The following is a 71,888-nucleotide window of genomic DNA, read 5'->3' as shown; positions in this document are numbered from 1 at the left end:
GAATCAGAAAAGACCCCGAATAGCCAGGGGAATTTTAAAAAAGAAAACCATATCTGGGGGCATCACAATGCCAGATGTCAGGTTGTACTACAAAGCTGTGGTCATCAAGACAGTGTGGTACTGGCACAAAAACAGACACAGAGATCAATGGAACAGAATAGAGAACCCAGAAGTGGACCCTGAACTTTATGGTCAACTAATATTCGATAAAGGAGGAAAGACTATCCATTGGAAGAAAGACAGTCTCTTCAATAAATGGTGCTGGGAAAATTGGACATCCACATGCAGAAGAATGAAACTAGACCACTCTCTTTCACCATACACAAAGATAAACTCAAAATGGATGAAAGGTCTAAATGTGAGACAAGACTCCATCAAAATCCTAGAGGAGAACACAGGCAACACCCTTTTTGAACTTGGCCACAGCAACTTCTTGCAAGATACATCCATGAAGGCAAAAGAAACAAAAGCAAAAATGAACTATTGGGACTTCATCAAGATAAGAAGCTTTTGCACAGCAAAGGATACAGTCAACAAAACTAAAGGCAACCTACAGAATGGGAGAAGATATTTGCAAATGACATATCAGATAAAGGGCTAGTATCCAAGATCTATAAAGAACTTCTTAAACTCAACACCAAAGAAACAAACAATCCAATCATGAAATGGGCAAAAGACATGAACAGAAATCTCACAGAGGAAGACATAGACATGGCCAACATGCATATGAGAAAATGCTCTGCCTCACTTGCCATCAGGGAAATACAAATCAAAACCACAATGAGATACCACCTCACACCAGTGAGAATGGGGAAAATTAACAAGGCAGGAAACAATAAATGTTGGAGAGGATGCAGAGAAAAGGGAACCCTCTTGCACTGTTGGTGGGAATGTGAACTGGTACAGCCACTCTGGAAAACTGTGTGGTTCCTCAAAGAGTTAAAAATAGATCTGCCCTACGACCCAGCAATTGCACTGTTGGGGATTTACCCCAAAGATACAGATGCAATGAAACGCCGGGACACCTGCACCCCAATGTTTATAGCAGCAATGTCCACAATAGCCAAACTGTGGAAGGAGCCTCGGTGTCCAACGAAAGATGACTGGATAAAGAAGATGTGGTTTATGTATGCAATGGGATATTACTCAGCTATTAGAAATGACAAATACCCACCATTTGCTTCAACGTGGATGGAACTGGAGGGTATTATGCTGAGTGAAGTAAGTCAGTCGGAGAAGGACAAACATTATATGTTCTCATTCATTTGGGGAATATAAATAATAGTGAAAGGGAATATAAGGGAAGGGAGAAGAAATGTGTGGGAAATATCAGAAAGGGAGACAGAACGTAAAGACTGCTAACTCTGGGAAACGAACTAGGGGTGGTAGAAGGGGAGGAGGGCAGGGGGTGGGAGTGATTGTGTGACGGGCACTGGGGGTTATTCTGTATGTTGGTAAATTGAACACCAATAAAAAAAAAAGTAAAAAAAAAAAAAAAAACACTGGAGGGCACACAGAGGGCACCGATGGTAATGTCCCCAAGGACACTGGAAAGAAGGAGGGTTGAGAATATGGACAGGAAGGCTGGTATTTTTTCCCTGTAAGGAGTGCCTTTCGGAGAGCCCTGAAAAGTGAGAAAAAGGCAGCAGTAATCTGCTGGGAGTGCTCTCAGGGAATGCTTAGCCTGGGCCAAACAGGTACTTTACAGAGGTGCTTAATTTATTACCAAAAGTTGGGGCCTTCCATTCTATGCAATGGTTTGAACCAGTTGTTCTCAAGCTTCAGGATCACCTGGATGGTTGTTAGAATAGTTGGAGAAGAAAAAAAAAAGAATAGTTGGTGAAGGTAGCTGGCCCTACCCTCAGAGTTTCTGATTGAGCTGGCCTGGGTTGGGGACCAAGGGTTTGCATTTCTACCAGCTGCCTGGTGCTGCTGCTATTGCTGATCCAGGGGTTACACTGTGAGAACCACTGGTTAAATTCTTCCCATTTTCCTATTCTCTTTTTTCACTCAAGGCTGACTAGAGATATACAGAGAATCCAAAGAGTTCACTGGGCAGAAGGGGAGAAAGGCTGAGGTAAGGGAGGTGGTGAGGGAGCAGTGTGTGGTTAATAATGGCTTAAAGTATATAATGAGGATCTGGTGTGTGAGCTCTTAATTGTATGCAGCATGCCATCACCAAACCTTCAAATTCAGGACTCCAGTTTTGGTTCTCTATAATACTCATTTTTCACAAGGCATAAAAGGAAATAAAGATGCAACAACACACATAGCCCACCAAGCAGATCATGGATATTGTGTAAATTGTACCACAGTGCTTGCTTTAAATTTCTAAGGCAGAAAATTAAGGAGTTTCTAGAAGAATGGGTGAGGAGGGGGTCACCATGTGGTAATGGTAGACAGAGTTGTGACATTTCAAGAAGGAAGGCATTTAGTAGTAATACATATTTGTTGAAGAGTAAATGTATGCATAGGTATGTTATTTAAGTGGCCAATTCAAGACTATTGAAAAAACTAAAAATGGGGCAAACCTTTGAAGGCTACAAGCCCATTGGTTTTCAGATCATGCGAATTAATAGTCTCACTGGATCTCTGTTCTTTCGTACTACAAAGGAAGACGGTGCTCAGCTCATGCCAGCACATACTGAGATGCAGTTATGTTTCTTGCATTGAGAGGAAGACGGTAGCTCTAGAAAATTCCTAGGTGAGGAGCTGCCATGTTATGCTTGCTTTTGGATGCTTGCTTCTGACCACCATTAGAGAGCTCCTGATTATCTCCAACATGCCTTGTCCTGAGCCTCAGCCTCAGAATTATGAGCACACTTGGCCTCAGGCTGGCCCAGGTACATACGGGGTTTCCTCCTTCACCATCAGACTCTACATGCTCTACTCCTGCTACAACAGAGCCTGGGACCTGGCCTGCAGCAGCACAGAGATTCTGACAATGAAAGAGATTTAAGATATTTTCTCTTGCAAAACAACTTCCCTTTTTTCCCATGAAGAAAATTCCCAACTTCTCGCAAGATTGTTTCTGGATGTTATGTTCATTTTATGGCTACATATGTCTTATAAAGCTGAGACATAGTGTGTGGTACCCAGTCTCCCCTGGTTCTGGTTCAGGACTGCCTGAATTTTATCTTCATCACATCCTTTCAATGGGTCACATTTGGGTCACAAAAAGTGATTTCTATGGGCAGTTTGGACTTCAGAGCCCTATAAAACTCTGGGTGAAGCTCAGCAGAACTTTGCATTAAATTTCAGTAGTTCACTGTTTTAACAGGCTCAGTTAACTGTGCACATGGGGTGCCTGCTGCAATCCATGTCTGTTTCTGAAGCCAAGTAGTTCATCCAAATGAAATCGGCTGGAATCAACAATGAGCTTTGAGACAAGCACTCAACTTCAATTCCATACAAGGAAAAATGCACATGAAGCTATTCACAGGAAAAATAATTCTGTTCTTGGGTATGGGATTTGGGCACACTCAAATCCAAAGTTTGAGTAATACCAATAATGAAAATTATGGCTAATTTATATTGAGCATCCTCTGGCCCAAGTTCTTCATATACGTTTTTTGATTTCATCGTGACATTGGGAACAATAACATCTGCTACAGGATGTGGCCTTCCTTGGGCCTCTGTGCTTTACATATATTCTTCAATGGGTCTTCTCCACAATTCTGTTCTCATCACCATTTTATAAATGAGGAAACTGAGGGTCTGAGAGGATAAGGCCAGACTCCTTTGAGTGTGGATTCTAGAATCCTCAGAAGCCTAAATTCACTGTGCTCCTTTCGGAGTCAGGAAAGAGGAGAGATTCCCATTGTGAGGTGGTCACCAAGAGCCTGAAAAGGCAGAAAAGATGACTGTCTGAGAGTAACATTGTACAGCAAACACGAGGGGTTGGAATCGAGGAAGGAGAGCTAACGTCACTGGTGCCATCTTCACTTATCTTCCCTCAGTTAAGCCTCATAAGGGGGTTCTGAGGTAGGTGACACTCTCCCCATTTTTCAGTTGAATATGGAGTTGTTGAAGAACCCTGAATTCATGCAGTAAAACCACACTGGGAGCCAGCCTAACAGCACCCCCTCTTAACCCTCTTTAAATCCACCTGCAAAAGAATGCCTCTCAAGCCAGTACTGCTTGACTGAAATGTCACAGGTTGCTAGAAAAATATATGTGTTAGAAAATTATGATGTTCTTCCTCTTCCTGAATGATTCAGTCCTAAAAGAACTAAGTGGGCAGAGCAAGGCCCTGGAGGGGGAAAACCCAAAAGGAAGAAAGGCGGGGAGCAAGAGCAGGGGCCCTCATTCCTCACAATCTCAAGGCTAGGAAGGGGGTTGCACGGCCCACCGGTGGGAACGGGGTGCTGGCTGGCGCAGGACCTGCACTCGCCTCCCACAGCACAAGGGCGTGGAGGCTGGGGGGACCCAGGAAGCTTCTCCAGCCTCCGCTGCAAATGCTCACAGGTTCACGCCCACAGGGCCCATCTGGCTCCTCTTCGGGTTCTCGCTGAGTCAGGGACACTCCTGAATTGTTCTGGAAAGCCCCAAGTTACCCTTATGATCCTCCCTCTCTGCTGCCACTCCTGTGGGGACCAGCCACAAAGCCCGGGGATTAAGGGCAGGGTGTCCAGCTGCTCTTGGAAAAGGTAAAAGTTCTCCTGTTTTAGCAATGACCTTTCCAGATATTTTCCCAGCCAAACGTCAGGCCATTGGGTTGTATGAAGACCTGGAAGCGGCTTCCCTTGCCCTCAGCTGTTGTGAGTGGGTTTCTATTTGAGGTAAGATTAGTAGCTACTATATGTTGAACTCCTATTCAGAGCCAGGTGTCTCATTTCATTGAATTTTCACAACAGCCCTGAAAGGGGGACTTTGGCCCAAGGAAAAACATGTAAATAACTTTCCCACAGTCACCTCTTGTAAGTGTTAAAGCTAAGGAACTGAGCCAGATTTTCTGATCAGAACTCAAATTGAGCTTTTTTCGGATGCCAAGCTGCCTTTCATTATGTACCAAGAGTTTGGGCATTTCTAATTTTCAAACATGGTTTACTTTGTGAACAAAGAAAATGCTGTTAGACATTCAACCAACGTTTATTGCCTTTATTTAGATGATCTACTTCGATCGTCACCAAAACCCTGTGATGGCATAGATATTATAAAGGAGGAGACCAAGGACCAGAGGAGTCCGGGACCAAGGTCATACAGAGGTCAGACGGAACCCTGGCAGTTTGAGGCATCCATTCCCTTAACCCCTTAATTAGGTCCCTCATCCCAAAACTAAGGGAACAGGCTCACCCTCACCAGAGTGTGAAGATTTAGGAGCTAATGTGTATTTTTAAATGTCTGGCATGCAGGTGCCCAACAAATACTAATTCCTTTCTTCTTCTGTCTGGGTTCCCAGGATCTAGTGTGTGACAGTATGATCCCAGAAACACAGACGTTAGGCTTCAGAGGCTGGTTAGTCTAGCCCACTCTGAGCAGACGCCTAGGGGCAGTGAACTGATGGATGGAAACAAAGCCTTTCTCAGCCTTCCCCGCTCTAGCCACCAACATCCCCAGGAAGCTCCATGAAGCCCGGGACCTACTGGCTTGTTCAAATTTATATCCACCATTGGTCATAGTAGGAGTTTGAAAAGGCTTTCTTGAATGAATGAATGCCAGCCTCATCTGGCAGTGAGCAGAGTTTGAAGTCATGAAGTCTCCCCCCTGGAGCTTTGTATCTAGAGAAAAACCGACCATTTTTGGCTCCCTGCCCCAACTCAATCAGTGTTCAGAGGTGACTCACTGGCTTGGTGAGGAGCTAGTGTCCCAGCTGACGTGCTGCACACAGACTGCCCCTGGCCAAGTGAGGGATTAACCAGCTGGCGGAGACTGTAAGCTTGGAAGCAGGCACGGTACAGTGGAAAGACGCTGGGAAGGGTACGTGACCTGGAGGCTCATATTTGGCCTCCTCTCTCTCGGGGCTTCCTTACTACCCTTCACTCTACAAGGAGTGGACCAGATGAGCTCTGGCCACAGGGCTTTACACGACAGAAGGACAAACAGCGGGAGGGTGAATTCATAGGTAGTGGGAACCGCTGCCCTAGGCTGGTGTTCATCTTCAGCAAGAGCTCAGAATCAATGGCCAGGAACGTTTACCAGGAAAGTAATGTGTACTGACCACTGTGCTAGTGACTTGCCTCTGCGCTTTGCTATAGGACCCTCAAAATAAGCTTGTATGCAATACTCTTCATCAGTAAAAAGGAACAATCTATTGATACATGCAGCAACTTGAATGGATCTCCAGGGCGTTATTCTGAGTGAAAAAAAGGCCATTTCAGAGGGTTATATGCTGTATGATTCTACTTATACAGCATTCTAGAAATGACAAAATTATAGAGATGGAGACTAGATTAGTGGTTGCTAGGGATTGGGGAGGTGTGGGTGAGGCCTGACAAAAAGGGGTAGCATGGAGTTCTTTTGTAGATATGAAACAGTTCTGTATCTTTTTAAAAATTTTATTTAAATTCAGTTAACAAGCAGCATATTATTAGTTTCAGAGGTAGAGTTCAGTGATTCATCAGTTGCATATAACACTCAGTGCTCATTACATCATGTGTCCTCCTTAATGCCCAACACCCCACCCACCACCCCTCCAGAAACCCTCAGGGTTTTTTTTTCCTGTAGTTAAGAGTCTCATGACTTGTGTCTCTCTCTCTGATTTTGTCTTACTTTATTTTTCCATCCCTTCCACTAGGATCCTCTGTTTTGTTTCTTAAATTCCACATATGAGTGAAATCATATGATAATTGGCTTTCTCTGATTGCCTTATTTTACTTAGCATAACACCATCTAGTTCCATCCACATTGTTGCAAATGGTAAGATTTCATTTTTTTTGATGGCTGAGTAATATTCTTTATATACCACATCTTTTTCCCCCATTCATCTGCTGATGGACATCTGGGCTCTTTCCATAGTTTGGCTGTTGTGGATATTGCTATTATAAACACTGGGGTGCAGATCCCCCTTCCAATCACTACATCTGTATCTTTGAGGTAAATACCCAGTAGTTCAATTGCTGGGTCATAGGGTACCTCTATTTTTAACTTCTTGAGGAACCTCCATATCATTTTCCGGAGTGGCTGTACCAGCTTGCATTCCCATCAGCAGTGTAAGAGGGTTCCCCTTTCTCTGCATCCTTGCCAAAATTTGTTGCTACTTGGCTTGTTCATTTTAGCCATTCTGACTGGTGTGAGGTGGTATCTCAAATGCTGAGTGATGTTGAACATCTTTTCATGTATCTGTTGGCCATTTGTATATCATCTTTGGAGAAATGTCTGTTCATGTCTTCTGCCCATTTCTTGAGTAGATTATTTGTTTTTTAGGTGTTGAATTTGGTAAGTTCTTTATGGATCTTGGATACTAGCCCTTTATCTGATATGTCATTTTCAAATACCTTCTCCCTTTCCATAGGTCGCTGTTTAGCTTTGTTAACTGTTTCCACTGCTGTGCAAAAGCTTTTTATCTTAATGAAATCCCAATAGCTCATTTTTGCCTTTGTTTCCCTTGCCTTTGGAGATGTGTCTAGCAAGAAGTTGCTGTGGCTGAGGTCACAGAGGTTGCTGCCTGTGCTCTCCTCTAGGATTTTGATGGATTCCTGTCTCACATCTAGGTCTTTCATCCATTTTGAGTTTATCTTTATTGTGTAAGAAAATGGTTCATTTTCATTCTTCAACATGTGGCTAATTTTCCCAACACCATTTGCTGAAGAGACTTTCTTTTTTATCCATTGGACATTCTTTCCTGCTTTGTTGAAGATGAGTTGACCATCTTGGATGAACCCTCTAGAGTTGAGGGTCCATCTCTGGGTCCTCTGTTCCATTGGACTATGTGTCTGTTTTTGTGCCAGTACCATACTATTTTGATGACTATGACTTTGAAATATAGCTTGAAGTCTAAAATTGTGATGCCACCAGCTTTGGTTTTCTTCAACAGTCTTCTGGCTATTCGGGATCTTTTCTGGTTCTGGATTGCTCTGGGTAGCATAGATGCTTTAACAATATTTGTTCTTCCAATCTATGAGCATGGAATGTTTTTCCATTTCTTTGTGTCTTCCTCAATTTCTTTCATAAATATTCTGTAGCTTTTGGAGTACAGATACCTTGCCTCTTTGGTTAAGTTTATTCTTAGGTATCTTATGGCTTTTATTGCAATTGTACATGGGATTGAATCCTTAATTTCTCTTTCTCCGGTCTCATTCTCAGTATATAGAAATGCAACTGATTTCTGTGCATTGATTTTATATCCTACCACTTTGCTGAATTCCTGTATGGGATCTAGCAATTCTGGGGTGGAGTCTTTTGAGTTTTCTACATAGAGTATCATGTCATCTGTGAAGAGTGGAAGTTTGACTTCTTCTTTCTGATTTGGATGCTTTTTTTTATTTTTTTGTTATCTGATTGCTGAGGCTAGTACTATGTTGAACAGCAGTGGTGAGAGTGGACATCCCTGTCATGTTCCTGACCTTAGAGGGAAAGCTCTCGATTTTTCCCTGTTGAGAATGATATTCACTATGGGCTTTGTGTGTGTGGCTTTTATGATTTTGTGGTATGTTCCCTCTATCCCTACACTGCAGAGAGTTTTCACCAAGAAAATCTGCTGTATTTCATCAAATGCCTTTTCTGCATCAGTTGAAAGGATCATAGGGTTCTTGTCCTTTCATTAATGTGGTGTATCACGGTGACTGATTTGCTGATGCTGAACCACCCTTTTGCCCTGGAATAAATCCCACTTGGTCATGGTGAAAAATCCTTTTAATGTACTGATGGATTTTATTGGGTAGTATCATGCTGATAATTTTGGCATCCATGTTCACCAGGGATATTGGTCTGTAGTTCTTCTTTTTGGTGGGGTCTTTGTCTGGTTTTGGGATCAAGGTAATGCTGACCTCACAGAAAGAGTTTGAGGTTTTCTTCCTTCCACTTCTATTTTTTGAAACAGCTTCAGAAGAATAGGTATTAATTCTTTAAATGTAGAATTCCGCTGGGAAGCCATCTGTCCCTGCTTTTGTTTCTTGGGAGGTTTTTGATGACTGTTTCAATTTTCTTGCTGGTTATTGGCCTGTTCAGGTTTTCTATTCTTGTTTAAGTTTTGGTAGTTTATATGTTTCTAGAAATGCATCTGTCTCTTCCAGATTGCCTAATTTGTTGGCATATAGTTGCTTTTAATAAATCTTATAATTGTTTGTATTTCTTCAGTATTGTGATCTCTCCTCCTTGATTTATGATTTTATTTATTTAGGTCCTTTCTCTTTTCTTTTTGGTAACTGGCTAGGGGTTTATTGATCTTATTAATTCTTTCAGAGAACCAGCTCCTGGTTTCATTGATTGTTCTACTGTTTATTTGGTTTCTGTTTCATTGATTTTTTCTCTAATATTTATTTTTATCTTCTCCTGCTGGGTTTAGGCTTTATTTGCTGTTCTTTCTCCAGCTCCTTTAGGTGTAAGGTTAGGTTACGTATCTGAGACTTTTCTTATTTCTTTCTTGTTTCTCGAGAATAGCTTGTATTGCTATATACTTTCCTTTGCTGCAACCCAAAGGTTCTGAACTGTTGTGTTTTTATTTTCATTAGCTTCTATGAAGTTAAAAAATTTTTTAATTTCCTGGCTGACCCATTCATTCTTTTTTTTTTAATATTTTATTTATTTATTCATGAGAGACACAGAGAGAGAGAGGCAGAGACACGGGCAGAGGGAGAAGCAGGCTCCATGTAGGGAGCCCGATGTGGGACTCGATCCCGGGACCCCAGGATCACGCCATAGACCAAAGGCAGGCACCAAACCACTGAGCCACCCAGGGATCCCCTGACCCATTCATTCTTAAATAGGATGCTCTTTAACTTCCACGTATTTGTGTTCCTTCCAAATTTTCTCTTGTGATTGAGTTTGAGTTTTAAAGCTTTGTGGTCTGAGAATATGTGAGAAATAATCCCAATCTTTTGGTACTGATTGAGACCTTATTTATAACCCAGTATGTGATCTATTCTGGAGAATGTTCCATGTGTATTTGAGAAGAATGTGTATTCTGTTGCTTTAGGATGAAATGCCGTGAATATATTTGCAAAGTCCATGTAGTTCAGTGTGTTATTCAAAGCCCTTGTTTCCTTGTTGACCTTCTGCTTAGATGATCTGCTCATTGTTGTGAGTAGGGTGTTAAACTCCCCTACTATTGTTGCATTATTATCAATAGTTATTTAATTTTGTCATTAATCAGTTTATATAATTGGATGCTCCCAAGTTAGGGGCATATATATTTATAATTGTTAGATCTTCTTGTTGAATAGACCTTTTAATTTGATATAATGTATTTCCTCATCTCTTATTATAGTCTTTGGTTTAAAATCTAATTTTTCTGATAGAGTATGGCTACCCTAGCTTTCTTTTGATGTCCATTAGTATGATAAATGGTTCTTCACCTCCTCATTTTCAATTTTGAGGTGTCTTTGGGCCTAAAATGAATCTTTCAGACAGCATATTAATGGGTCTTGGTTTTTTTATCCAATCTGATACCCCGTGTCTTTTGATTGGAGCATTTAGCCCTTTTACATTCAGAATAAGTATTGAAAGATATGAATTTAGTGCTGATGTATTATCTGTAAAGTTACTGTTTCTGTATATTGTCTCTGTTCCTTTCTGGTCTTTTGTCACATTTGGGCTCTCTCTTCATTTACAGGATCTACTTTTATATTTCTTGTGGGGCTGATTTAGTGATCATAAATTCTTTTAGTTTCTGTTTGTCCTGGAAGCTTTTAATCCCTCTTTCTATTCTGAATGACAGCCTTGCTGGATAAAATATTCTTGGTTGCATATTTTTTCATTTAGCACCTTAAATATATCATGCTAGTCTTTTCTGGCTTGCCAGGTCTCTGTGGATAGGTCTCCTGCTGGTCTGTTTCTACCCTTGTAGGTTAAGAACTTCTTGTCCCAAGCTGCTTTTAGGATTTTCTCTTTATCTCTGAAATTTGCAAGCTTCACTATTATACCTTGAGTTGTTGACCTGCGTTTATTGATTTTTGAGGGGGGTTCTCTGTGTCTCCTGGAGTTCTCTGTGTTTCCTTTCCCAGATTGGGGGAAGTTCTCAGCTATAATTTGTTCAAATAAACCTTCTGTACCCCCACCACCTCTCTTTCTTCTTCTTCTGGGACCCCAATTATTCTAATATTGTTTTATTAGAATTTTATCGTATCACTGATATCTTGAATCTTTTTGTCATGATCCAGTAGTTGTTTATCTCTCTTTTTCTCAGCTTCTTTATTCTCCATCATTTTATTTTCTATGTCACTGACTCTCTTGTCTGCCTCATTTATCCCAGCAGTTAGAACCTCCATTTTTTATTGCATCTCAGAAATAGCCTTTCTTATTTTGGTCTGATTATATTTTAGTTCTTTTATGCCTTCCAGTAAGGGATTGCCTAGTGTCTTCTATGCTTTTTTTCAAACCCAGCTAGTGTCTTTATAATCGTTGTTTTGAATTCTAGTTCTGACATATTACTTATATTACTTATATCCATATTTATTAAATCCTTGGCAGTGAGTACTGCCTCTTGTTCTCTTTTTTGGGGGTGAATTCTTCCATCTTGTCATTATGTTCAGAAAAGAATAGATGAAAGAGTGGGAAAATATAATAATAGCAACAATGACATCAGAAAAACATACACTACACAAATCAGAAGAGAAACCAAAAAAAGAAAAAAGAAAAGAAAAGAATGAGAATAGAAATCAAACAAAAAGTTGAACAGAACAGTAAACTAGATTCTGGGTGTATTTGGGTTTGTTAGAAGAAACTTGATAACAAAATAGGAAAGAAAGAAAAACATATATATATATATATATATATATATATATATATATATACAAAAATAAAATTGAATACAATGAAAGGAAGCCAAAAGTGAAAGGCATATATACATATATATATATAGGAATTTTATATAAAAAATATATATATAATGTAAGTGGATGGAACTGGAGGGTATTATGCTGAGTGAAGTAAGTCAATCAGTGAAAGACAATCATATGGTTTCACTCATACGGGGAATATAAAAAATAGTGAAAGTGATTATAGGGGAAAGGAGAGAAAATGAGTGGGGAAAAAGTAGAGAGGGTGACAAAACATGAGAGACTCCTAACTCTGGGTAACAAACAAGGGGTAGTGGAAGGGGAGTGGGTGGGGGGATGGGGTGACTGGGTGATGGGCATTGAGGTGGAGACTTGACAGGATGAGCACTGGGTGTTATGCTATATGTTGGCAAATCGAACTCCAATAAAAAATATTTTAAAAAATGAAAATTAAAAAGACTTTAAAAATAATTGATAAAATAAGAAAATAGCTAAAAATGAAAATAAAATATAAAACTGAAGAACTAAAGAATAATAAGAAAACACCTTGAATGCTATCTTCTTTTCTCAGAAGTTGGAGTTTTGCAGTTCTATATAATGGGTAAATTTGGTATTTGCCAGAAGTTCCTACTGGTCTTTTGGGGGAGGGGACTGTTGTGCTGATTCTCAGGTGTCTTAGTCCAGGAGGAGTTGCAGCCCCTGGCCTGGGGGCCGGGTTCAGTGTATGTGGCTCCAGAGCTGGTGAGGAGGGGATGAAAATGGTGGTGCCCCGATCTCCAGCCCTGGAGCTGAAAGATCTCAGCCCCAATCTTCAGTGGGCCCTCATGGAAAAGCAGTTGATCATTCTTGTCTCCCTGGTTTCCATATGTACTCTGTGTTCACCCAGACTATAACCAAGCATTCTTATGTTTTTATCTCTGGCACATAACCCCATTTAGAGTCTCCAAACTTTACGGATTCTTGCAGTGTGCATCTGTGCCACTCTTCCCCGGGGAAGGGAGGGGAGGTCTCCTCGTGGTTTTGCCTTTTGCTGTCCCCCCCCCCAATGGGAGAGTGGTCACCTGACTGTGCAGTGGTTGGTTGGCAGTTTATGGCAACATCTAGTAGAAAGGCAGTGCCTGGGCTCCCTATTTGCAACTGATTTCTTTGCTCTCATGCTGGGGGCTCTGCTGTACTCAGGTACCCCCATTCTTTTTGTGACCCCAGGGATTCGGAGACCCCGCTCTCCTACCTGGGGTTCTGCCCTGCTTTACCTCCTGAGTGCCTTTTAGGCAAACTTCTAAAAGTTCTGATGTTGCACTCTGCTGCTTATGACACTTTCCCATAGTGTTAGAAGGCTCCCTCCTCCTGCAGTTTATCTTCCACTATCACCTCAGATTCCTGTCTCTGTACCTCCTGCCTTGCAAAAAGTGGTCACTTTTCTCTTTGTAGAATTATAGAAATTCTTTTTTTCAGATCTTTGGTTGATTTTGCAGATGTTCAGAATGATTTGACAACTATCCAGCTGAATGCCAGGGACCAGACAAAATTAGAGTCTCTTATTCCTCCTCTATCTTAACTCAGGACTTCAAAACAGTTCTGTATCCTGATTGTGGTGGTGGCCACACAAATCTATGCATGTGATGAAATTGTATCAACTCTGCACACACACACACACACACACAAATGACTGTGTATAAAACTGATGAAATCTGAATAAAGCATGTAGATTGTACTAACGTCCCCTTCCTGCTTTTGATATTGTACTACAATTATGTAAGATGTTACCATTGGGGAAGTCTGGATGAAGAGTAAAGGGGATCTTTCTGTGTTATTTTTACAACTTCCTGAGGGTTTATAATTATTTCCAAATTAAAAGTGAAGAAAGCTTAAAAGATATTATTATCCCATTCTACAGATGGAAGACCTGAGGCTTATTGAGGTCATAATGCTCTGGGCAGAAAAAGTAAGAATTTGATTCACTTCTCCTCTTGAAACTGCTTAAAAGCATAAAGTTGAACAAAAATCAAAATGGCTGGGCAGCCCCGGGGGCACAGTGGTTTAGCGCCGCCTGCAGCCCAGGGTGTGATCCTGGAGACCCGGATTGAGTCCCATGTCAGGCTCCCTGCATGGAGCCTGCTTCTCCCTCTGCCTGTGTCTCTGCCTCTCTCTCTCTCTGTCTCTCATGAATAAATAAATAAAATCTTAAAAAACAAACAAACAAACAAACAAACAAACACCAAAATGGCTATATTCATGCTTCAGCAAAGCTCAGTTTTGTACTAAGTAAACTTTTCCTCTCTCCCCCAAACCTCCTGTCCTCCCTTCTTAGCCTTTGTTTCAGGAACCTGGTACCACCTAGAAAATGTAACAAAAGAGGATGACAGGAAGTACACAATTCCTGCTGAAACCAGCTAGATCCTGTATTTCCCTGTAAAGCCTCCAGCTCCTTCCTCTGGCCAGCTTACAGTTTCTGAAGGCCTTAGCCTACTATGGCCTCCTTTGTCTGGCAAAGCAGTAAGCTTATTATATTGTTCCTCTTTATCCCAAACTCTGTCTTTGAGTTATATTTTGGTTCCAAAGCACGCATGTCAGTTTTCAACAATGTTCTGACCCCAGAGCTGTGAGCTTCTCCCTCCACCACAGGGCCTTGGGCACAGAAAGGGAGCTGCCAGAAGGCAGCTCAGGCCGTCCCAAGTTCTCCTCCACTCCTAGCTTCGAAGGATTCTCTTTAGAGTTTCAGTGCCTCATCCTGCCAAGGGAATTCATGATTCATGTTTTTCTACCTGCGAGATGAGAGTCTATGACTTAGGCAGCTCACTAATAGGCAAGCCTTTTTGGAGGGTATCTACTATGCGTCTTACTACATACACCTCTTTGCTCAGCTTCATCAAGGCTTTGGTTAAAGGAGAATGAATGACCCTGAGCACCTGCAGTTTGATTGCTCTCCTCCCCACACACTTAACGTTCTCCGGCAAATTCCATCTCACTTCGTCTTGCTGTGCTTGGCACCTGAGGGACAGATGTTGGGGTGGAGAGGTCTGCTGTGAAGACACCTGAATTTAACAGAGTCTATAGCCCATTTGAGGGGAACAAGGACAAGTAGCAATAAACAAACAAAACAACAATGAAGGCAAGAGAGCATGTGGTTGGGGAAGCAGCTATGAACTCTTATTCCAGATTATAGCTGCTTCATAGGCAGGTATGTAATGTACATTTCATTGTGAGCAAGTGGTAGGTGATGTGGGAAAAAAAGGCAGAAAAAAATTATTAAATTTCCTTACTACCTACAGCCCATTGACAAGTCCTTGAAACAGGCAGAATGACATTCCTCTAGGGACTCAACTGCCTCCATGTTAATACTTTGCTAAGGGCAAAGGCAATCTTAGCCCAACCCCCAAGATCCTGTGAGTCTACTTTAACATATAAAATTCCTTTAGAAAAAAAAATTCCTTTAGAATTTTCCTTTCTTTCTAAACCCCGCAAAATACATGTTGGCCACCATCCCCCACTGATGTACGTGAAGGGTCTCATGACTAGGGTTTTGTTAGATGGTAATACATGACCTTTTCCCAACAATAACTAGCCCCTCAAGGTCCTGGAAACTTTGTTTCCAAAATTCCTTGGAGACTTATGCCATCCCTAACCTCCTCCCTACCTGAAAGTATATAATCAGCTGGCCACCCCCCCCATAACCCCAGTGCAGCTCTTTCTGCCCACGGGTCCTATCCCCGTGCTTTAATAAAATCACCTTTTTGCACCAAAGATGTCTCAAGAATTCTTTCTTGGCCATCAGCTTCGAATCCTGTCTTTTCCTGCATCAGTAGATACTCACAGACTTGAGTTTCAAGGTAGCAGAGAATATGCATCCTTTTGATAAGAAGGACACGTATTCCTTCAGAAAGGAGGTAGGCATCAGGAAAAGAGAACCCCAGACCAGAAGAAAGACACTGGCAAATATATAAGCAGATTAAAGTACATGCCTTTAGGGTGGAGCAGATATGGGCAAAGCATTCTGTTGTGACATACCCTGTCCAATATGGTAGCCACTGGCCACATGTGACCGCTGAACACTTTAAATGAGGCTAATCTGACCTGAGATGTGCTGTAAGTGTAAAAGACATGCTGGTATTTCAAAGACTTAGTGCCCTAAAAAATGGACCTCTCAATATTTTTTATATATCAAAATTCTATTTTTGATATATTGGGTTAAAATAATTACATTATTCCACCTGAACATTAATTTCACCTGTCTCCTTTTACTTTTTTATGTGGCTACTAGAAAATCCTAAATTACTTATGTGGCTCTTTATGTGATGTAGGATCTGGGAGCAAATGGTCAAGAAAGAGTTCTTGAGATGTTTCTTGTGCAAAAAAGTTGCTTTTATTATAGCACGGGAATGGGACCTGTGGGCAGAAAGAGCTGCACTGGGATTGTAAGGAGTGACTGATTATAACTTTTTAGTTTGTGGGGGCTTAGAGATAGCGTAAGTGTCTAAAGAATTTTGAAGCATGGCTTTTAGGACCTTGAGGACCATGGCTATCCATGGTAGGATAGGACAAGGTAGCTGCTGGTAGGACAAGGTAATTTACTACTAGCCATTAGCCATGAGACCCTTCCGATGTCTATCAGTGGGCCTTACGTTTGAAGGATGATTGTTAAAATGTATCTTGGGGGGAGTAGAGATAAAAGAAGTTTCCAAAGGGATTTTCTTTTTCTTTTTTTTTTAAATTTAAATTCAATTTGCCAACACATAGTATTAACACCCAGTGCTCATCCTATCAAGTGCCCTCCTCAGTGCCCGTCACCCAGTCACCCCATCCACTCCCCCCCTCCTGTCCACCTTCCCTTCTGCAACCCTTTGTTTATTTCCCCAGAATCAGGAGTCTCTCATGGTTTGTCTCTCTCTCTGATTTTGCCCACTCAGTTCCCCTCCTTTCCCTTATAACCCTTTTCACAACTTCTTTTATATTCCCCATATGAGTGAAACCATATGATGATTGTCCTTCTCCGATTGACTTACTTCACTCAGCATAATACCCTCCAGTTCCACCCAGGTCCATGTAGATGGTAGATATTTTCATTCGTTAAGTCCTGGAGGGCTGAATAATGTTAAGCTAAGGCTGCTTTTTGTCCCTGGCAAAGCATTACCATTAAGGCAGCTGTGAGTTCCTTCCTCAGGAATGCAGTTCCATTCCTGCAGGAATGTCATATTGGGGCTGCCTCAAGTGTTTGTCAATGGACTGCAAGTTGTAAGGAAATTTAATTTTACCTACATTTCTCTTGCCTTTGTTCTCTCATCAGCTCTCATCTTATTCTATTGAACAGCCTGTCCAGGCCACACTTCTTTTAATGCTTACTCTCTTTTCTGCTCCCTTTTGCAGCAGCCATAGTTTGGGATAATTACTTTTTTCTTAAATGAACTTCCCTGATCTCAAGGGTGATATTACTTATAAAGTACTTTAAGAGATGGTAAAGAGCCTCAAGGGCCTCGGTGCTTAACAGTGCTTCCTTTGAAGCAGTTTTGGTATCCAAAAGAGCAAAGGAGATGAATGTTAAAATCTTTTCTTCTGAAAGGGTATCCCTGGGTGGTGCAGCGGTTTGGCGCCTGCCTTTGGCCCAGGGCATGATCCTGGAGACCCGGGACGAATCCCACGTCGGGCTCCCGGTGCATGGAGCCTGCTTCTCCCTCTGCCGATGTCTCTGCCCCCCCCCCTCTCTGTGTGACTATCATAAATAAAAAAATTAAAAAAAAAACTTTTCTTCTGAAATTACCATCAGAACGTTCCCTCTTACATTCCTGAATTTTCCAGGGAAACTCGGGTTCTGCTGGACTCGGCTTCCTGAGGGTCATGTGAATCACAGTTTGGATTTGGAAGTGATTTTTTATAGCATTTCAGTTTCTTTGGTTTCTCTTTTCCTTGCATCTGAAAAGCCACACTGAAACAATCAGGGCTCTTGGAACTTGTATTTTGGTTTTCTTTCATTCATTGGATTTGACTTGCTTTCTCCTTTCTTTGAGGGGTCTGCAGTCTCTGGTGTACCACCAAGGAGCATTTATGTGCTCCTGCTTTCAGCTCACTTTCAAGAAGAACTCAGAACACTGATGTTATTCGAAGGGGGAAGAGGTAGGATTTGAGTGAACACATTCTCCATTCTGTTTAGTTATTGTAATTCAGTTTTGTCAGGAAGGGTACAGCCTCCAGCCCAGCCTCTCCCCCCCTTCCCCCACTGTCCTCACCTCTGGGTGGTGGTGCCGGGGAGTGTGGTGGGGGTGGTGGGTGGGAGAGTTGGCAGTATAGTGGGAGCAGGGGAAGCACCAAGCCTCTCCAAGACTGTGACTATAGAAAAGATGTCACGGTTCTCCTCTTACTACATCACCATCAGCATTTCAAATCAGAATGCCGAGGTGCATAAGGTGGTGTATATTAGAGCCCCTGGAAAATGAAATGAGCCTCTCAGGTGTAAATTAGCATGGGCACCAATGGAAAAACCATCCACCGGGAAGGAAAGCTCTTTAGAAGTGTTTCAGAAAGGCCCCAGTTAAGCCCTCAGTCACTGAAGTGGGAGAAGGAAACAGGGGATGCTTGTCTTCGGCCACAGGAACTGGGCAAACTGGAGGGAGTGGTGGCGAGCCCAATGATGGGCCAGGGGAGTGTCCCTTCTCACCTGATGCTCCCATCCACACTGGGCATTCTCAGGAGATGAAGGGAGAAAGAATGGCGTGGCTGTGGGCCAGGTGCCCGGATTCAGGGACAAGGACGGGAAGGCGCTGCCTCTGTGGAGGGAGAAGGTGGGTGCTGCCTGGGGCTGAGACAGAGGCTGTTTGTCATCTCATCTGAGCAGGGCGTGGGGGGGGGGGCGTGGGGGGAGGTGGGTGTAAGAGCAGAGGGCAGAGGGAGGTCTCAGAGAGCTGCCTACGGCCTATCCAGAGCATTTTCTTATTGTGGTAAAGTGCATGTGACATAGCAGTCACTGCATTCACCGTTCTTAAGTGTGCAGTTCAGTAGTGATAAGTGTATTCCCACTGTTGTGTGACCAATCTCCGGAACCCCTTTCATTTTGCAAGACTGAACTCTGTCCTCTTTAAACCACACTACTCTATTCTCCCCTCCCCAGCCCCCGGCCGGCCCCATTCTACTTTATCTCTGTGAATCACTCTCTCCAGGTTCCTCACACATAGTTGTCTTTTTGTGATTGACTTAACCTCACTGCGTGATGTCTTCAAGGTTCATCCTTGTTGAAGCCTGTGTCAGAACTCCCTTCCTTTTGAAAGGAAGGTCTGGGTATGTACCTTTCTTCTAATTGTTCATTCGCCGATGGACATTTTGGTTGCTCCCACCTTTTGGCTATTGCAAATAATGGTGCTATAAACATGGATGTACAAATACCTCTTCAAGATCCACTTTCCTTAAAAAAAAAAAAAAAAAAAGCTTCAATTCTGAGGCAAGTACCCTTTGGACTTGTGGACTGAAAAAAAAAATCAAACTCAAAGTACGTTAGTAAAGGTTTCATTTCTTGTCTTGTAAGGACTACAGCCTGTGAGACAGTATTCCAGATAGTTCTGAAGGACTGCTCTGAAGCTTGTTAGCTTACAGGGGATCATATGCAAAGAAGGAAGGGATATGCGTGCTCACAAGCAATTCTCTCAAGGTATGATTACGTGTCACAAAGTATAATTTGGTTATAAAAGTTAAAGTTTACTGATTTTCACAGACACATGAGAGACATTCTGGTTGTCTTAATACATTGTTTCTGTCATATCTGAGTTTTCAGAAATATTGCTTGCCTGCCTCTGCTTAACTGATTTTCTGGTTTTCTTGTTTGGGGTTTCTCCTTGAGGTCATTTGATATGGTCACAGAAGGCTGACAGCAGTGGCCTGTCTTATGCACTGCACTTTGAATGCACAGACTAAATAGTTCTCTGCCTGCCCCCCCCCCCCCCCACCACTCAGAGGTTGAAGCCATAACCCCTAAGGTGACTGTATTTGGAGATAAGGTCTTGAGAAGACCTGAGGTCATAAGGGTGGGGTCCTAACACCATAGGACTAGTTGCCTTAGAAGAAGAGGAAGAGAGGGGCACCTGGGTGGCTCAGTCGGTTGTGTCCAACTCTTGATTTCAGCTCAGGTCATGATCTCAGGATCCAGGGATAGAGCCCTGCATAAGGATTTTTTTCTCAGCATGGAGTCTGCCTAGAATTCTCTCTCCTTCTGCTCCCCCCCCTACTCTCTCCCACTCTCTAAAATAAATAGACAAAAATCTTAAAAAAAAAAAGAAACCCCCACTCCTACCCCCAATCACCAAACACACCAAGGAAAGGCATGTGTGGACTAACAAGAAGGCTGCTATCTGCAAGCCGGAAGAGTTTTTTACCAGACAGTGAATTGGCTGGAAACTCCCGCCTCGGATTTCTAGCCTCCATACCGAGTCTCCCTTCTCCTAAGAAAATAATTCTGTTGTGTAAGCCACCAGCCTCTGGCATTTTGTTATGGCAGCCTCAGTTGATGAATACAAACCCAGAAATGGAACTGCTGGATCAGGTGGTAATTCTCTGCTTAATTTTTTGAGGCCCTGACGTACTGCTTTCCATAGTGGCTCTGCGATTTTACATTCCCACCAACAAATGGAAGGTAAGAGGGGTCGGGGCAGGGAAGAGCACCCGAGAGAGGAGGGAGGAGGGGGGCCTCTAAGGAGCAGTACACAGGGCTGCATCCGAGATGGGAGGCATGGTGTTAGGTGGTACGGGATGAGCCTGACGAAGTGGGGCCTTTTGTGGCAGACACAAGTCTGTTCTTTATCCACAAAGCCAGGAAAGGTCCCAAAGGAATTTAAAATGGTGGAGGTGAGGTAGGGAGGGTTGGCAGTGATCAGATTTGTATTCTAAAGAGTCCCAACAGGAATGTCGAAGATGGCTCTATACGGTAAGACTCTAAGAGGAATTCAGGAGAGAAGTGATGAGAGTCAGCACTGGGAACGGAGTGAGGCCCGAGGAGGATGTTGAGGAGGTTATACTAGAAGCTCAGAGACAGAGAGGCTAGGATTTCGAAAAACTTCTTTGGGCAGCCCCAGGATTCCCTGATGTTTGTGCCCTGTGTTGTTTCCCCCCACTCCCCAAGTGTGCATGGGACCTGTGACTTTGCTTCTGAGTGACAAAATATGGCAAAGCTGAAGTGATTCCACAGATGTTACGAAGCTCCCAAAGCAGCTGATTTTGAGTTCACCTAAAGGGAGAATATTCTGAGTGGCAGGACTTCAGGTACAAACTCTTGAAGGAAGGGTTGGGCCTTCCCTGAGGTGAGACACAACTCTTCTGGGCTTGAGGACATGAGCAGTCATGTTGGAGAAACCCACATGGCAGGGAACTGCAGCTGGCCTCCAGCCAACAGGCAATGAGAAGCAGTCAGACAGAAGGAAACAAGATCTGCTAGCAACCCGAGGGGCCTGGAAGCAGGTCCGTCCCCAGCTAAGCCTCCAGAGGAGGCTGCAGCTGGTCCACACCTTGGCTGCGGCCTTCTCAGACCCTGAGCAGAGGATCCAACTCAGCCACATCCAGACCCCTGACCCATAAAACTGTGAGATGATAAAGGTGTGTTGCTTTGAGGTGTTAAGGTTGTGGCAATTTGTTCTGGAATGATGGAAACAGAGTGCAACTTCTAAGGTTCTGTGGGGTACTGCCCTAGGAAAACAGTTGGGGAGTGGGAGGAGGCAAGGAGGGCTGCAGCCAGTGTTTACGGATTACTTTCAGCCAGGCACCGCCGCTCTGGATGGCTGGGATTTCCTACCTACAGCAGTAAACTGTGTTAAGTGAGCACATACAAGGGAGTCCCCCTCTTGAGAGAGGCAGGCAGGCCAACCCGTGTTTAGCAGCATATTGTTTCCGTTCCCGCCTCGCCAAGCCCGGACAGACAATCCCCAATCAGAAGGCATGCGATTTCACCTTTGGAAATTACAAGGGTTGTAGGCCCTTAACCAGGGACTTTCATCCTTTGCTTACTGCCAGCTGGATGTTAGTAAGCACCATGGTGCCTACTGAATGCTATGTATCCAGCAGAGAAACCAGCCTCATGACATTTCAGGACTCATCTTCTGTTACATCTTCCCTGAAAAGACCAAAAATATTAAGACACATTTTTCCATTATGGAGAGAAGTTTTATTGAGGTGGATGGGACAGTACAAAACCAAAACATTGTTTTAGCTTCATCTACAGACAGGGCAGCCTCTGATCCCTCCTTAAAGGGAAGTCGGCTTGATGAGAATGCAGAACTTGGACAAACGACTTACGTGGAAATATAAAATGTCCCAGTGAGAACCATCAAACTGCAGAGCTTTCAAGATTCTTGTGCTTTTTTAAAGGATCATTTTCTAACACCATAATACGCTGTCATCTTTTGATCTTTGTGGACTAGAAAGCGATCATGCTTACCGAATGGCACAGAAAGGAACACGCTTATTTTTCTTTAAAAGTTTTGAAGGTGTTTAGTCATTAAAAAGAATTTAAATTATGCCCAGAGCAACACTTTAAAGAACTCAATAGACTGTAATTATGGTGCTTTTAAGAAGCCAACTTGTTTAAGAGGAACTGGCGGCTTCTGCTTTTGTAGGGAACACTTGTGACACTGTTGAATTCTACAAGGATTTTCCTCCTCCACTGGGCAGGGGAAAGCACTCCAGGCATGAGAAACTACAGCAACTTTTAAGAACTTGAAGAACGATCACAGATCAAACTGCATGCTTTCAGTGACAAAGTATTTTTAACAGCTAAGAAGAGAACCCCCTCAAACATAATACACTTCATTTCAAGCAGGCCGAACGAACCAATGGGGAATTTACATCTATTCTGCTCCACAAATGACACAGTGTCCTCTTGGACAACCTTTTTAAAAGGGTTCTTATTACCTGTGAAAAACAAGGCCAAAGGCCAACGATTGCCCAGAGGGGCCATTTCATCTCCATGCCCTCGTCAGAAACCCCAGTCAGTGCTAATTACACATTTCAATCTGCGATCTGTTTTGAGAGGTTGTTCTGGGAAATCACTGAGATCCGGAGCTTCAAAATTTCAATTCCGCTAATCATCGCAGGGCAAGAGTGAACTTGTGTTGAACTGAAAAGGAGGCCACATCTGACTGCACAGTAAGAAGTTAAGAACCTTCTGTTCACTGCTTACTTGTGGAGGCCGGGTCATGGACACAAACACTCCTCTCTCCACCAAGAGGCTGAGCGAGTCTCCCGTTTCGTCTCCTGCGGAGGCCTGTTTGCCTTTTAAAATCAAATCACTGTTACCAACACACCAGACTTCTCACAACAGTGTGTTCATTTGTTCAGCAAATATTTACAGGCTGCCTATTACAGGCCAGTCACTGTCTTCACTTACACTACAGCGGTAGATAAAAACTCCCCTCGTGGATGTTCTATTAACCTCGCACTGACAATAAGCAAAATAAGCCAATACAAACACACATTAAGAACTGCAATAATCTGCCCCGGGAGCGGGGCTTGCACAGGAGCAAGGCCAGAGGCGCCCAGCCATCCCAGCTTGGCCCGTTCTTGGATAGGACAGGATGCTCAGTTAACAGGTAGCTTCTAGGAACAAACATAAACATGCAACAAGACCTGCCACCCAACTGAAGTTTCTAGCATTTTCACAGTACCACCACAAAGTCGCACAAAGCTCTGTAGAAGCGTTACGCTCACCCTCTCCACACACTAGAGAGGCTTCACAGGGGTCACTGGCAACAGCCTGATCTCTCCAGGGTACTGCCACCCACCCATTCCCGTAACCCGCTTTTTCAGCCTGTCTCTAAAAAATGAGATCCGCTCCTCAAAAAAGGTCTGGCACACTTATAAGTGTGCAAACATGATTTTACTAAGTAAATGCAGAGCTGAGACACCACTGGAAGCCTTGGCTTTCCACAAGGGCACAGGGGACTCTACTGTCTGCCTGTGGCCTGGTCTCTGGCCATGGGAGCACAGCATTTGAACCTTGGGTCCAAGCGCGGACACTGGTGGCCTCAGAAGGTGTATTTAGTCTTATATGTGTATCACAGGAAAGGATTTGTAGCTTTTAAAGTATTTTGGGTTTGTAACTTCCCAAAAGTTCCAACAATGTACACACTGGAAGTCTCTGCCCATCCTGTGGTAAAAGCAAACACGTAGGTGGACACTGCTTTCAGAGTGATTGGTTCCAGCTCCAGCAGGTGGTTTACTAGCAAGGCATGTGCTGGAAACAAAGTCAGTAGCCCTGTGTATGCATTTAGAATCTGTCTGCCCATTTTCTGGAAAGCAATGAAATGACTCTTTACCCTCGGGAAAGGGAACCCTCAGAAGTAGTCCTTTAAATCAGCAACTTGCAGGGGATGGATGAGTTCACTTTTCTGATAACACTTTTCCCCAAGCCGGCATGTAGGACTGGGGATCTCCGTCAGCCTCTTACCTCCATGACGGTCATTCAAGGGCTTGCCCTCTCCCCTCCCCTGCAAGGTAAGGTACAGAAGGCCAGAAGGCTCTTAGTGCTCAAAATCACTATGCTAGGGTTTTGTTCAAGTTTCACAGTGGAAGACTGGTGCTAAAAAATCTTTGGAAAAAACTACAACTAGACTCTAGAGACCACCAGCTACAGAAGTTATGGGAGAGAGGAGAACAATATGATGCCTCCCGAGAACACAGAGCAGTTGCTGGGAGTTTTCTGGAAGGGCTTTTATTGTGGCAACTCTTCTTTATACCTGCTGCTGCCTTTGACTAGGCTCTGAACTCCTCCAAGATGGGAACTAGCCTGATTCATTATATGCAACGATCAGTGACGAGCATGATGAGCCTGGGACACCCCAGAACCTACTGGAGCTCAGCATGGAAGAAGAGGGGAGAAGAACAGAGGTCAAGGAGTCCCATAATACACTTCATTTTCATTTAAAGTCGATTTTGTTCCCCACCACGCCAGTGCAGTTGCAGGTAAAGTAGGGAGAGAGGAAAGGTGGTCAAGATGCTTAGTGGGATACTGTTCTGTGCATTTACGTCTTCATTACACTCTGATGAAAGGATTATATGGGATAGGGCTTAGGGAGCTGCTGGTTTCCTAAAAAATGGATCCACTTTACTACTTCAAAACACAAATTAGGGTCAGCCTATAGGCAAGATGGAGCTGGCAGGGAGCTGGACTGTACCATAGAAAAAATAGCTCTCTGAAATCTTTTCAAAGTATAAAAAGAAACCAGTCTGGAGAGCTGTGATGGACACTTGGATATGGTGATATAAAAATGAGGAAAATGGAGTATTTAGGTTTTGCTATTTCTAAGTCGCACTGTGATTCAACGGTAATAAATATCATATAATAAGAATAATTTAAAGCACTGATTGCATCCTTAAGATTTAGCATTAACTTTCCATCTCAGAAACACTCAGAGAAGTGCAACTAAATCCACTTCTGTGAATATTCCAAAAAGAGAGTAGAATATTCTCAGAATACTCTGAGCAGCTTACACAATGTTTGTTTTTCAAACAGTAATTAGGTTAGGTAAACAGCTTTCCCTAGGATCCAATGTAAACTTTGAGGTTCCTGAGGATTACTCACTTTAGTAATGTGTTAACTTCCTAAGAGTAAAACCAGAGAGATCCACAGATAAAGTTTCAAAGGATTTTGTATAAAATGTAAACTTAGTTTGGGCCTATTTACATGGTTAGAACTGAGAGAGGTGTTTATATATTCTGAATTGGCCTTAAATGTTTATGAAATAATTCTTGGGTGTTACATAGCCATCTGTAAATTCTCCATCAATGCTAGAACATCCTTCCCACATGGCTTCAATTCTGACATCACACGATTCTAAATTAAAACGAATTTTTAAAAAATGTGCTTAAATATAAATAAAATAAACCACTAAGCTGGTCTGGTTCCAAGCACACCATATGGCAGATGTCATTTATATGTTCTGATCAGAATAAGCAAAATGTCCCCTTTTTAAAAGCAATTCTGTGTTCTGTTCATTTGTTTAAGTAACATCCTGTTTCAATTCCTTTGATAGCAAAGGAATGACCTGCACAAAACCTCCTGGAAAACTGAAATTTGTTCTTTATGTCCAGGCTTCCTCACTGGGCTGAGAAGCATCCTTGCCTGTACAGAAGTCACAATTAAATACCCCGGGGGAACAGTCTTCACCAAGTTTCTGGGGGAAGCAGTGCGTGGGCCACGGCCCATAGGAACAGAGAGCAGCAAACAGTGGTCGGCGATCTCAGCCTTGGCGGACAGGCAGCAGTGCAAAGAGAGCCTGGGTGGAACAAGAACCATTACACCAGCACTGTCCCCAACACAGGCCCCTGCCCACCACAGGCTCCACCAACGGCAGGTCCATCTGTGAGTCCACTGCTGGCCAGTGAATGTTTTTCTTGTGCAACAGTCATTAAGGGCACATAGGAGATTCATATTAAAATTGGATCCTGACATGTTTATATTATTTCATACCACAAATAAACCCTTCTTGAAGTCCTCACTGGCACCTCTGAGTCCCACTGCACCATCTCTACAGAAAGGTGTTTCCTTGAGGCACAAACAGGGCTTGGACTTTGGCTGTGATGCCTTCCCTCTTTCCATGTGACAAGGACTTACACATGCTCGCTGTGCTTTACTTATCACGGTGCTTCTCATCGGGAGTTCATGAACCATCTCCCACAATGTTTTGCGGGTCGTCATTTTCATTGGAGACTCAATCAGGCACACTCAGTATCTCTACTCTACCAAGAACCACCTGCTGCAAATCAGCTGGGCACCTGACAGAGCGCTTCGGCCAATACAAATCTATGTCACAGGAATCACGGATCTCAAGTTCAATGGGAAAAAAAAATTATCAGCAAGAAGAATCCAGAAGTCTCTGTCGAGCATTTTTCTCTCCATTGTTTACTTTAGTTTCACTGGGTACATTTGAATCTGTCAAAATGGAAAACAAATAGGACAAAAGTCACATAGCAGGAACCAGCAGCATGAATTGCCTTCTCTTCTATAAGCCTAACGTTCTTTGCTTTACCAGGTTTTGCTTCTTAGCCAAAGTTCAAGGCATAGTGAAGTGAGGTTAGGGCTAGAGTTAAATTAACCAACTCTCTTTTGAAAGAGATGGAGGACAATGGGCTAGAGGGTCAGAGGTACAGGGACAAAGCCACCAGGATGAATGACAGCAAGGAGGGATGCCTGAGCCAGAGGCAGAGACGGCAAGAGAAAGACAAGGAAGGAAGGAGGACTGTCTGAAGAAAACACACTTTCCCTTGGAGATCTGGGGCAGTACCAATTCTTCTCCTCTGTCTGCTGGTGCTGAGGGGTTTCACCCAAGACCACACAGGAAAAAGGCTTCGTGATAAGGGGGCAGGGGCAAGACTGCCGCTTGCTGACAAAGGACAGCTCTGTGGGCTCCCTTAGCCTCTGTCCTGAGAGCTAACCCTACCTTTGAGCTCTGTCATCGGGTCCTCTGGCTCCTCTCCCATCATTTCCATGGGTTCAACTCTCTTGCCATCGACGACATCCATCTTGATCATGCCAAGGTGAGTCAGGAGGACCATCGGGTCAATGCCTTGGCCGCTGCTTTTAATATTCTCCAGGACCTTCAGACACTTGTATGACTTGAGCTCACTTATATTCTCCTCCAAGAAAAGGTTGTAGAGACTCAGGTCGCTGTATCCTGCAGACTGGAAATGCAGGACATCAAAAGTGGGCAGGAGTTCATACACTCTGAGGACGTCTGTCTTCTGTCGGAACGGAACAAAGAGTGTGTAGATGACCACGGGGGCCAGCAGAACATAGACCACGAGGTTGATGAGGCTGAGCAACTGGAAGACGCCGACAGCGACAAGTTTGCACTGAAAGCCAGCGGGGATGGTGCTGTCGTTCCTCAGGATCCCCGTCTTGATGCTGCACACGAACTCATCAGACCCGGAGGACAGGCTGAAGTAACAGCCCAGGTAGACGCACGCCAATAGTACGATGCAGAGCGTCAGCAGCCGACAGCTGAGGTACTTGACGATCAAGGTCTTACAGTTTTTCTTTGTCTTTAAGTACTGCTCCACAACTGGGTACTTGAAGTGGCTTTCGGAGATCTCCCACAAACTGACAACAACAAAGGAATGAAAGAAATTTATACTCTTTGGAAATCAGATATCGAAGACGTAAATGCACAGAACAGTATCCCACTAAGCATCTTGACCACCTTTCCTCTCTCCCTACTTTACCTGCAACTGCACTGGCGTGGTGGGGAACAAAATCGACTTTAAAAAAAAAAAGAAGAAGAAAAGCAAACACAGAAGAGTGTCCCCCTGAGTATTTTAAAGGAGGTCTGGTCAGTTAAATGAGTTAGATTTGAAATTCTTAAGATGCCTGGCACCTGGTAAATGCGAAAGGTTGACTGTTCTTATTTTACTGTCTCTAAACTATAGTTTTCTCAATGTGCAGAATAAAGGAGACTTTCCAGCCTGACTAGAACACATGTGCCTTCTCCAGGCAGGAGGGGCGGGAGGCAGACAGCCCAATGGGCACAGGGCTTAGGCTTCGGGCTTAGGGACCTGGGTTGGGTTCCAGCTTTCCCACTGATCGCTGTAGGGCAGTTTTTATCTGGGGAGGAGGGGGCAGCAAGTAAACGCAGTTAGTTGTAATGACGTTCTGAGGGCTAAGTGAGATAATGTACCCAGAGAACTCCAAACAGCCTCTGGGAGATAGTATTTTAAAAAATGAGAGCTATTAATATGATGACCCTTGTTGATAACAAGAGTGAGGAATAATGTGAAAAGGAAAAGATGCTGCCTTCCACTTCTCTCTCAGGGGTTCTCCAATCTTAGTGGCCCCATAATCCCTTGTTCTCCTCCATTTATGGAGTAGGTCAAAGCCAGCAAGTACCTGTTACCCCAGCTGCAACTGCCTTTCAGGACATGAGACAGTGGGAAAGCCTCTGTGTGTGAGGACAGGTGCTGGGGCAGGCAGGTGGGAGTGAGATTTGGGGAAAGTGGGCCTCCCTGGCTGGCAGAGTATCTGTAGGTGGGTGATAGCCCCCACTCATCTACTATAGTGTGAACACTAAGCCCAGGTGGGCTGGAGGAGGGCTGAGACCTCATGCCCCAAAACCTGCCAAGATATCTGCTGGGGTTGAATTACCTTTGCCCCATGTTCTCATTAACACCCACAACTGGGCTGCCACCATCTCTCATGTCCTGATCACACACGCTCTTTGCGGCTTTAATTGCACGGTTGTAAACTTTGTCAAGTTCTTCCATGATAAACTTCAAATCTGAGCAAAGATGAGGAGCAGCTGCAAAACGCCAGAACAGGGAAGGCAGGTACAGGAGGATGGCAACCAGCAGCAGGATGTAAGGGAAGAACTGCAAAACAAGAGAGCGAATCAGGAGATCCATAGAGTCCTCACATCAGTAACCTGAGTGTACAAGTGAGGCTCTCAATTTTTTTCATTTTGAGACAAATGTGCATGCTCATGTCAATTACTGAGGAGGCTCATCACCTCCTAACTATTTAAGGCTAAATTCACCTGCCCAGGCACTTCACATCACTACACCTTTTTTTATCCCCTTCAATAGACTTTAATTTGAAATAACGAGCAACTACATGGTGACACGTGGTGGCTCCTCTATAATCACAGAAAGAAACAAAAAAATAAAATTACTTCCACATCTTTTAGAGCAATCTGTTAATAAAATCCCAATTAAGGAGTAGGTAAATGTCACTGTGGCCTCTGCTGGGTTTCGAGGGTTGATTTTAATTGCCATGGTTTTAGGAGGTCACTAATCTTAGAGTTCTTTTCTTTCCCCTTGCTCTAGAATATGGGAAAATGACACAGAAATGCCAACTTTGCCCAAAACAAATTAGAAAAATTGTGCCTTCGGTGATCCAGTGATCATGCCATTGAACAGCTGGAATAAGCAGTTAAAATTCACAGAATGGACCTTCCATGCTGGGACATACCTGAGGAGTACCCAATACTCTCATTTTACAGCTGAGTGATCTCAGGCCCAGATAAGCCAACCACACTAGGGCCACAGCACGTGGAGAGCACAACACATATGTTGCACATATGTCCACCAACAAACACAAGGAGATTCTGAAGTCAGAGAAAACAAAGAGCGACCAGTAACCAAGTGCATCAGGCCATGGGGAAAGAGAAGAGAAGGTAAGGAGGACCATGGACTACAGTTAGCACGGATCTGAATTTAAGTTCATCTTCATGTCCTTGGGAACTGAGGTCACTGAGCCTCTGACTCTCAGGTTCCCTACCTATGAAACGGTTGGGTAATATAGGAATCATGACAGTTAAGATAGATAGTTTGTGCAAAATGTTCAGCGTGGTACCTGGTGTGTAAAATGCACTACAACACACCAGCTGAAAACAATGAATGGAGTACTGCATGGGCACATTATCTTTATCTCACCTCGACCCTGGTAAGGCCTTTATTGATGACTTCACTGAACAAAGGAGAAGAGGAAGCCCTGAACACTTCCTGGCCATGGAGCCCAAAGCTGGAGCCAGGGACAGAATGTGAAGCCTGCCCTCTGAACCCAGAGCCATGCCTTTTCCACCATAATACACTGCAAATCATTTTACTTCTCTAGAAAACGTCTCCCTAGGTTTGAGTTAATCTCTCCAATTTCCTCAGTCATGGCCTTGAGAGGACACGGAACACACACATCTGGGAGCAAACAGCAGACCCATCACTGGGCCTCTCTCACTGTAAATTCAGAGATACAGAAAAGTTTCAAAGACAGTAGTGTTCCCACTGTTAACATTTTTCATTTGCACGGTATGCTTGCCAAGCCTAGGAAGCCATCATCAAATAAATTTCAGGCTTTCACTTGGATTTCTCCAGTGTTCCCACTTTGTTGCATTTAGTTGTCATGTCTCTCTAGTCTCCTTGGTTCTGTGACAGTTTCTCAGATTTTCCTTATTTTTCATGAAGAATGATGTATTTTTTAGACTTTATTTTTAAGTAATCTGTATACTCCATGTGGGGCTTGAACTCAAAACCCCAAGATCAAGAGTCCCACACTCCACCGACTAAGCCAGCCAGGAGCCCCAAGAATAGTATTTTTAAATGTATAAAATAGTATCCAAAAGTTCACAAAAGAAAGGGATGATAACTGACATAGTTATCATGACATTAAAAACCAAATTGAGATGTGTTTATTAATAAGATCCGACAAATGGTCTAACACCAACTTTGAAGCAGTGAAGCAATCGTGACAAAATCACAAATACCACTAATCCCATTAGGGATTGTTACCTACATAATACATATCTTTTGATGTTAAATTTTTGTTAGAGATGAATTAAAAAAAAATCAAGCTGTCACATGTTTTTCTATTCTGGTTCACAGACTCCCTGACACAATCTTGGAGGCCACGTTCAGGATTCCCACCCCATGGGAAAGAGGGCAGCAGCACCAATGCTTCCGAAGCTCTGCAAAGCCCAATCCTCAATACCACTGCTTCCATATGGGGTGCTGGCCTAGGTTAGGGTTTCTGAAAACCATCAGCCCAATCTGCAGAGGGCCACTACACAGTGAATACACACCAGGCTGTCATCAGATGGATTCTGGCTACATAATTCATAGTTGGCGGAAGTGAGAAGCACTGTGCCTGCTCTGAAGGGGGCCCATTAGCACAAAAATGTCACCGTGTGATGCGGACTCTGTGCTGCCTTCATAACCAAGACAACCAAGCATTTTCTGGGGAAACTACATGGAGAACTCTATTTCTAATTCAGGGCTGTGGGATATCTTTACAAGTCACTCTTGTTTCAAGCTTTTTTAATTAAAGAATTTTACCTCAAACTGTTCTTCTTGATTAAAAAGTGACTGTTTACAGTCTGTGACACTTTTTCCAACATGTCTACGTGGTGCAATAATTAGAACCAATGAATAGATCAGTATAGCTCACTGTAATTGGAAAAATGAGTATTCAAAGCTATTACATATTAGGTGTTTGCTTTCTCCTCAGATATCCTCATACCTTGATCGTTGGTACCTTGTACCTTGATCTGCAAGGAATGCAGGTGAATTCTCCATTTCTCCGTTTCCTCCACAGTTATTAAACCTCTTGTTTCTTTTTCATCAAAAATGAAACTGTGATTTTGAGTGACTCTTGTAACAAGGTGGTATTAAAATCAATTCAACTGAAACAGGAATGCCAAAAAGCATTAAATTATAGTCTTTAAGATCCTTTTGCCCACATAAGGAACACAAGAAAACTGCCAAGCTTTAGGAGTGCATCTGCTGGATGGGAACGGCTTTGTCCATTAGCTCTGTCTACTCCAAACAAGGTCTGAGACCCTTAGCATCCCTCAAAGCCATAGACAGAATGGTTGTAGACAGAATGTAGAGTCGGCTCCAGGACCACACAGACCAGGTGGGAATACACACTAATAAATAAATAATCAAAACATAAAAATAACGGCCGCGAAATACGCAGGTACTAAGTGCTGAGGACTAGAAGCGTCCTTGGGGAGGTCAGGGAAGGCTTTGCAAAAGAGGTGACATCTGAACTATGTTTTCAAGTACTGTGAGGCAACAAAAATATACAATAATGCCATTCATACATTAACACTCCACTCAAATTGCACCACTTCTGTGGCCCTTTGGACATACTCTTTCCTCTGCATGGAATTCTATCCCCTTTTCTGTGCTGCGAATGCCCATCCATCCAGGGCACCAAAGCAGATGACTGAGCCCACAGTGAGGACATAGTAAGAGCTAAGGCCAGAGGGATGGACTAGGCTGAAAGGTGTCCTGCCACCAAAACTCACACCGGCAACCTCAGGATGTGAGCTCGTTTGGAAGCAGAGTCTTTGCAGATGGAATTTGTTAAAATGAGGTCATACTAGAGTGGGTCCTAATCCAGTGACTGGCTTCCCTCTAAGGGGGCCACCTGAAGACACAGAGATACACAGGGGAGAAGGCACATGAAGACAGAGGCAGAGACCAGAGTGACATACCTACAAGACAGGCAACACCGAATGTAGAAGAGGGTGCACAGTTCTCCCTCAGAGCCCCCAAGAGGGACCCCACCAAACTGACACCTTTATTTCTAGTTCCTGGCCTCCAGAAATATGAGAGAATAAACTGCTGTTGTGGCAAGCTACTGAGGTGGTAGGAACTTGCTGCAGCAGGCCTTGCCACTCACACAAAGTGGAAGTAGGAACTAAATCACGAAGTCCACAGCTTCCCACATCACATGCAATGGGAGGCCCCTGGTAGAGAACATGATGGAAATTGATGTTAGAAAGATTACTATAGCCATGGAGAAGGGAAGCCGGTGCAGGGGAGAGAGACAAGGCAGGAGGTTCCCGCAGCAAAGCGGCCAGAAGTGCTAGGCACTGGACTGAGAGGCAGCAGAGCGGGAGGGGGAGGTGTATGGAAGAGCCGCAGACAGCCAGGAACAGATGCTGCAGTGCCCTTTTGGAAGCAAGGGTGCTGGTGGCAGTGCCATTGGTTGAACTACAGAAAACAAAAAGGAACGGATTCCCAACAGAGGGGAGTGAGGTGGGAGGCAGACCCAAGAAGATGACAAATTGTGAACATAAAATACTCATCCTCAAGAATTCAAACCCTAGTAGAGATGTGAGGAGGTAACTGAAAATAAAGGGGAAATATCCAGCTGACCTTACAATTCAGGATTTTGTAGCACACAGAGATGATCCAAGCCAAGAATGGCTGAGCTCATCCAAGGAGCATGTGTAGAAGGAGACAAGAGGGCCAGGGATGGTCATGGGATCCTAACAGCAGGGTTGGGCAAAAAAGAGAACCCTGGAAGAGATGGGAAGAAATGGTCCAAAAGTAGGAAGCATGTAAACCAAGAAGAAGCTGTATTAGGAAAATGACATAAAAAGACACATGAGGGCAGTCCAGGTGGCTCAGCGGTTTAGAGCCTCCTTCAGCCCAGGGCCTGATCCTGGAGACCCGGGATCGAGTCCCATGTCAGGTTCCCTGCATGAAGCCTGCTTCTCCTTCTGCCTGTGTCTCTGCCCGCTCCCCTCTCCTTCTCTCTCTCTCTCTGTCTCTCATGAATAAATAAATAAAATCTTAAAAAAAAAAAAAAAAAGACACATGAAAGATGACTGCGTTGGCCACATGTCGTTCAGACAGTAAGATAATTCCAAATGTGGGAAGTCATGGGTGAAGGGCTACCCAGAATGGCTAGTGCATCCATGAGCAGCTTCCAGAGGACAGGGAAGAAAGGTGGTATACTCCATTCCACTCTGCACTCATGGGAAGACACCCATAGGCTTCATGATTCAGACATTCTGGGAGGGTCCTGGCACGAGGAGAGGTCGACAGAAGACAGGATAGTAAGCATGGCGTTTATGTGTGCGGTGGAAGCAAGGACGAACTTTCCTAAAGATCTGTGTGAAAATGGAATGAACTTTCCCAGGAGGCAGGGAGTTCCTTTCAATGAATCACCTGGGAGGGCTTTAGAATTCTAGATCAGGGGCAGGCAAACTTTCTCCTGCAAAGGGCCAGACAGTAAATGTTTGTGAGCCATAGGACCTCTGGTGCATAGGCGAAAGCAGACACAGGTAATGTGTAAAGGAAGGGGTATGGCCGTGTTCCAATAAAGCTATTTGCAGAAATAGGTGATGGAGGGCCTAGATTTGGCTGGAGCATGTAGTTTTTCAATCCCTTGCTCTGGATCCTTGTTTCTCCAAGAGTGGTCCACAGAGCAGCACCTTCAGTATTACCTGGGAACTTGTTAGAACGAGTGCAGGCCCGGTCAGACCTACTGACCCTAAGCCTACATTTCAACAAGGTCCTAGGTGACTTACACAGACACAGAATCTGCAAGATACTAGGCAGTATCAGCATCTCCTGGGAGGCTGAACAAAACCAGATTCCTGGCCCTCAGGTAAGGCTAAAGTTTGGAAACCTCTGGTCTGGGAGCCTCAGGGGACCCCTCCAAACTAAATTTCTGTGAATCCACTTAAAAGAAATAAAGACTTTTCCATTCTACTAATCTTATTTTCTTGTTCTGTTGCTTTTGGGTTTTGTTTTGTTTTTTCAAGGAAAACCCTGCTGTCTTGTTTCAGGAAAAAAAAAAAAAATCTTGCCTAGTTGCTGCCTACAGGATAAACTTGAACAAAGAGAACTTAAAAAAAGGGGGGGGGGGTCACTTATCAAACAGTCCTACAGCACCACCTGCCGGTCCCCTCGAATGCACACACATTTCAATTAAAAACTCCCTTAGAGGTTACCAGAAATGGGGAAGAAGAAAGGAGACGTGAGTGAAAGTGGTAGCTGAGGACAAATCACAGCATTAAGAATACCAAGGCCACAAACTTCACACTGATAGATACTTAAATATTACAGCGAGCAATCTCTTTGCAGGGAGCCTGGGCCTCCTGGTGTTAAGTCTGGTGTCAGAACTGAATTGAGGAGTGTTCACAAACCCTGTGCCTCGAATCCCCTCAGGAGACCCAGAATGCTCCTGGAGAACGAGGTCTGTCCTGAACAGGACATACAAATCGCTTCATTCCCCTCCTCCCTTCCATATATGTGCTCTGAGCACACACTGTGGGTGATGTGCTGTCTCAGAAGCACACTGATGAATGAGATCTGGGCATAATCCCTACCTGAGTGGAATGTGCAGTCTAGAAATAAAGAATCAGTTAAGTAGGATTAAGGCAAATAACTGCCACCTCCCATGGTTGTTCCAGGAAAAGCACAAGCTGCTTTGGGAATGCCCAAACAGACCAGAGTGTGGTGCGCCCGTGGTTCTGCTCGGCCAGCACCCCATTTTCAAGATCTCACTGCCTTAAGGCAGGTTGTGCAGCCTGTCCACGCAGAGGTTTTGTGTTGACCTGCCTGGTCTGGCCCTGAATGAGATCTGACTTGGCAACAACCCTCACTCTGGAGGTTCAGAGGAAGCGTCCAGGTGGCTAGGAACATTTAAGCTGAGACCAGAATAACACGTTAGGAGATAGCCAGATTGGAGGCGAGGATCAGGGGGAGGTTTTCCAAAGGAAGGTGTGTGTGAGACAGCTAAGACATGTGCGAGCTATAGGAAGTCGGGGTCCCTGGGGCCCCAGGGTGGTTGGGATGGGCCTAGCAGGGAGGCTGGGGGGTTCGCAGGGGCCAGTGGGACAGTGAACCTTGGTAACCAAAATAGCTTGTCTTCTAAAAGAAACACAGACATTGTGTCGGGACAGTGGAAGGTTTTGTTTAGGGAAATTACAGTCAGAAAGGCCAAAATAGGACCACCTATAGTTATGTGGAAAGAGGTAAAGGAGGAGCAGGAGTGAGGGCAGTGGGAAGGAACACTGAAGGAGTCTGGGAGGGAGAAATGGCCTGCTGGGCCCTCAGATTCCTGGTAGGTGTCAGAGTAGATCCCTCTACAGAGCCAGGGATCACAGCAGGGACAGGCAGGGAAACGGACTTCGGCTTCGAGCACGTGCTGGCGGCACATGCTTGGTCATCAGGGAGCACAGGCTCAGGACACAGGGGGGTGGGGTGGTCAAATTTGGGGCTCAGGAGGGGCAGGGGTGGCAGACAAAGACCTGGGTGCTGATGGCGGAGGGGAGGAAGCCGAGAGAGGCGCTGGGTGAGGTGATCCAGGAAGGGGGGCAGTGTGAGAAAGGGAGGTGGTCCAGGACAGAGCACCGGAGGAGCCCTAGCTTCTCAGTGCTGGGCAAAAGAGAAAGGACCTGCCAAGGAGACCGTGCGCCAGGAGTCCAGAGCGCTTCTGCAGCACAAGTGCACGGCCGAGGGCTGGATATCACAGAGAAGTTCAGTAGGACAAGCCCCCGGGGTGGGAGTGGAGGAGTGTTTGTTTATACAGCAACAGAGAGGTTGCCGGTGATGGTGATGCAGTGAGGGCGGCCTGTTGGACAGATGTGCCAAAGCGTTCGCGGGAAGAGAGCTCGCAGGAAGGGGAGGCTCAGGATGCGGAGGGAAGAGATGGGGGACGAGGTGTTCCTGCAGCCAGGGGGGTGGGAGACTCCAGAACAGAGGTGGGACACACGGTGGGGTGGGGGCCAGCCCTTGGTCAGGAGATGGGGGGCCTCTTCCATTTCTTGGAAGGGAAGGAAAAGGTTGGGGCTGCCCTGCCGACCTCTGATCAGTCTGATGGCAGGACGCTGCGGATGTTCTCATGTCAGAGCTTCCGTGTCCTCTGAGAGTGGTGGGGGAGGGCCCCTGGGTGGGAGGAGCTGGCAGGGAGTGGGGTGCCCTACTTCAGTTCCAGGTGATGACGAAGGCAGGGTGCGGGCAGCCGCAGGAACGGAGGACACACAGCTGGCGGGCTGCCTGCCTCATCCAGGTCTCACCGGCCGGAAATGCCCGTGAGCCGTCACCAGAGTCCTGGATGAACGAGGACTGACTGGGAGCGTGACAGCAAGGGACAGGAGTGGAGAGGGCGGCTGCGTGTCCAGAACAGAGAGGGAGCCGGGCTGAGGAGACGCACGTGTTCACGGCCACCTGGGACCACGCCCTCGTGGTGGTCGCCCGTTAGTTCCCCCACTGGACGGCTCTTCTCCTACAAAATCGCCTTCCGCATGGAGCTCAGGTTCACCGCCTGGCAGCCAGCCCGGGTGAGGGCGCAGACTTCGGAAGCCACACACTAAACCCGCACCTTCTCAGGCACAAAGGCCGCTGAGATTCGGAGGCCACGTGTTCTCCCACCGGCCGGCCATGGGGCCCCGGGCCCAGCACCTACCCTGTACCCGCAGGTGTCTGAGAGGGCCCTTGCCAGCTCAGCAACCACAAGTCCACTGAATGTGGAGAGAACAGAAGAAAACCATCAGGAAAAACTTTTGACACTTTGAGAAAGGACCCAGCAGCCTCACATCCTGGCAAATACAAGACCTGCAAGCAGGGACTCGCACAGGCCCCGGACACCTGTGTTCACAGTGGCATTAACTGCAGAGCCCTGAGGCGGAAGCCACCCGAGGGCCCGCTGAGGGATGTGGGGACAAACAAAATGTGGTCTACGCACACGACGGGGTAGGACAGAGCCTTAAAAGGGGGGAATTCTGATCATGCTGCCACGTGAGCAAGCCTGAAAACACCACGTGGAGTGTGGAGCGCAATCAGCCAGACGTAAAAGGACACGTCGACCTCAGCGATAGGAGGCACATGGGAGAGTAGACAAAAGACAGAGAACGGTTAGAAGGGTACATTTCATGCAGTGTGTATTTTATCACAATTTAAAAAAAAGCTGACAGAAGAAATCAATGTGAAAATAAAGCAGCTAGGATCACAGAATCTGGCCTGGCCAGCAAAGCCACGCAGACATTCAAATCCGACGTAGGACCGCTCTCTCCTCCAATCAGGCTGGAGCCTCAGTCTCTCTGACCACCTGCTTCACTTCCCTAGGGCTGCCATGGCCAGGTCCACAAGCTGGGCTGTTCAAACCCCCGTTTCCATCAGAGTTTGGGTGGCTGGGCATCTAAAATGGAGGTGCCAGGCCGCTAGGGGAGGACCCTTCCCTGCCTCTTGCAGAGTGTGGCAGCCAAATGTTCTGTTCTAGCTTCTGTCACACGCCATCTCCTGCCCAGTGTGTCACATCTCCGCCCTCTGTATATGTCTGAAGACACTAGTCCTAATGGATTAGGGACACTCTACTCTGGCAAGACCTCACCTTAATTCCACCTGCAATAACCCTATTTCCACAAACGGTCCCATTCGAGGGGACAGGCATTAGGACATCAATACATCTTTTAGGGTTCCACCCACAACACCAACCGTAACAAAGACTTCATCCCCATGTCTTGGCAGCACCTGACACAGGGCCTTCGTTACAGGGTCTCCTGGCTCTCCTTCGCGCAGCACACTGTTCTCATTTTCCTCACGACCCCCAGCTCTGACTCCTGCACCAACTCCTCCTCCTCTGGCAGCTCACAATGTTGAAGCGCCCTCAGATAGTGTTCTGTCTACACTCCCTCTCTAGGAAAGCCCACCCCAACACACAGCTCAATACCACCTCCCTCTGACACACTGCTATGGGACGCGTCCACACCCCTCCTACCCTGGACCTCCAGACACATCACAGCCCACTGCCTATCTGACACCACTCCAGGCATTGAGCAGCTCTGATGTCACGTGTTCAAGCAGATCCTTTTGGTTTCCTCCAAAACCTTCTCCTTCCCCAGACTTCTTCCAAGTAGTGAACGGCCTCCCTGTCACCCAGCGCCTAAATCCTTGATTGTGCCGTGTCTGTGACTCTGACCTTTCCCTCACCCTCCACGTCCAGCTGGTACACCTTCTGAGATGCCCAGAGTCTTTCTGTTCCTGGCCACCTGCACTACTATTCTCTCGGCCCACAGAGCCAGGAACCACTCCTGGGAGCCAAATCCAGCCACAACTCACCGTGCACACATCATCTATCTTGGCAGAGCTGGGGAGCTGTGGCTGATGCGTGCCCCACCAGGACAAGGAAATGGACCATCTGGCCCTTCAAAGAAAAGTTCACTGACCCCTGGTCTAAACACTGACGTCACCTGGGGCCATCCTTCAGTATAACCCTCTAGTCAGCAATAAAACACCTGTGTTGCTTTTTGACTGTTCTTTACCTTTCTGGAGATGAGAGCTTCCCTTCTTTTCTGCCTCCGGAATAAAGGCCTCACCCTGTGCCTGCCAAGTGGCTCCCTCCCTGCCCCCATTCTCTCCTGCACTCCAACACTGAGGATAAACTCCTGGAAACACCAAGATCCCCCACTCAGGGACCTGCAGTGGCTCCCACTGTCTCCAACATTTAGCCTCCACATCTGTTAAGTTTTCTGAGGCCCTCTATAACCTGGGCTGACCCTGCAGAGTCAATCACAACCCCACTGCCCCCCAACAGGACAAGCCAGCACCCTTCCTTCTCCCAGCAGGTGTCACTGGCCCTCCCCAGGCAGTGCACAGTCAGCCTCTTCTCTACCTTGCTGCCGTCAGCATTTATGTGTATTCTATAACGCCCTCCTATTACAAAATTTCCCACATCCCCAAACCTTCCCTCCGGCTACCACTCAGCTTGTTCTTCATTCTTCCTTTTCCTAGCAAGAGAGATTTTCTGGAAAAAAAACAAAAAATCTGAAGAAATTGTCTATTACCATCACTCTCTCTCCTCCCGTCCCGTTCACCCACTGCCATCTGGCACCCACGCCTCTCCTAAAATCACTCCTGCCAGAGTCACTAAAGATTTCACCAAGGTCAGTAAGTTTGTTTCATTCCTCCTATATTGTCGCCTCTGCGAGAGCACCGAACAGAGTTCACCGCTCTAAGGACACTCTCCTCTTGGTTTACACGATGACCCATCGAGCTGTCTGATTACTCCCTCTCAGTGTCTCTCTACGCATCTGTCTTCTCACCTCCCCTGCAACCAGACAGGGAGTTCTCTGAGGAAGGGGCCACTGCATGTGTGGCTCTCTGATGCCATGCATACATTCTAGTATATGGCAAGCGGGTCTTCAAGGAGTTGGCTAAAATCAACTCTCCAGCATCTATTGTTTTCAGTTCAAGAATTTCCACTTCTCTTGAAATTCCTCATATTATCTTAATTCTTTGACCAGATTATTCAGTGATTATTTAAATGTGTATCTGATCAATCTATTATCTTGATGTTCTGTGGGTCTGTCTCTAGTTCTGATTTTTCTCTTGGTTTTCTTGAATTGGTTATTTTTTTTGATTGACCACTGAAATTACATGTGAAAAACTGGACAAAAGTTTGAGGTTCTGGATGAAGTTACTTGCCTCCTTTCTGCTGCGGGCTGGTGGGCAGACTAGAGACACTGACAATCCTCCTATCTCCTCATTCATTCAGTACTGAAATGATTCAAACCAGGACTCTAGCCGCCATGAGGGCTTGTCTAACTTAGGATCAGCCTTTGCTCCCCAGGAATGGACTTTCAAGTCTGGGGTGATGACCAGGGTCCCTCCAACTTGGCTGGTCCCAACTCTAATTTTTGCCCTCAAACCTGTGAATCTGGAAAGATCTCTTAGCCAAACTTTCTTCCAAATAAACTAGACTACTAGCACCAGAAAGAGAGCTCCTCAGTCTCTCACTGACACTGGAGGAGGCGGTTTGAACAAGTGATTCCAAGACCGAAGGCTTGGCTGCCCACACTGCTCTACACAGTTTCTCTTTCTCCACTGCAGGGGCAGTAGATGGCCAGGGACCTGATTCTAGTCTTAGAGCCAGCAACTAGTCCTGAGTCCCCAGCTTGCTGCTCTCTCTAGGTGCCCTTCACTTTACACTGCATCAAGATCCTCGCATTTCTTCCTACTCTAAAAGTCACAATTTCTAACATCTCTGCCAGTTCTTAAACTGAACAAGCCAGATTATACATTCTTTTTCTGTGGCTCCATCAATGCCCAACCCAGCAACTAGTTACCACCTCCTTTCTCCTAAGAACAAAGGGATCTAAGCTATAACTGCATGGATTTCGACTTGTAAACACAGTTGTTCAGCTTCTGGAACTATGCCCATCCATATTCTTATTCTCTGTTGGCCTGGCTACTAAGACACGAAGGGCTGACGGAGACCCAACTGACACTAAGATTAAAAGTCAAAGAGAAAAGCCCAACCCCAAAAAAGAAAGAAGTCATTGTAGGGCATCACTGTGCCTGATGGCATGTAATAAACAAACAGGGGAAGAGGCCTGAGTCATAGCAAAGGACTTAAATTGTTCTTTTTAAAAAAGAAGGATGCTGTGTGTTCCATAATAGGTCAAGGCTGGAGAGAGTTAAACTTCAGCTTCTGGCTTTTCAGAAAATAAAATAGCATGCTTTCCATAGTGGAGGAGAAAAGAAGAAGAAACATAAATCTTCTACTTGTTTTCATGATGGACAACAGAACCAGTGATTGAAAATAATGACTGGCTGATGCACAGTCCTACTTCTATACACACAGAGAAGACCTAAAGGAGCCACTTCATTACACAGAGAACATTCTCCTGCACAAACTTGCCAAATCCAGCTAATTTCCTCACTGCCCATCTTCTATGTACCCCCCCACCCTTCCCCCGACCATGGAGTTCCTGACTGTCTGTACCTCTTTTCTGTAGGACACTGGTGTCTCCCATGCAGTGTGCCTTCCCTTCCTTGCAACATCTGGACCCAGCCAAAAGCAAAGGAATCTATCCCAAAGACTGTGTTACATCCCGAAGACTGTGTTACAGCCAATGCCCGCCCCCCCACCCTCCCGCAGAGAATCATCACTAGGCTTCCCAATGCTCTAGCAACACATTGGCTAGAGGAAACTAAATTGTATGTTGGCCCTTACTTTTCCCAAGGGACCCTGTGACCAGTGGAAAAGGCAACAGCCAAAGCTAGGTTTGAGTCCTAGCTCTGCCCCTGTCTAACACTGCCCACCCAGGCATTCAGGAGGCACTGAGAGCCTACTATGTGTCAGACGCTGTAGGGCAGAAAGAGTAGAAAGGTGACTTAGACACAAGAGGCAGCCACTTGAATAGGGCTAAAATCCAAAGAGTGCCTCAGCCCCCCCCATTGGGCTAGTGAAGGTTCCTACCAAGTAACCTCTGAGGTTTCTTTTGACTGGAAAACACTATGGCTGTATGATCCATGTTACAGCACTGCTGGCTGGCGACACACCTGTGTGTGGCTGTGGACTGGCATAGCCTCTCTGGGCCTCCGTTCTCACATCTACAAAGCAAACAGGTGAAATGTGCAAACATCCCCAGTTACCTTATGCAGCCACAGTGGAAGGCGTCCAGAATCGCCCTGCAAGGAGTCCTGCTGAACAGCAGCCCAACAGTAAGAATCCACGAAGGCAGCCTGCCGCCAGGAGAAGGAACTTGGGGAAAAACAGCTTATCTGAGTACCTGAGAAGCAAGAACAGATGGTGCCAAATAAATGAGTGCAGAGTATGGACCTTTCCTCCTTGGCCCCCCTCCCCACCTCAGGTCTCTCAGTATTAGCAAAGTCATGGAGCACCACGCCAAGAGTAGGTCAAAGCTAAAGCCCAGTGCCCAGCATCATATTCAGACTGAGAATTTAAGACATTTTTGGTCGACAGTGGTCATGACAGCAGCTTGGGCTCAGCTGGGGTAAGCTCTGGAAAGAAGTGCAACCACCATAAAAAGAAAAAGTGGGCAGGAAAAGATCCAAAGCCAAAAGTATAGCAGGGAGACATGTACAGGGCCACCTGAATTGGGTGAGGACTGAGACAAGGGAGGGTTATGGAGCAGGGGGAGGAGGAGAAGGGCTGATCAGAAAACTGGACTACAGGAGAGGTCCTTCAGAACAGAGAAGTCAGGACTTTTAGCCTGACCAAGGAAGGCCAAAGGAACCTTTGGGTGATAGATCATGGGATGGCAAATTGTTTTTTTGTCTCTTCCAAGAAAAAAGGTGGCATAGGTGAGAGCACAGCCCCAGCAGGATAGTGTAGACCTGCAGACAGGGGATGGGTTTAGGGTGAGGTGGCGGGAAACATGGGGGACCATGTGCCTACGTATGCAGGCACAGTAACCAGAGGCTCAGGCCCAGAGCAGCCACACTGCCTTCCACACCCCGCACAGCCTAGCAGGTGCTAAGTGCTCGTGCTCTGATGCTGGTTCTTATTGCCACCCAAGCCTGCTGCTCATAGCTGGGTGACCTCAGGTCACTTCACTTTCTGAACCCAAGGCTCTCCAAACGGACAATGGCATTAATGCCTGCATTCTCTGTACACTGCCTGGTTCCCGGCAGTTGCTCAGGAAGTATTACATCCTTCTCTGTGAACTAGCAGGCTCCATTATTGCTTTACAGAGCAGGGGCATGTCCACCCTACAAAGAGGGGAAAGGATGGTAGGAAGCCACTGGGGTAGGCTTCCCTCATCCCTGGGGCAAAAAAAAAGTCCCAAAGGGTAACCTCCCTTGGGGAGGGGGTGGGGCTTTTTACTTGTGGTAGGAGAGGGTAGTAATGGAGGTTTTCCAGGGAGCAGATTCTTGCAGTGGAGGAGGTACAATGGGCCCGGAGCACCACCCCCCCTTCATCAGGTACTTCTACGCCCACAGATATCAAGAAAGGACTCCTTGGCAGGAGCCCTTAGAAGAGATCACTGAGGGGCACCTGGGTGGCTCAGTGGTTGAGCATCTGCCTTCGGCTCAGGTCATGATCCAGGCCCGCATCAGGCTCCCCACAGGGAGCCTGCTTCTCCCTCTACCTGTGTTCCTGCCTCTTTCTGTGTGTCTCTCATGCACAAATAAGTAAAATCTTAAAAAAAAAAAAAAGAGAGAGATCACTGAAAAGTCCCATATCATCAGAAAGTGTCCTATGATACGGTAAGTTCTTGCCAGCTAGGAATGGCTCAAACATGAGTTGGGGGTAGGTCACAGGTTTCAAGGACCTTTCAATGCTCACATGTTAAACTTGGGTTCTTGCATTTTTTAAAAAATAGACTAGTCGGAACAACACAGGGTCACAGGACTCAGGCCACAAAGCTCTGGAGTTAGCATGACTTTGCTAAGTGCTGCCTAGGCAGTCCCACCCACCAAGGCTTACTGAGCGAGCGGCAGACACACGGGAGGAAGCCAGGCCCAGGTCATAGATGGATGGTTTCTGGTGAGCTGCTTACTTGGCAACATCTGTCCAAATACTTTCTCATGAAAATGGACACTGCTACTAGGATTTCATGAAAATCTGTCTGGCCCAGGCATCTCTTGGTATAGTCCTGGCAGTACCACACAGCCAACACGTACTAACATTCTTTCTATAGGAAGAGGTGGGGCATGTCCTATCTTGGGACCTCCCAAATCTCTTCCAAGGCACTGGTGGAAACTGCCAGAGCATAAATAATTAAACTTTTTACACCACAGTTTCTGCAAAAGGGGAAGAAAGAAATATAACTGAGTCTAGAGAGACGGAAAATGAGGATGCGCTGAGCTCAGGAGTAAGTGTTCTTCATCTGGAATGGAAGGTCAGAAGAAAAGACATCAGACAACCAATATTCACAGGACACTAAGCAGTCCTTAAATCACTGCCTCATTTAAACCTCACAACCCAATCAGAGAGGGAGGGAGAAATGTATCTTATTTTCCTTTTACCCTGGATGAACCCAAAGCTAATTCCTAGCCAAGCTAGTAACTGGTAACAGCAGAATTTTAATCTCTTGATCTCTTAAAAACACTCTGGGCCAGTCACTCCAGCGAGGGCACACTGGGGAGGTCCTGGGAGCCAGGGCTCTGTCGGAAAGGAGGCGGTTTGAACAAGTGATTCCAAGTGACAAGGAGGGGCAGAGCTTTCTGGGAAGTCAAGGCCAAATCCTGGAAAGGAAACAGATCAAGCCCTGAGGTGTAGTCCCAGGCCTGCAATGAGAAACAAAGGAAGTCAAGAGCCAGGCAGCAGCGAGAGCCAAAGTGAAAGGTGGTGGTACTGAGAAGGGCAAAGCATGAGGGTGGTGGTAGGGGAGGAGACTGCCATGAGCTGGGTGGGTTGTGCAGCCCAGTGCCTCTGCCCCCTGGGAACAGCCCATCCCATCCTGGCTTCCAGGCACACCTGCCAGGGTGCTCAGCTGCTGCTGGGAGCCTAGGATGCTCGGGACCTGGATGGTCCTGACTCCTCTCTCCAAATGTACTTCCATAACTTCTACCTCATTCAGTCTTCAAAATAATATTGGGAAATATGTAAGGTGCTTTATATATTTTCCTAGTGGCCTTCCAGTAAGGAAAGCTTCCAGTTTCTCCCTCCTCTGGCTGTTTGAAACTATTCACCAGATTATTCTTCCTAAAAGCCCAGTTCTAGTCTTCACACTTCCTTGGCTCAACATTTTTTTGCTGGTTCCTACTGCCCACAGTATAAACCCAAACCGATGCTCCAATCCAGCCCAATCAATGCTATGGCTTGCCCAGGCCCGATCTGTTCCTAAAATCTGTGTCTTTCCTCACACTAGTACCTCTGGGGGGGGAGGGGGGGCTATGTCTGACACTTGCTTGTTAAGTCAATGTCCCATCTACACTGTTTACTGCCATGGTCCATCTTTCAAAGCCATGAAGCTTCCTCCCTACTGAGCTCCATCAGAGACATGCGCATCATCACCTTCAACTACGCTGTATAAACATGCTTGTGTATCTTATCGCAACTCCACCAACAGGGTAGACACACATATACACGAACACACACACACACACACACACACACACACACACACACACACAGTCTTTCTGGCTCTCTCAACTGCATATAGAACCCTGTATCAAATAAGTAACACTTGTCGGGTGCTTTAAATGTTTTGAACAACTATCATAAGTACTGTCTCAATGTTCAAGCATCCTGGTAAGATAGCACCATCCCATTAGATAGTTGAGGAAACAGAGCTCCCTGCTGACCCACAGCGACCCTCCAGCCACATTCCCACACTCTTCCCACTCCTCTGTGTTGTGTGATGGCTGAATGAGCACTCTGATTTCTAGGGAGTAGCTTTAGTGAGATATGAACTGTCTTTCACAACTGTGCAGAAAGCAAGAAAGGAGTTTCAGGTTTACACCAGGAACAAAGAACCCCACAACTTTCGACTTGCTGAGAGTCCAGAGGCTGCTGCGGGCTTTACTCTGATGTGTCTGGCCAGATGCAGTGAAAGATCGTGTGGAGGGAATGTGTGTTCATGTGCCCCATGGACGCGTGGCACCAGCTAAGTGAGGGACCCACACCACAGACATCTCCCCATCCATCCTCCTGGCCTTAGCCTGAGCCTTAGAATCTTAGAACTAGATCTCTTTCTTAAAAAGAACCAAATTTCTCCCCTTTCGTCTTTCCAGGATACATCAACCCAAAGCCTCACACAGCAAGTAAATGCATTCTGGAAGTCCCAAATGGGCTACTAGGCCTTCATTTGAAGGCACTGACCCCCAGGTGCAAACATGTTTCAAACCAGTGGGAAAATGCAAGAATGTCTATAGCCCACACTGACAAGAAAAAAAAAGGCACTGAGTTGAAACAACAGTTTTGTTTCCCCTTAAATCAAATTGACTCATCAGGTCTCTGTTTTCCACACCCAAACCCGAATTTTTCCTTTCTTAGAGAGGGAGGTGGGGTGGGAGGGACAGAGGAAGAGGGAGAGAGGGAATCCCAAACAGCCTCCATGTCTGACGTGGGGCTTGATCTCACAACCTCAAGACTATGACCTGAGCCAAAATCAAGAGTCAGACACCTAACCAACTGAGACACCCAGGCAACCCCCGTCCCCGGCTTTTTTTTTTTTTTAAGATTTTATTTATTTATGAATAAGACAGAGAGAGAGAGAGAGAGAGATAGGCAGAGACACAGGCAGAGGGAGAAGCAGGCTCCATGCAGGGAGCCTGATGCGGGACTCGATCCTGGGTCTCCAGGATCACGCCCTGGGCTGAAGGCAGCGTTAAACCGCTGAGCCCCCCTGGCTGCCCCCCTGCCCTGGCTTTTAAAGAGAACCCAACCAGGGCTAATCAAGTGTTTTCTTGTAACTGAGTTCCAAGTCCTCAGGTACTTCGCTACCTATCCCGGCTCTATAGAGCAGAATGAATGGTTTTCCCCTTCGAGGCCTAACAAATTAGAAAAGGCCCCATCGGTGCACAACGCTCTCACTAAATGGACAGGAATAACAGCCTGTACCTACCGACCATGTGGTCCAGGATGGGTGACCAGCAGACTGCACAGTCAAAGGGTACACACAACCAAGCTGGCGAGCCTCAGATGGAACCTACGAGGCTCCTTTCATTCAGGGAAGCACTGATGGCATAAGCAACACAACAGATTAAGCTTGCTAAATGCAAGAGCAGAAGAGAAAAGGAAGCTGGAATCAGACCCTGCCTGCACGGAACCATGGAGTCAGCCCTACCCAAAAGAACAGACTGGAGAACTAAGTAGTAGTCTGAGCAGTTTCTTTTCTGTGGTGAGGAACCTTGAAAGTCTACACCACAGGAAAGAGGAGCTTGTGTAAACCCAGGGTAAAACCTGATGATTGTCCAGTGAATAAAATTCTCATGACCTGGGTACCAGGGCAAAAAAAGGCATGAAAAGAACTCAGTGTTCTAGGAAAGAGGCAAAATAGTACTCAATGTATTTAAATATTAGATTACTTTTAACATCTGAGATTGATTAACTCAAATACACAGAAAATTACAGAAAATAAGATAAGAGACACCCTGGAGTTTAAAGCAATATTTTGTTGTATTTACCTCTTTTTTTAAAAAAAAATGAGCATTTTACTTGGATTTTTTTCAGACCTACAGAGAAATTACAGGAATACTGCAATGATGGTCAGCCAAAAAAAGGAAGGAAATCCTGCCATTTGCCACATGGATGGACTTTGAGGACATTATGATGAGTAAAATAAGTCAGAGAGAGAAAGACAAATCTTATATGATCTCACTTAAATGTTTTATCTAGTAAAACCAAACTCCTAGAAATGGAGAACAGTTTGGTAGTTGCCAGAGGTGGAATATGGGGGTGGGGTACAGGAAATGGGTGATGGTGGTCAAAGGGTACATACTTCCAGGTATAAGGAAAGAAGTTCTGGGGGTGTAATAGCACAGTGATTATAGTTAAAACTACAATACTGTATTTGTACACTTAAAAGCTGCTAATAAGCAAACAGATCTTAAAAGTTCTCATCACAAAATAAAAGACTATGTGAGGTGCTAGATGTTAGCTAAACTTACTGTGGTAATCATTTTACAATATATGCATCTGTCAAATCATTACATGGTATACCTTATATTTATACAACATCATATGTCAGTTACAGCTCAACACAACTGGAAGAATTCCGTAAAATCCATAAACATGCATAAAATATAGTATCAGTATTTGAAAAAAAAAAGAACATAATAGTGAAATCACAAATACTCAACTACTGTCAACATTTTGCCACCTGTCCTCTCTATACATGTATACATAATACATAATTTCTTTTTCTTCCTGATCAGCTTGAGAGTAAGTTGCAAAGGTCATGACGCTTTTTCTCAGAAGTATATATCTTCTAAGGACAAAACATTCATATATGACTCAGTACAATTATCAATTTTTTTAAGATGCAATACTGCTATCTGTATTTGGATTTTCCTAACTCTCCTTTACAGAAACTTTCTCCCCCTCCTCTCAGGATCCAATCCCACACCAGACACCATGCATTCAGATGTCACGTGTCTTTAGTTGTCTTACCCTGGAAGGGTTCCATAGCCTTTCTCTGTCATCTGCGACCTTAACAGGGGTGAAGAACACAGGTCCTCTGTTTTGTGTGATGCCTCTTGATTTATGTTCATCTGACTGCATGCTCTGACCAGGTTCTGCACTGCAGGCAGGACTCCCACAAATGGGTATAGGGCCTCTGCAGGACACCTCAGGAGGCACCAAACATCAGTTTCCTTCAGGGCAAGTGATGTCACATATGACCGTTTCTTGGTTAAGCTGTTGTCAGGGCTGTGCCGTAAAAATGCCTTTTTCCCTGAGAAATAATTTGTCTGAGTGGAAATCTCTGACTGTGGACGTATCCCATTCCCCAGCAAAGTTTTCACCCCGTGGTAAATCAGACACTTCTGCTGGGGTTGCAAATAGTTTTCCAACCTTATCCTTCCCTCTGTGTTTGTTAGTCACCATTATACTACAAAGAGGAACTTCCTCTTCCTCCAATTTACATTTTTCAGTATCAATATGGACTCATATAGTCTTTTTTCAAAACTTTACAAGCTGTCGCTGTTACCCATTTTGATGCTCAAACTGTTTCAAACCAGCTCCCATGTCCTTTGACACATTCCCCTTCATTTCTGAGCACTCTGCACATCATGGCCCAAGATGTTCTGGGTTCCTCTTATACGTTCCCTGCCCCAGCCCTCCCACTGGCCATTTCTTCAGGGAGCCCTTGGTTCCTTTTAGTGGGTAAGAAAATGTCTAAACCTAGGGATGCTGGATGTGCTCATTGCTACTGGGATGCCATTGCTCTTAGCTGCCTTCAGCAGACACAGCAAGGAAATCAGTGAGGTGTGTGTGTGTGTGTGTGTGTGTGTGAGAGAGAGAGAGAGAGAGGGACGGAAGGAGAGAGAGGGAGGGAGGGAGGGAGAGGGAGAGAGGGGGAGAGAGAGAGAGAGAGAGAGAGAGAGAGAAAGAGAGAGAGAGCTTATGCTGAATATTCAAATTCCAATTTAACACCATGGCCTTCCCCCAGTCCATATTTGTATCTTTTATCTTTTACAGAGAGACCCTCTAGATACCAAATATACCAACATAATTACTCATTTTCTCAACCCGAAAACTCACACAGAATAATTTCAGAATCTTTAAAGCAAATACATTTTCTGATTTTCATTTTAAAAGGTTTACTCTGGACGCTGTGTCAGTAATTGCCCATCCAGAGTCAAGAATAGAAGCAGACACAGGTCAAGAGTCTATCGCCATCGTGTAGGTGAGAGATGGTATGAAGAACCAGTCACAGCACACATTGGCTTCCAGTCTCTTCTGTTACCACTAGGTCCTAGCCCAGTCTGGGCACAAACACCTCTGCTGGGATGCCACTTATGTGTTAAAAAAAGAATAGTTGTCCTTGGCAAAATCACACAAAATCTGTACCAAGAGTATTAACCAAACAGCACCAATCCTGATAAAAACACACTAGTGTGATGAAGGGGTGTATAAGGAAGGCACCCAAGGATAAAAAGCAAAATGCACAAGGACTAGAGAGACCTGCCTGGAGGCATTTCTAAAACATGACACATGGCCAAATGGAGCCAAAAAGAAGAGCCTGTGGCAAATGGGCATCGTGTATACTCCAAGGCTTAAGAACCAGTGTGACTCCCCCATTATGCTGGTATTCCCCTGTGTACCCATCACACAGAAGCTCTTCCCATCACAGAATCGCCTACTAAAGGAGAATGGGAGTCATTTATTAAATACTATGATTAAATAGGAATTAAATGCTCTTGTTCAATTCAATGAAAGAGCCTATGGACTGGTTATCACTTAGTTCCATTTGTCAGATGCAGAAATAAGGCTCAGGGTAACTTCCAATGTCAGACAGTCAATACCGGGCATAGGTGTGACACAATCCTAAGTGTGTGGCCCTGCTCTTTGTCCAATGTGATGACAACCTGGGAATGAGTGACCAGGGAGGAGAGAAGATGGAGGCAGGGCAGGGAGGAGTGGAGAAGAACAGGTGCTGCGGGCAATGCCAGGCCAGCCAATGACACAAGAACCTGCAGGAAATGGCCAGCCTCAATCTTCCCAGAAGCCTGGGCCCACGCTCCAGGCCTGAGTTCATAAGAAAGTGTCATCAAAAACCAGAGCCAACCAGAGCCAACCAGAGCAGCCCCATGTGGTCAACAGCTGGTGCGTGAAGACCTACCCCCAAACACTTACTGCTGTTCTGTGCAGAATAAGATTGTTGGCAAGGTGAAGGCGATTGCAGGCATGGGCTTTACTCAGTAATGATGGAGGCTGGACCCACACAAGGGAAGGGACAGATCAGATAAACTGTATCTTCTGAAGTGTCATAGGGGGAATAGGAGATTTGAGAGACAGAATAGGTTCTTGTGGCAGTGCCAGACTTGCCGCACCTCTACCAAAGGAAACGTGGTCTTGACTTCTGCATTGTAAGAGTGTGGTGGGGAAACGAGGCACCATTTCAAAATGAACATAAGGATTCTGCCCAAAAAAGGATGTCAAGGGGCATGAGGTCAGCCTAAGAAAAATGTCGAATGAACAGGTCATTTAAAGGCCACGAGCAATGTCAGAGACACTTTTAAGTCGAAAAGGGTTAAAAGAAAGCTACTGTCTAGCCAGCCTTCACTGACACAGGGGTCTAATCTGCATGGGACCACTTGACAGTCCAATTAGATAGAGGGAAGGCCTGTGAGCTTCAAGGAGCAAATTAGGTACATCTATAAAACAGGGCTCTGGCCTCTTTATTCCTGAATATTGCTTTTAACAAACATCTCATTATGCTGAATAGCCACTGGGTTTTCTCTTTTACTAACAAGTCCCTTAACCTCCGTGTACCTTATTTTTCTCATCTGCAAAACCTCACAGAACTCCTATAAAGATCAAAGGAAGGGACACCTGGGTGGCTCAGTGGTTTAGTGCCTGCCTTTGGCCCAGGGCGTGATCCTGGAGTCCCGGGATCACGTCCCACATCGGGCTGTCTCTGCCTCTATCTCTTTTTCTCTCTGTGTCTCTCACGAATAAATAAATAAATTCTTAAAAAAAAAAAAAAAGATCAAAGGAAATGCCTGCTATAGCACCAGCACACAGTAAGAACTCAATAAACAGTAGCTCCCATTTTTATTTCTATGCAGCAGGCACCAAGGCAAGCGCTGGAGACAGAGAGACAGTTTCCTTTGTCACATCCTGTATGACTTTCTTTAGTGCACTTAGAATGATCTGAATTTCACCTGTACTCACTGGTTTACTCGTTTGTCATTATCTTCTGTGGCTCTCAAACATCTGCACCATGAAAGCCTGCCATGGATAACTGGGATCTTAGATGTAATGGGGCCACAGCCTGAGACTAGACCCAACATTGTTGAGTCCTTTTGCATAATCTCTCCCTCAATGATGGCTTTTAAAAGCTAGCTTTGGGTTCTGGCAACAAAGGAACCCTACTGTGTAGGAGAAGGCCTTGAGTGTCTCAATCTGGTAATGAATCAGAGATTAGTGACTCCAACAAAACGAAAAGAACTTACAACTGTTACTATTATTTAGATAATCAGTCATGAGACTTCTTTGCAAATACAAAGGCATTCTGAGTAGACCATCACGGGTTTTGGGGTAAATGCTCTTTTCTCAAGAAACCTCAGAAAAGAAGAGAGACATCCAAGTTCATCTGAGCTGGGTATTTAATGGCACAGAGCCTCTGTGCCAGCAGAATGTCAGAGAGAGCCAAGGACCTTTGCCCTCCCCAAGTGCTCTCTTCTTCATGTATCTACTATGGGGCAACAGAAAAGAGATGTTCTCCCTAAGGTACCCAGAATTCAATAGTGCTGAGCTCAACCCAAGGAGTCACTGAGCATCTACTGTGTACATAGTGCCATGTAGGACACACAGGGGATTCAAAGCTAAAGGCGGCATGATCCCTGTCCTCCGACAGCTTACAGTCCAGTGAGGGAGGCCAAGACTAAGAACCGCTAATGATAAGAGACAAAACAACCTGCATAAAGATAATGGCTAAGCCATGGCAGGTATTTCTATCTGAAGGGAGGAGGACCCAGGCTAGGGACCCGGCACAAGCAAACACCTGGAGTCTTCCAAGTTCACAGATGGTTATGAAGGGGAGCAGACCACTCTGGAACACAGAGTCCAGCTGGGGGTCAGGTAAGGGCCATCCTTGCAGACTTGACTCTATGGTGCTGGCAGGGAAGGGTTGGCAGGATGGGGTGGGGGAGCTGTGTTTTAATGTCCTCAGGGCTGTCATCCACACAGCCATGGTTCTGATGACCCACAGAGGCCGAAGTGCTGGGCTGGGAGGGACTGGCCATGACTGTTACAGAGCAGGTGGCCTCCCCAGCAGGGATGCAAGCAGTGGGGAGGACGATCCCACAGCAGCAGGGCCCAAGCCCCAGCATAAACGACCAACTTCTGTGCTGGGGTGTGAGCCTGCCTTGCTGCTCCTCACTCACAAGGCAGGTGAAGGGCCGAGTACACAGGTTTTGGAATCAGAGCCGCTTTCCAGCCGAGGTCTCACAGTGGATGGGTCATCTGCCAGGATTGAACCCAGGCAGTCTGGTTCCCAAACTCACTTCTCTTTCTTCCTTTCTTTTCTTTCTTTCTTTCTTTCTTTCTTTCTTTCTTTCTTTCTTTCTTTCTTTCTTTCTTTCTTTCTTTTCTTCCTTTTTTTCATTCATTCATTCATTCATTCATTCATTCATTTGGGAGAGGAGAGTGAATGATACAGAAAGCACAAATGGGGTGGAGTGACAGAGGCAGAAGGAGAAGCAGACTCCCCACTGAGCAAGGAGCCACCGTGGGGCTGGCTCCCAGGACCCCAGGATCATGACCTGAGCTGAAGGCAGACACTTAACCAACTGAGCCACCCAGGTGCCCCCAAAACTCACATCTTAACTATCCCACAGTCTCTTAAAAGTGAAAAACATGTAACTGTCCAGAAGGGTTGCTGCTTAACAAACACTGTGCTCAGAGGACGTAGCACACAGGCAATGTCAGTCTATGGCAGCTTCATCTGGTAGAGAAGTGTTACCCAAAATACACAAGGAACTCTTAAAACTCAATAGTTAGGAAACAAACAACTGAATTAAAAATGGGCCAAGGAGTTTAACAGACACTTCACTAAAGAAGATACACAGATGGAAAATGAGCATATGAAAAGGGTCTCCACATCGTATGTCCTCAGAGACAGGCGAATTAAAACAGGGTACCAGTGTATGCCTCCTGGAGTGGCCAAAATCTGGAACACTAGCAATACCAAATGTTAGCAAGGATGTGGAGCAACAGGAACGCTCGTCCATTGTAACTGGGAAAGCACACACAGAGATACTCAGAAGACAGTATCTTATAAAACGAAGCATATTTTACACACGATCCAGCAATTGTGCTTAGTATTAGCCCAAAAGAAAACCCAGGTCTACACAAAAACTATGCATGGATATTTACGGCAGCTTTACTTATAACTGTCAAAACTTGGAAGTAGGGATCCCTGGATGGCTCAGCAGTTTGGCACCTGCCTTCAGCCCAGGGCGTGATCCTGGAATCCCAGGATCAAGTCCCACGCCGGGCTCCTTGCATGGAGCCTGCTTCTCCCTCTGCCTATGTCTCTGCTTCTCTCTCTCTCTCTGTGTCTCTCATGAATAAATAAATAAAATCTTAAAAAAAAAAAAAAACAACTTGGAAGTAACCAAGGTGTCCTTCAAAAGGGAAATGGATAAACTGTGGTACAATGGGATAATGGGACACTCAGCACCAAAAGGCAATGAACTATCAAGCCATGAAAAGACATGGAGGAAACATAAATATATATGACTAACTGAAAGAAGCCAACAGGCTATAAACTTGTATGGTTCCAACTCTATGACACTGGAAAAGGCAAAACTAACAGACAGTAAATGATCAGTGGTTGCCAGGGGTTGGGGGGTAGGGCGTGGGAAAATAGAGCACAGAGGATTTTTAGGGTAGTGAGAATGTTCTGCATGATACCATAATGATGGACACATGTTGTTCACATTTTTCCCAAGTCCACACAATGTACGACTCTTGCAGGGGATATTGATAACGGGGAAGGCTATGCATGTGTTGGGGCAGGGAGTATAGAGCAGATCTCTGTACTTCCCCTCAGTTTTGCTGTGAACCTAAAAATGCTCTAAAAAAGTAAAGCCTCATCAAAAAATGTAAATGTGTATGTTTACATATGCACACCCAGGAGCTGTTAACACTGGTCCTAAAGACAGCAGAGGAAGGCAGGCAGTAAGGGCAGGCACAAGTGTCATTCCCCTTCAGGACGCCAACCTTCCACTGCCCCCACCCCCGGGGGCCTGGGCCAGGCCCTCCCAGAGCTGCAGCTTTTCACAGGCCCATAGCAGACAGGGCTTCCTGCTCCACCAGGTGATGAGCACCAATTGCTGGCTACCTAGGACCAGGCTTCCACACCAGCTCTGGCCCACTCCTTCCTCACCGCCCATGCCAGGCCAGGCTTCAAGTGACCATGAAGCCCCAGAGCAGAAAGCCACTGAATGGGACCAGCTCGGGGCCTTCCCAGATCAGCTCTAACATCCCGGGAGAGGCTGGCGAGCCCCCGCGTGCTCACAGCGCCCCCACTAAACTTTTATAAGATATCCTGGGCACGTGGGTGGCTCAGTGGCTGAGCATCTGGCTTTGGCTCAGATAGTGATCCCAGGGTCCGAGGATCGAGTCCCATATCAGGCTCCCTGCAGGCAGACTGCTTCTCCCTCTGCCTGTGTCTCTGCTTCTCTATGTCTCTCATGAATAAATAAAATCTTAAAAAAAAAACAAAAACTGTCCCATACAATGTACCATGGCAGAGTCCAAGACACCTGTGACAATCCTTGATCTCCAAGTGCACAGAGATCATCAGTCCAAATTCAACTGCAATAGCCCCTAACTAGTGTCTCTACAGCTGCAGTCCATTCTCACGGTGTACCTGGGGCAAGGTTTTAAAATTCGTATCTGATGATGCCCCGTACCGCTAAAAGCCCTCTGACTGCTCTGGATCAACACTAAAATCCAAATGCCACAGTTGCTCCATGACCACCAGGCCCTACCTGCCTCTCTCATCTTACACCAATCACTCCTCCCCCTGTTCCACAGGCCCCAGTAATACTGATCCTGTTCCCTTTTCCCCAGAAATAAAACCATGTCTGTCCTCCCCTAAGAGGCTCCGCACAAGCTGATGGGTAACTCAGTCCAGCGCCTCTCCTCATCAAGCCATCCCTAATGGGGAGGCTCCCCACCAGGGCACCTGTTCCAAAACACTTCTCATAGCCAGCATGCGGCAGTTACTGGGAGGCCATCCCCCCGGCCAGGCTGCAAGCTCCCAGGGGCAGTGCTCAGGGATGGGCCAAAAGGACAAGAACACGACTTAATGGAAACAAGATGTGAAAAAGAGTAATGACCCTAAGGTGGGGCAGGAACCACAGCACCAGAATCAAGAATCAGAAGGGTCCTGGAGGGCACCCAATAACTAATTTGAGTCCACTGTCCTCATGTTGCAAGGGCTCAGACTGATTCTGGGGCCAGATGCCTTTTGGGCACACATGCGCCATGCAGCTGTTCCTTGCCATTAAGCTATACAGGCATTCCTTCAGTTCTTTAACAGAGCATCACTTTCCTGTTTCGGTATTCACTCCACTGTGTGCAGAAAAGAAAACTGAAGGCATAAGGCTCAGTGAGTTCAGAGAGACTTAAAAGGAATGATGCCTCATTAAGAAGAAGAATCGCAAGATCACCAGGCTCTTTCCTCTAAGGGACCCAGGGGAAGGGACAGGAGGCTAGTGAGGTCCTGCCATCCAGGCTCCTCCTCTGGAGCTGAGCCTCCTACAGTCCTCTGAGTAGGGCCTGGGCATGAGTGAGAGCCGGAGAGAAGTGCTCACCTTGGCTATGCTGGTTTATCATGATATTGCAGAACACCTCCAGATTGCAGATGCTTAACATGCACCGGCTTCAGCGTCAAGCAGCATGTACGAAACACAAGCCAGGTACCAGGCTGTTTTCCATGTATTATCTCACTTAACAGGCATCATTTTCTGTTTTGAAAAGAAAGCCTGGTCAGAGGAGAGGTGAGCCTCCCCAAATGAGGGAATAGAACTCTCTCTGTGCTTTTTGAAACTCTAAGGACCCTTACACAACACAATCATCAAACATGCAACAGATGTTAACATTTAGAAGAAAGAACTTTCTGAAAGACATCTTAACATTTCCCAAAAGGTATTTGCTAGTTCTGCTCACTGACCAAACTTAAATAGGGAACAGAGGGAAAGGATCTTTTTTTTTTTCTTTTTAACTTTCAGCTTAAAACAAATAAAAAGAAACAGGATAGATTGGGGTTGGGGGAGATTTCATAAGGCAATGATAACCAGCTGAGGCCTGATGGTCTCCCTAAGATCAAATACCCAAGGCCACAAGGCACCAGTAAATGGGCTGGAAAGAATGAGCAGTCCCTAGAACACTGCTCAGTGTTACAGCCAGAGCCCAGAACTATGTCTTGTGAAATCCCAGTGCAAATAGGGAACTACAAACCGAAACAGTGAGATGCCATTTCAATGAGAAGAGCAAATAGAAAACTCTGAAAATATCACACATCAGTAAAGCTGTAGGGACAGGCCTACTCCCCTCCATCGCCAGTAGGAGGGTGAGGGAATATTCTGGAGACCAGCTGGAAGTACCTTTTATGTTTGGAATGTGCACATCTGTGACCCTTTAACTTCTTTTGTTTTTTTTTTAAAGATTTTGTTTATTGATGAGAGACACAGAGAGAGGCAGACACACAGGCAGAGGAGAAGCAGACTCCATGCAGGGAGCCTGATGCAGGACTCGATCCCCAAACCGGGATCATGCCCTGAGCCAAAGCCAGACACTCAATGGCTCAGCCACCCAGGCGTCCTGACCCTCTAACTTCCAACTCCATCCTCCAGTTTGACCCTGGAGCACAGGTTCTCTGAGTGTGGTCCAGAACCTGAGAATCTTTCCATGGAAGATTGAAGTTCCATGATGTGAGGCCTACTTTCACAGTAATAGCAAGTTTTATTTGCCTTCATATTCTCATTCTGAGTTTATACAGTGGGGTTTCCAGAGGTCACTGACATGGGAGATTGCCACACAATGAATGAAAAGCAGATGTGAAAATGCAGTGGTCTTCTATGAAGTCAGACATTGAGGAGATTTGGTAAAAGTGGAAAACAACATCACTCTTCTTACAAAATTTTTGGTTTTAAAGTTATTTTTTAAGAGATATATAGGGCAGCCCGGGTGGCTCAGCGGTTTAGCGCTGCCTTTGGCCCAGGGCGTGATCCTGGAAAGCTGGGATCGAGTCCCACGTCGGGCTCCCTGCATGGAGCCTGCTTCTCCCTCTGCCTGTGTCTCTGCCCCTCTGTGTGTGTGTGTGTGTCTCTCGTGAATAAATGAATCAAATAAAATAATAAATATATATATGTTGACATGTAATCAACGTATTATTTAAATTGTTTTCAAATTTTCTCAGTTTTAATTTTTAACATGATAAATACTGATAGATACAACCCCCAATCCAAAGTTCTCTGAAATCTTCAAAGGAATTTAAGAGCCTGAGGTATATAGGGGTCATGAGACCAAAAAGTTTAAGAACCACTGATCTAGAGAAACACATCTTGCCTGAGGAAGTACGTCCTAGGATGTTCCCTGAACAACCATGTATAGTAGGAAAATGCAGAGTGAACATACACGACCCTTAACTGAATGGTTAAATGAACTGGGGTGTAGTCCATACTATGGAAAATTATGCCATGCCTAAAAAGAATGAGGCAAATCTACATGAAACAACATGAAAATATCTCCAGGACACATTGCAGACAAATGAGCAAATTGCAAGCTCTTAATGCTTGGCATAATATTTTGTTTAAAATGCAGTAAGAATAAAATACAAATAAAACCATGTTTTTCCAAAGGAACACAGAGCAGCATAAAACACTAAGAAGTAACAGTAGTGGTAGTTACCTCAGGGAAAGAGACCAAGAGTAGGTGTGTCCAAAAAAGGGCAGGGCTTTCACTTTCTCTTGCTGTCTGAACTTGAACACAGACATACACAAACACACAGACTTAAAGATATGTGGCAAATTAGAATTTCGAATCGAGGAAGCTCCCTCCACTGTCACACCAGCAGCAGGTGGTGTGGGATGTATTGGGGCTGGTGCAGGGAGCATATCAGGAGTCTCACTGCCCAAAGCCTGTTTCATCAGCCGAAGCACTGAGGCAACATATAGCCTATTCATCCTTCCTCCTGGAATATTCACCGCATTCCAAACCAATTTGGAAGCTGTAATTCTTCTCAGAACCCATTTGTAATTGGTTACAACTTCCTGTAATCACAAAGATACTAGTAATAGCAGTGATCAAAATATGGAAGCTGCAGCAGCCTAAATAACATCCCAAAATGTGGCAATGTACTGGTTCTCATAACTATCGAAAAGAAAAAAGTGTCCAGTAGTTGAGATGACCTGACAAGTTCCAATAAGGACCTCTCGATCATGATCCTCTTTCTAAAATTCAGTAGCATTCTAAATATTTACTATATTATGAGGAATTTATCCCCTGAAGATGCAACACTCTGTGCTAGGCAAGTCAGACACTTCTACTGCTGAGCTTTGCTTTGGTTTCCTTGTTCATGGTTCCACTATTTCCAGATTTTATTTATTTAATTTACCCAGGTACCTCCTTGCATATAGGATGAAAGCAGTAACAGGATGGTCTGGTATTTTATGAGAATTAATAGACCAATAGAACAATACAAATAGCCCTAACAAGGCTTATTCACATCAGAGTTTATAATAAAGAAATCACCAGAGATCACTGGGTAAGGAATAAGTTCCTCAATAAATAACGATGAGGGAATTATCAGCAAGAGTCTTAATTTACAGTATCAAAAGACCAAAGCAGATTGAAGAGGTAAATTCAAATAAAATCATCAAAGATCATTAGAAAAAAACTAGATGGATATTTAACTGTCATAAGGAGGAACTACACTGGTCTAATCATAACAGAATTGAAGAAATAAAAATTTAAAAGGCAGACAGTTTTGACAATTTAAAATAATTTCTGCTCATCAAAACTAACCATAGTCACAATTCAAAGGTAACTGACAACTGGCAAGGAAGGTATCTGCCTTTAAGGATGGCCCCCAAATATCCGAAACTATCTTAGAAGTTAATAAAATCCATTGAGAAACCAACTTCCCCTCTGAAAGACAAGGAAAAGACACGAACAATTCACAGAATTATGTAAATGGTATAAGTATCTAGGGAAAAACATGCAATGCTGTGATTGAATCAATGTGACCTGAAACAACGGCATAGCTTTATCCATCTACTAAACTGTCAATGACAAACACTACGTGCTGCTGACGGTGGGAGAAGGGCCCTCTCCTACCTGCTGGTGGAAGTGGCAGGGGACGATCCTTCTGGAGGGTGGCCTGCCATGTCAATCAGAGTCCTGAAAATGTCTGCACACTCTGACCTCCTAATTGGACTTACACAATTTGTCAAAATACTGAAATCTTCATTGGAAAGAGAGCTCTGTTCAAGTGTGTCCTCCACAATGCTATTTATATTAGCAAACACATTGTGAAAGGGTTACATTTTGATATTCCTATTCAACATTCAATTTTGTAGCCAACAAAAAACAAGTTTAAGAATACATGGTAAGATGGCCCTGATTTAGTGTTTGATTTCTTAAGAAGTAGAAGCTGTCAGCTATGTAGATCTAAAAAGCCTCGGGGGAAGATATTACCAAGACATAAGAGTGGCTATCTCTGGCAGTAGAATTACTACTATTTTTTTCTCTTCTGTATTTTCCATATTTTTGACACTGAGCCCTGTCTTTATCATCAGATAAAAACATAAAATACAGAGAAAAAGGGGCACAAGCTTTAGAGAGGATGAATAAATCCGTGACAATGAAAAACCCCTTTCCCTGACACACACCTGTATCCCACAGACAGCCAGGCTTGCTTCAGTACTATACAGGTTCTCTCTGGGTCCCTGCACTCCTGGTCACCTATGTCCCCACACTGTCTGCCTCACTCAGCCAGAGCACAGTGGGCATGATGCTCCCAAACTGCCACCCCTTCTCCACTCTGGGCCAAACTTACTGCCTCAGTTAGGGGTTTGGGCAAAAAATCCAAGGAAGTACTGTGCAGAGGAAAGGTGGTGCTTATGTTTTTGTTTTTGTTTTTTTTAAAGGGTGTTGCTAATCCAAACTAGAAGCTGTAAAGGTTCCAAGATGTACTTTCAGTTTTTGCCAGTGGTGGAAATTCCATCTATTATGAAAGAATAGACTTTCTTCCATAGTTTCATTTTCCTTTCTTCCTTTTTTCTTGGGGCAGGGGTCGGGGTGGGGGCAAAGGACAAGGGGAGTAAATAATCAAAAATGGGTCTTCTAATTTCAAGTCAGGAAACAGTGTTCACTAAAACAAAAAGAATGCCTGCCAATGACAGCACACAATGGTTCCTTTTTCTCCACATCCTTGCCAACTTATTTTTTTTAATTTAATTTAATTTAATTTTAGCCATTCTGACAGATACACGTGATATTTCATTGTGGTTTTTTTTTTTTTTCATTGTGGTTTTTATTTGCAGTTCCCTGACTAGTGATGTTGAACATCTTTTCATGTGTCTGTTGGCCATGTGGATGTCTTTAGAGAGAAATGTCTGTTCATGTCTTCTGCCCATTTTTAATCAGACTGCTCTTTTTTTTTTTTTTTTGGTGTTGAGTTGCATAAATTCTTTATATATTCTAGATATTAATCCCTTATCAAATATATCATTTGCAAATATCTTCTCACATTTAATATCTTGCCTTTTTGTTTTGCCGATGGTTTCCTTGGCTGTGCAAAAGCTTATTATGTAATTCCAATCCCCTTATGTAATCCCAATAGTTTATTTTTGCTTTTATTTCCTTTACCTTAGGAGACATACTAGAAAAATGTAGCTATGGCTGATGTCAAAGAAATCACAGTCAACATTCTGTTCAAGGATTTTTATGATTTCAGGCCTCACATTTAGGTCTTAATCAATTTTGTGTTTATTTTTTTGTATGGTGTTAGAAATTGGTTCAGTTTCACTCTTTTGCATGTAGCTGTCCAGTTTTCCCAGCACCATTCATTGGAGACACTCTTTTCCCCACTGTAAAACTGATACAGGAAAATAGTACAGAGGTTCTTCCAAAAAATAAAAACAGAAATACTGTATGATCCAGTAATTCCACTACTGGGTATTTACCCAAAGAAAACAAAAACATAATTTGAAAAGATATATGAAGCTTTATGTTTAGTCCAGCATTATTTATAATAGCTAAGATATAGGAGTAACCTAAGTGTCCCCCAATAGATGAATGGATAAAAATGTGGTATGTACACATACACACACAGACAAAATATTATGCAGCCATAAAAAAGGATGAGATCTTGCCACTTAGGGCAAACAGATGGACCTGGAGAGTATTATGCCATGTGAAATAAGTCAGGCCACGAAAAATGAATACCATATGATTTCATCAGACATGAAATCTAAAAAACAAAACAAATGAATAAATAAACAAATAAGCAAAAAGCAGAACCACATCTATAAATACAGAAAACAAACTGATTGTTGCCAGAGGGAAGGGGCTGGGAGGAAGTAGCAAAATAGGTGAAGGGGAATGGGAAGGGTAATAAGAGCCCCAGCTATGGAATGATAAGTCATGGGAATAGAAGGTGTAGCATAGGAAATATAGGAAATTGACTATAGGAAATATAGTCAATGATATTTTAGTAGCACTGTATGGTGACAGAAGGGACCTATACTTGTGGTGGGCACAGCGTAACATAGAGATGCTGAATCATTATGCTGTATACCTGAAACGAATATAACATTGTGTGTCAATTAATGCCAAGTAAAAACATTAAAAAAATAAAATAAAAAAGAAAACAGACCAAATGCTGCTTGGGTAAGTTCTAGTTACTTTAAAATTGATCTCATCATTACTAAATGTTTGCTTATCTTCTCTCAATTCACATTCCTTCCTCTATTATTGTTTATTTGAGTCAGTTCCAATGATACTATTCAGAGTTTCCAAATATTTTTGACAAACTTTTTTAAAACTAACCCTTTGAAGATACATAAAATTCCATCTTCCAGACAATAGAATAACTAACACTCAGGATCCAGTGGGACTGGATATTCTGTTCATTCACACACTCTGTTGAATGTCTACTATGTATCAAGTCTTAGTTGGAAACTATGGATATAGCAGTCAACCAGAGGACAGAGGGTTCCTGCCCTCCAGAAACTTATGGTCTGGAAAGGAAGGAAGCTGAGAAACTTATGGTCTGGAAAGGAAGGAACAACTAAGAGCGCACAAAGAGAGACTCCGAGAATTAAATGATAGTTTGAGAAAGAATAACATTCATCTCATTGGGATTGCAGAGGGCATGGAGAGAGAGAAAGAGAGGACCAGATACACATGAACAAATCGTGTCTGAGAATTTCCCTAATCTGGGGAAGGAAACAGGCATCCATATCCAAGAGATAGAGAGGAACCCCCACCGAAATCAACAAAAACTGATCACCACCCCAACATATAATAGTGAAGCTTGCAAATTTCAGAGATAAAGAGAAAATCCTAAAACCAGCTTGAGAAAGAGATTCCTAACTTCTATTGGGAGAAACATCAGATTAATAGCAGACCTATCGGGATCCCTGGGTGGCGCAGCGGTTTGGCGCCTGCCTTTGGCCCAGGGCGCGATCCTGGAGACCCGGGATCGAATCCCACGTCGGGCTCCCGGTGCATGGAGCCTGCTTCTCCCTCTGCCTGTGTCTCTGCCTCTCTCTCTCTCTGACTATCATAAATAAATAAAAAATTAAAAAAAAATATAATTGACATACAACACTGTATACGTTTAAAAAAAAAAAAAAAAATTGCAGACCTATCCACAGGGATCTGGCAGGCCAGAAAGGGCTGGCAGGATATATCCAGGGTACTAAACTAGAAAAATGTGCAGCCAAAAATACTTTATCCAGTAAGACTGTCATTCAGAATTGAAGAAAGATAAAGAGTTTCCAGGATAGGCAAAAACTGAAACTATATGTGACCACCAAACCAGTTCTGCAAGAAACATTAAGGGGGACCCTGTAAACAAAGAGGAAGCCCAAAGAAACAATCCATAGAAACAGGGACTGTATAGGTAATATTATGACACTAAATTCATATCTTTCAATAGTTACTCTGAACGTGAATGAGCTAAATGATCAGTCAAGACAGAGGGTATTGGACTGGATAAAAAAGCAAGACCCATCTATATGCTGTCTACAAGAGACTCCTTTAGACCTAAGGACACCTCTAGCCTGAAAATGCAGAGGTGGAGAACCATTTACCATTCAAATGGTCCTCAAAACAAAGCTGGGTTAGCAATCCTCATATGAGATAAATTAGATTTTATATTAAACACTGTAGTAAGAGATGAAGACGGACACTATATCATACTTAAAGGGTCTATCCAACAAGAAGACCTAAAATTATGAATATTTATGCCCCTAATGTGGGAGCAGCCAAGTATATCAACCAATTAATAACCAAAGTAAAGAGACACATAGATAATACATTAATAGTAGGAGACTTCAATACTCCACTTTCAGCAAAGGGCAGATCTTTTAAGCAAAACATCACCAAAGAGACAGGGCTTTGAATGACACACTGGATCAGATGGATTTCACAGATATATACAGAACATTCCATCCTAATGCAACAGAATACACATTCTTCTCAATTGCGCATGGAACTTTCTCCAGGATTGAACCACATATTGGGTCACAAATCAGGTCTCAACGGACACCAAGAGACTGGGATTATTCCCTGCATATTTGAGACCACAATGCTTTGAAACTACAACTCAATCACAAGAAGAAATTTGGAAGGAACTCAAACACTTGGAGGTTAAAGAGCATCTTACTGAAAAATGAATGAGTCAACCAGGAAATTAGAGAAGAATTAAAAAGATTCATGCAAACCAACAAAAATGAAAGCACAACTGTTCAAAATCGTTGGGATACAACAAAGGCGGTCCTAAGAGGGAAATACATTTCAATACAAGCCTCCCTTTAAAAAGCTGGAAAAACAACAGCAAATGTTGGTGAGGATGTGGGGAAAGGGAACCCTCTTGCACTGTTGGTGGGAATGCAAGCTGGTATAGCCACTGTGGAAAACTGTGTGGAGGCTCCTTAAGTTAAAAATAGAGTTACCCTATAACTCAGCAATTGCACTATTGGGTATTTACCCCAAAGACACAGATAGAGTGAAACGACAGGACACCTGCATTCCAATGTTCGTTGCAGCATAGTCCACAATAGCCAAACTGAGGAAGAAGCCATGTCTCTCCTTCGACAGACAAACAGGTAAAGAAGATGTGGTCTATATATACAATGGAATATTACTCAGCCATCAGAAAGGATGAATACCTACCATTTACACTGATGTGGATGGAACTGGAGGATATTATGCTGAGTGAAGTCAGTCAGTCAGAGAAAGACAATCATCATATGGTCTCACTCATACATGGAAAATAAAAAATATGAAAGGGACCATAAGGGAATGGGGGAAACTGAGTGGGAAAAAATGAGAGAGGAAGACAAACCGTGAGAGACTCGACTCTAGGAAACATGTGGAGGGTTGCAGAAGGGTAGGAAGGGGAATGGGGTAACTGGGTGACAGGCTCTAAGGAAGGCGCATGATGAGAGGAGCACTGAGTGTTATACCATATGTTGGCAAACTGAATTTAAATAAAATAAAATAAAATAAAATAAAAGGCAAAAAAAAAAAGAAATTTTGAAAGAACCTAAACGTGCCTCATTAAGAGTACTTAAATCAATTATAAGAATATATGACGCTCTGTAAGAACATGGATGGAGCTAGAGAAAGACAAATACCCTATGATTTCACTCACATGTGAAATTTAAGAAACCACCACCACCAACAAAAAGAGACAAACAAAAAAATACATTCTTAAATACAGAGAATGAACTGGTGGTTGCCAGAGGGGAAGTGGGTGAGGGGATGGGCAAAGGAGTGAGTAATGCAGGGAAGTGCTGAATCATTACAGCATACACCTGAGATTAATATAACATTGTAAGTTAATTATACTTTAATTAAAAAAATAGTGAGGTAATGCCTATGTACTAACATGGAACACCCTCCAAAACATATGAAGTGGGAAAACGCAAACCACTATGTAGGACTCAATTAGTTTTTAAAAGAATGTATACCTGTGTACTCATGAGAGGAAGGAGACTTTGAGGCTGTTCTAAGCATCCATAATGGTAAGTTACCTCTAGCACATGATGAAGGTGGTTTATGCATCATTTACCATGAGAATGTTTTTAGGTACTATTTGTACAATAAAAATACAACAGTAAAAAAGAAAAAAAAATTAACCCAGAAAAATTGTACCCATCAGTAGCCTCTCCTGAGTGGAGGAAACACAGGGAGAACTGTAAGCTAATAGTATCAGAAGCAGCTATAGTTAGCATCTAGGTCTGTCCTTCGGCTCGACGGGGCTTGGGGCGGTGTCGGGCTGGCCTAATGCTGGCCCTGTAAAACTAGCCCCGACAGACCAGATCCCTCTGCCCAGAACTGCAGGTGCTCGTTGGGAAGGCAGCAGGGAGAGAAGGCTCCCCCGGCAGACAAAACACCTTTTCCAGGGGTCTGCTGGCTGCCCCCGCTGCTCATCTGGTCCAGCCAGCCTGGCTCAGGGCAAGAAGCACCCTGGCAGGAGATGGAGGCTCTCCTCTCCCAGGGCCTCCTGACATGCCAGGTTAGGGCACCAGAGAAACAAAGCAGGAGGAATACCTTGGCACCAGGACCTATATATATACAGCCCTAGGCCAACGGCATGGCAGCCCCTGTGGAAAGACTCCAAGAACATGGGTCCCACTGATGTTGAAAGGTAGCTTAGGGAATCTATTTCTTTAATAGCTTAGATAAATGCTCTTAAAACCTCAGAGCTTAAAGGCCATGTAGCCTACTTAGGCATTCTTTTTTGTTATTTTTTAAGTAGGCTCCATGCTTAGCATGGAGCCCAATGTGAGACTTGAACTCAGGACCCTGAGATCAAGACCTAAGCTTAACTGACTATGCAAGCCACCCACGCACCCCTACTGATGCTTGTATTCTACACAGAGTTGTCACCCACCTATTTCTAAACTCTAAACTCTGGGGATAGGTGTATTAGAACAAGGGTCCTTCTGTGGCATAGAACTTTGCCTCCCTGCAGCTTCCACACTGGTGACACGTGTGTGTTCTCCGGGCCACAGGAAATGGCATTCATCTGCCTGACCAAGTAGAGTGCTTCGACATTACAAACACAGCTCCCTCTTCATCATGAAATACTGCCAAAGGGAATCCGGGGTACATGGAATATAATCCACACTTATAAGTCAAACAGGGCAACTTGGCTCCCTCCCATGATGACCTGTATCCGTGAATGCTATTATTGGGGACAGACATCAGGATAGAAACCACAACTCAGCATGACTTGTGTTCTCAAATGCCGGGTAGCCCAGCGACTGGGAAGTCTCTCTCTCCATGCCAGGAACCCTTGTCTCTAGCTGGTGAATTCCAGGCACTGGGTGGGACCTGGCAACTGGAATTTTTGACCTAACCTTATCCTTGGAACCTGGCTTCCTTTCTTCCATGCTTTCCCTTCCCCAGAATGCCCCTGCTTCCTCTGAGCCCAGCCACAGTCCAAGGGAGAACCCCAGAGAGTCCTTAATGTGCTCCAGCATTTCCTTCATTGTATTTTTATTGAGCACTTGTGTACAAGACATGAGGCAAGGCAAGGGGAGAGAAAAAGTTAGGGCCCGTAAAACAGAGTGTCAGTTCTCCCTTCTCTGGCTTCCATCCCAGTCTTCCTAGTCCAGGCACGATGACATGGAAACTGTCTTCTGCTGTGTGCCAAGTTAATGTAAAGTTGGGTTGTTGGTTTTTGTGCAAACCCAGCTTACCTTATGGGGAGCTGGGCCTGGAGTGTTTTAGACCAGCAGAGTTAGAAGTATCAGGCCTCACTAGACCAGGTGTGTGTTTTAATTCTTACATTAGTTCAACAGCCAGTAGCTCACTATCCCAAAGCCTTCCAAATGCTCCTGGCTACACTTCAGGGGTTAAGGATGTCTCCTAGCAGGGGCGCCCCTGAAAAGGTGATTTTTCACATTTTATATATACACACCACCACCCGTGGGAAAAGAGTGAGATTTCCTGCTCTTCCCTATCAGCCTGGCTGGACTGACCTGACTCTCACTGTCCCAATTGAGTACTCAACCAGACAGGTCTTCCCCAGTCCAGCTGGCTTCATCCCACATGCCTGAAGCATCTGAGAAGAATGGGAGTCTGCTCCACAGCTTCCCCCAACCTTCACCTGCTTGGGGCTCAGAGCATGACACTGTCTTGCCACTGAATTACATGCTGCTGAATGTCACCTATCAACATGTCTGTCCTAGCACCCAGATAGGAGGTAAACTCTTACAGGGTGGGAGGAAGACCATGCCTCAAACTCCTTTCTTGTCCCACTCAACACACAGCAGTGCTCTGTGCATAGCGTAAGGTCAGACTCCTGCTGGGTGAAACCATTCCCAATGCCAGCCAAATGCCTCTCAGCCCATCAACTTAAACTTGTTGAAAGTGCTTCTGCTTTCTGAATCCCTCTAGTATGGGGGGGTGGGGTAGATGTCAACTTTGATCACCAAGGGTAACCAACTCCCTCCTCCTGGCATCAGGTGCCCAAGACTGTTACTCCTCCATGACAGGGACTGTGCCTCATTTATTCCTGGGCCCTCGGGGCATAGCACTGGGTCCAACCCATAGCTGGTACCCAAAGAACATCTGCTGAAGGGAGAGATTATCTCTAGGACCCAAGCTGCTTGGTGGTTTTCCTTTCTACTAGAAGTCCCAACTCCTGATCATCTGGAAGGCGGAAGGAAACCCCAGGACTATGCCTGCCCAAAGACAAAAAAACTGATCACGTATTCTCCACAATGAATTTGGCAACTTCCTGCCACACTGAACAACTTAGTGCTGTAGATCACAAAATTAAGCTTACCATAACCCTCTTCTAACTAACTCCTCCTGCAACTTCACTATTCTCATCAAGAGTACCACCATTCTCAGGGTACCTGGGGGGCTCAGGCTTCTGACCATGATTTCGGCTCAGGTCATGATCTCAACATCATGAGATCGAGCCCCCGTATCAGGCTCTGCACCCAGTGGGAAGTCTGCTAGATATTCTCTCCCTCGGCCCCTCTCCACCACCTGCTCTGTGCATGTGCTCTTTCTCTCTTTCTAAATAAATAAATCTTTAAAAAACAAAAATCCCCCCCACCATTCTCCAATCATTCTGGGCTGCAGCCTTTCTATCAACTCTGGTCATATCTGCCCTTCATTGCCTATTAAAAACTAGGTACCCAGGTGCCACTTATTGCTCCTTGATCTCTTAGAATTCACCCCTTCCCATCCTTTCCCTTCAAATCTTGGCCCCCATCCATGCACAAGACGTCAACCAAGGCCCCATCTTCTGGCATCTGGCCTCCCTAGCTCCGATTCTCCTCCTTGATCCCAGACCCTACAGGATACCATCAGGCTTATTCAGTACTGTTTTCAACCAGTCCATCCTCTGCTCACACAATAACTTTGCACTTTTAAAACTACCAAGTCTGTACGCCTCTGTTCTAACGGACCTGGACCCATATTCATGCTCATAACCCAAAACTGTGACTAACGCTCCTCCTCAGGGAGTACAGTCATTATCTTTCTCCTTCCAGGAACATATATAACATTCTCTGCGATCTCAGAATCTTTTTTTTTTTTTTTTTGGTATATTTTTTATTGGAGTTTGATTTGCCAACATACAGTATAACACCCAGTGCTCATCCTGTCCAGTGCCCCCCTCAGTGCCCGTCACCCAGTCACCCCCACCCCCGCCCTCCTCCCTTCCACTACTCCTTGTTCATTTCCCAGAGTTAGGAGTCTCCCATGTTTTGTCACCTTCTCTGATTTTTCCCACTCATTTTCCTTCCTTTCCCCTATAATCCCTTTCACTATTTTTAATATTCCCCCAATGAGTGAAACCATATAGTGTTTGTCCTTCTCCGATTGACTTACTTCACTCAGCATAATACCCTCCAGTTCCATCCACGTTGAAGCAAATGGTGGGTATTTGTCGTTTCTAATAGCTGAGGAATATTCCATTGTATACATAAACCACATCTTCTTTATCCAGTCATCTTTTGATGGACACCGAGGCTCTTTCCACAGTTTGGCGATTGTGGACATTGCTGCTATGAACATTGGGGTGCAGGTGTCTCGGTTTTTCACTGCATCTGTATTTTTGGGGTAAATCCCGAGTAGTGCAATTGTGATCTCAGAATCTTAACAAAGGTCTCACCTCTGCTTATGCAAATTCCACTGTGCTCCACGGCCAGAAGCCAGCACCATTTCTCACATAGGCTTTCCCCCAGGCCCAGCCCCACCGTCCTCTCTTCTCTCCCACCGTCCATCAAACTGTTTCTAGCTGCTTTCCTGCTGACTCGAAAGTATCCTTTTTCTATGCTTCAGCTCTTGAGGAAGACCAGAGAGTCTTATTAGGCAACCACAAGATCCTGCCCCAGACACTGGCACCTCAGACGCGTTATTATGAGTAAACGACAATCCACGTGAAGGGGGCTTGTTCATCCCCCATTCATAGTAAGGCCGTTCAGATGGAGGATCCTGGGATCCCACTAATACCAGCCAAGGGCAGTCATTTCCCATCATTCACAACCAACCCCCCAGAGCTCAAGTCTCGGTATCGACCAGTGAGATAAAGAAGGGAGCGCACAGCTTTCACGGAGTCCTCTTCTTCACGCCCTCCGCTCAGCCGCTCCGGAACTTCTCTGCTCCAAAATTGTGGATAATTACGCAAATGTGGGAGAGAGAGGACGGGATGAGGAGGCCGTGGTTTCCACAAATCTGATAGCGAGGGCAGGACACGCACTCCAGGGCGCAGTCGGGATCAGCGGGGTGCAGGCAGAACGGGGGGGGGGGGGGGGATGCAAGCGGGATCCGCAGGGCCACAGCCTGCACCACGTGCGCAAAGAACACTCGAGGCCATCAGCCCGGGGCTGCCTTTCTACCCCGCGTCCCCGCCACGGGGCGCGCAGTCAGACCACGTCCCGCAGACCCGGGACCGAGGCCCACGCGGCTCGCGCCGCCGCCCGGCCCCGCCCCTCCGCCCGGCCTTACCCGTCGAGATTTCCTGCGCGAAGGCCAGCGAGATGAGCAGCAGCGGCAGCCCCACGGCGATGTACGTGACCATCTTGTCCATCGCCAGCTCCAGCCGCAGCCCCTTGAACTTGGGCTCCGAGGGCTCCTTCAGCAAGAAGTCCGAGAACACGTACTCGGTGGCCAGGTGGGCGATGGCCATGGCCGCGGCGGCGCGCTCAGGCCCCGGGCCCAGGGGGCGGGGCGGGCAGGCCGGGACCCCCGCCTCGGGACCGCGGCGCCGCGCCTTCGCCGTCCCCTGCCGCCCCCGCGGATTTCGCTTTCCCTTTGCCGGCTCCCGGGCCGCTCACACATGCGCCAGCCTTTGTGCGCCGGGGCGCGCGGCTGCCTATGAGGCCCAGCGCCGCCGCCGCGCCCCCGCCCGCGCTCCGCCCCGCCCCCGCCCGCGCTCCGCCCGCGCTCAGCCAGCCCCGCGCCGGCCCCGGGTGCGCTCCCGCCTCGCCCGCCCCCCGCGCCCCGCCCCGCCCCGCCCGCGCCCCGCTCGCCCCGCCCAGCTCTTCCGGAACCCGAGCCCTTCCGAGCTCCTCCGACAGCCGGGCGCGCGGAGCCGCGGGGGACAGGTGGCCCGCCCAGCACGGCGATCCCCGGCGGAGCAGCGGCGCCACGGAAACGCCCCGCCCCTTCGGCCTCAGCGC

At 45.3% G+C, this 71,888-nt stretch overlaps 1 protein-coding gene and 1 long non-coding RNA gene across 4 annotated transcripts; one reads left to right on the top strand and one right to left on the bottom strand.

Annotated features, from left to right (window-relative positions):
* Positions 1–25,471: 25,471 nt before the first annotated feature.
* Positions 25,472–71,603, bottom strand: PANX1 (pannexin 1). Of its 3 annotated transcripts, XM_077867502.1 has the most exons (6): positions 71,215–71,354; positions 56,817–56,969; positions 42,504–42,640; positions 28,978–29,201; positions 27,281–27,939; positions 25,472–26,772 (listed from the first exon to the last, which is right to left on the bottom strand). In XM_077867502.1, exons 2-6 carry the CDS (start codon positions 56,875–56,877, stop codon positions 26,693–26,695), a joined length of 1,161 nt encoding a protein of 386 aa, XP_077723628.1. In that variant the 5' UTR covers positions 56,878–56,969; positions 71,215–71,354; the 3' UTR covers positions 25,472–26,692. The 3 variants fall into 3 exon arrangements, with proteins under 3 accessions (XP_077723628.1, XP_077723626.1, XP_077723629.1); XM_077867500.1 differs by lacking the exon at positions 56,817–56,969 and having other exon boundaries at positions 71,215–71,603; XM_077867503.1 differs by lacking the exons at positions 56,817–56,969; positions 71,215–71,354 and adding an exon at positions 47,387–47,485.
* On the top strand, positions 28,950–31,661 carry LOC144295084 (uncharacterized). The gene is made up of 2 exons (XR_013362486.1): positions 28,950–30,004; positions 31,206–31,661. It is a non-coding gene; the product is annotated as an uncharacterized LOC144295084 (long non-coding RNA).
* Positions 71,604–71,888: the final 285 nt, after the last annotated feature.

The sequence above is a fragment of the Canis aureus genome, chromosome 23, assembly GCF_053574225.1.
Source record: "Canis aureus isolate CA01 chromosome 23, VMU_Caureus_v.1.0, whole genome shotgun sequence".
NCBI classification, from domain to species: Eukaryota; Metazoa; Chordata; class Mammalia; order Carnivora; family Canidae; genus Canis; species Canis aureus.
This window is presented reverse-complemented; position numbering and strand designations above follow the sequence as displayed.

What these genes read in the sequence shown, in the direction of transcription:
- PANX1 (XM_077867500.1), bottom strand. Translation starts at nt 71,395, where the DNA reads ATGGCCATCGCCCACCTGGCCACCGAGTACGTGTTCTCGGACTTCTTG. An exon ending in TTCCACTGTGGCTGCATAAG is followed by an intron (nt 29,202 to 42,503) that starts GTAACTGGGGAT and finishes CTTGTTTTGCAG; the next exon opens with TTCTTCCCTTACATCCTGCT. An exon ending in AATGAGAACATGGGGCAAAG is followed by an intron (nt 27,940 to 28,977) that starts GTAATTCAACCC and finishes TGTTGTTGTCAG; the next exon opens with TTTGTGGGAGATCTCCGAAA.